Raw genomic sequence first — 72,089 nt, forward strand, 5'->3', positions numbered from 1 at the left:
TTTCAATAAGGACATAAACGTGTCACTAGAAATTTGAATTCTGCCTGATTACATATTATATGTACATGTCCACAGATATTCAAAAAAATAATTAAATCAATGTTTAACGTTTCGCAAATGAAAAAATTCGTTAGTCTTTGAATTACGTTCAATATGAGTTCCCAGTACACAATAACCAAATACACGGTAAAGATAGAGTATAACTTACCTGATTCAACGGTTGTAATAAGCCTCTGTTTTATTACATGTCAATACAAACAATACTATTCTGCTAACATTCCATGAAGGCCTTATTGCTACTATTGTTTGCGCTTTGTCTTTTAAGAAATTAATTACTGTCATTTCAAAACGTCTAGAATTTCTTTGAAAATGCTTTGAGGAAATGTTGTTTTCCTTTCAGTAGAGTAGACAAGCTTAGTTTTTTGTGAAAATATTTTTCTCTCTTCCTTGTTTTTCGAAGGCAAAAGAAAATGAACTTAAATTTGTACTAAGAATTTTAAAAATACTTTTTATATCCATATCGTCTTTTCCTATATGATGCTGCACATAAGTATGTATTGCCTGGCTCATGCTTATGTCTATCTATTCAGTTTCACATATGTTGTTTATCATATTACGTGTTGTGGTAATCAGAGCAAACTTAACTATAGTACATACCTTAGACATGTGGTAATTACCAGCCCATGATCGCAACACAACTCTTAGGTACCTTGCTCGTGTTCCCTCAACTCTTGGTAACAGTCAGTTTTTGTCTATAATCTACATGTATACTCAAAGTCCACAGGTCCCCAGGCACCGCAGTCAAATGGTTAAAACATAAGCCCAAATCGCTTACTAGTCACAGCTACTTGGTAACATGAAATACCTGCTAAACAATTGCTAAGGACCTTTCCAAAATTGCAGACATTTTCGTCCGTCCTGTCTATGATGAGTGAAGCAGCTGTTTGATTGGGAGGGGGACTTGTGTGCATAACCTCAGAAACAAAGCATTTGGCATTTGCAACGGGCTGAAAATAGGCGATTAGTATTGAGACTGCAGACCGGTATGCCACGGGCGAGAGGGCAAGCGAGGGTCAGCCGCCCTGGTAGATCGCTGTGTAAAGCAGCCTCGGTCATTTCTACCAATGACATTATTTCATCGAGTCCACCATGGCAGGTCAAACTCAAATGTCTTGCAGACTTCATTATGTAGCGGTGTTAAAAAATATTAAGTTGGCTGGGAGTTTATTTGCGGTCAGCAATAGAGTTTGACCGCACACTGACCCGTCCGTTGCCAGAGTTAAATGAAAACAGTGATGGAAAAAGAGCGCAACCGATTTAAAACTGCTTTTTATCTAAGTTGACCGGCAGTGAATATTGTAAGTCTGTTTTGTTTGGTGTCGATACGCATCTTAACCGTGAAAATGTGTGACCTTTTCATCACACATCTAATGTACCTAGTTCCGTTGGTGTTAAATGATATCGAAAAAACATGATAGATTGACAATATATCAACAGCTTACCAGTGTTTTCCTTGAACAAGCAAAATGAAATTTATTAAATTGAAAATATAAGTTAAATATAAGTTAAGATAAAACTAAGTTCTTTGTAAAAAATGAAAATAAATGAAATAAAACAATAATGATATCAAAGAATTACATAATATAATATTTAAAATTTGATCACAGATATTATTTTCAATATATGACAGTCTGTTTGATAAAGTGTATATTTTTATACTTAATTTGCACCATTCTACAGATCCCTCCCCTTAATGTTTCTTTTGTATGTCATTACACTTAGCAGTATTTTTGTTTAAAGTTCACATACCTATATTCAAAATTTAGATTTAAAAATGTCCTTTTACAAGAGTAAAAATGACATAATTGCAATTTTCGAAATAAGGATTTTTCATATTTTTGCTATTTCATGAATTCCACTCCAATTTTTTCACGAGCTGGTGCCATTGGTTATGACGCTACGGTGGCGCCGTAAACGATATGCGCTGGAAATTACCATCAGCTTGAAAACGAATGCTGAGACAGCTGTGATGTGATGTTTAGCAGCTAGAACTTTTATCTTGACCTCTCGTTGAGCTTGTAACTGACCAGTCTTTAATGAACCCAGTAAAAAGGTTGCTAGTCCGAAGTTGACCTCGAATTGACCTCCGTTTATTCTTAAATAACCTCAGTTTATATGAAAAATAAAGCAGCATCAATTTAAACAGCACGAAATGTATTAGAACTGTACCAGTCCGACACGTAGAATAGAAAGAAATACAATTACAACCCATTTGTAGCAAATCTGAAGAACAAAAGCTTCGCCCAAAACAAGAATATAGCCATAAACTGGCTGACGCATACAAGCCACGCACACAATTAGTAAATAATCGGCTAGTTGTGTATAAAGGTTACAACACGTCCAGGCTAAAGTAATCAATAAAACACATATTGTGCTGAAGACGGCTCGCTCTGGGGCCAAGGTTACATGCGGTAATGTCCATCGTAAAATGTGACATATATGTGTGAACTTAATTTATGCATATATATGCATGTGTGTATCAAAACGAAATGAAGCCTTCTGTACACCGAGGTGTTTTGATGACCACAGACATGTCCAGCTCTCGCTAATGTAATGCCTCCAACATGAGTCACACTGGGTTATACACTCAGAAAACCCACGCCATGATGCAAGAATAAGCACAATTCTTGACTTTCATATTGGATCATTAACGTAACTGATAATAACGTAGATGAATACTATTCATTATTATCCGTGCTTCCATCTAACCGCCATAATACTGATTACATTAATATATGCCCAACTGACATCTTGAAACTAAATGATTATACTCTACATTATATATTACGTAAGATATATCATACACATATGATATGTTAACGATATTTATATAATCATGATAAGATATCATGATATTTTATACATTAACACGACAATGTATCGACAGTGCATTAGTTCAGTAAAGAATGTACAAAAGACACACAGATGAATAGTAACTTTTCATAATTTAGAGTTAGATACAGTAGAGCCAAACAATGAATTAAACTGCATCCTACAGCTGTTTCGTCCTTGTAGGCCTCGTCAGTGATGCTACAACATACAGCTGTTTCGTCCTTATAGGACTCATCAGTCATGATATATCATACAGCTGTTTCGTCCTTGTAGGCCTCGTCAGTGATGCTACATCATACAGCTGTTTCGTCCTTATAGGACTCATCAGTCATGATACATCATACAGCTGTTTCGTCCTTGTAGGCCTCGTCAGTGATGCTACATCCTACAGCTGTTTCGTCCTTGTAGGCCTCGTCAGTGATGCTACATCATACAGCTGTTTCGTCCATATAGGACTCATCAGTGATGCTACAACATACAGCTGTTTCGTCCTTGTAGGCCTCGTCAGTGATGCTACATCCTGCAGCTGTTTCGTCCTTGTAGGCCTCGTCAGTGATGCTACATCCTACAGCTGTTTCGTCCTTGTAGGCCTCTTCAGTAATGCTAAGGACCTAAATTTTAAAGCCTTAATAGGAGGCAAATAAGGAAATCCAAATAGATGTCGTAATTTTCCGCGTCAACTACATGTGTAAATTCTGAACCGTGCAGCTATTCGAATGAATTAAAACGTGACAAGCAGGTAAAGGCAAGCCTCGGGGACTTAAAGTCCACCAGCAGTGTCTACCACCTGTTATCTTAAAAAAATGTACTGGAGACACACAAGTGAACAGCACCTTTTCATAATTCATAAGGTGAGATACAGTAAAGCCAAACAATGAATTACGATAAGTTTGGAGACAAAGCAGGACAGAAGATTGTTTTGGTATGTAAAGCGAAAACGAAGACCGATAGGGAAAAGTAGGTGAATATGGAATGATAAATAAATAAACGGATAAACTGAAAGCCTTAAAAAATGGATAGGAAAATGGTTTGATATGTTTTGGATATAAAGAGATATGGCGCTCAACCGTGACGGAACAGTTTCAGTTCATCACCTCGGTCGATCTAAAATACTTGACAAATTAAGACAAGTGAACGTGCCTTCGGATTCACCGTGTCTTAATATAGAAAATGTACGTCCGGAAGTGACGTGTTTAACGTGTATGTCACTGGTGATATTATGATTAAAGCTGGGAAATGTGTAAGTAAAGGCAGAATAAAAGATTAGTTCAACGGCAGGTTTACTCCTTAATATGTTACCATTTATAATCCGGAAGATTGAACATTGAGATGACATTCTACCAACACGATGTAGGACTGTATTTCAGTAGCAATAAGATTTGTAATTTCATTTAGATCGCGACACGCAAAAATGGGGACGACCACCTTTCTGATTTCTGTACAACTGAAGACATAAATATGATCATTTTTGTTAATATTAAATTTTGTATATGATGTTAATTTTTATTTGTATAGACTATCAAGCCTTGCCGTAGGGAGTTGTCTCCCTTGTATTGCAAAAGCTATATGCGGGAGGTAATAAATAACCTTAACCGTGAGTGCACGTGGCGATTTTGCTTTTCTCTAAATATTTGATGGTTGGAGAAATCTGCCAACCTGAATATCATGGGATCACAGACTAGAAGACAATGAAATATAATATGAAATATGCACTTTTTTAAAAAAAACTTTTGATCATAGGTATCTATTTCTACGGGATACCATGGATTACGTCCCCTTAGCGCTTTTCGAGTCGTAGGCACGAGAGCCCACAGGTAAATTGGGGCCAGTCATGAATGAGTGATTTTTTCCAACGAAGTAGATACCGTTTTACTCGGAGATCCGTACAGCCATCGCTGTATATGTTTGTGCTGTAACCTATATAGTGGTTCCACACTTAACATGTCGCACTCATGTCAAATTTGAATCCGTGATAATATGAATATCCATGTTCAAAATCACAAACACAAAATAACCACCTACAATGGTTATTTTAAATCAGTGTGTTTCAATTCGATTCAACAGTATCTATTGAATAAAAACAACAATTTATCATATGAGTACATATGGTCAGTTATTTCGCAGGACGCGCCAGTAAACCCCCAAATGAGAACCCCTGTGGTTTACTGGGCAGTGTGAACAATATTCACCTCTTTCGCGGGCTAATTTCTCATCGTCTGACTCTATGTCCTATATAATTTCACACATTACTACAGTCAATATACGCAGAAAGCATCTGATTTGGTCAGGGGCGTATGACAAAGACACTTCAGGATTTAGTTAAACAAATAAAACTGCGAGAAGATCCAGAATTTAAATAAAAATTAAAAACCAATTAAAATTCCAAGATTAACAACTGAAAACTGTCGATCAATCTTCGGATCGAATGGGATCTACAACATCTACCGTTTATAAAAAACCTTATTTCCTCTACTGTGGCCATGCTTCTATCCACTTCAAGTGCATAATACAGAGCAAATATCAAATTCATTGAACCGTACATTTTATTTCTCATTAGGGTTTATGACTTACATTTATAAATTGCAGTCAATAAGTCAATTCTTTTCCGTAGTCCATTTTCTTGGTTGTTACAACATCAACCCATGGTCTTAATTTCAAGCGACAAGTCCGTGATTTTTTGTAATGTAATGTTATACAATGTACTAAATGCGATACTAGCATGCCAACATAATGAAATCTTCGTTTAAGCAAGTCTTGAATGTCAACTATGTCAGGTAAATTCATAAAAAATGTATAATGAAGTTTTTTACTACCTTTTCCTAGTTGTTTCAAATGCATGTTTGTATTTATTTTGATATCTGATTACTTTGATTGTCTCGTGCTAATTATAACGTATGAATTGATCATTTCTGTACAATAATTATATTATGGAATATATTGAAGTAAAATACTGTATCAATTAGAGTAAATTAGCGTTGCTGTGTTTGATCACAATTTTTCTCGCAAAACGTGAAACTTTGAAATCATCTTTGCTTTGGTATATAGAATTGAAAACAAATGGCACTTCTGATAGAACATTTTTGTGTAAAACATCAACTTCCGGTTTTTGGTAGGGGTCAAAGTTCAAACTTACAATTTAGATTACCAAACTACCAGAAACTCCCACTTCAGTTTGGAAAGGTCTAGACGTTCAATATCTCACACACATAATGCTAAGGTAATTGTCTATTAGGTTTTTATATTAATAACATTGACTTACTTTCAAGGTCAAAGGGGTCATTTAAATTAATATCATTAAATGACGTTTTCTTACTTTTTAAGAGGAAAACAGTTACGTAATTTGGTCAACAAAAAAAAAACTTGCTTTTGATTGGTATAAGCAAAACTTCCACAAAAGACAAACCTCCGGTTTTCCAAAGTTCAAAACTTTTATGTAGGGTACCAACGTATACGAAACTCCTTCCCAAGTTTGAAAGGACCAAGATACTTGATATCAATTAGGTATTCAGTTAATATAATTGTCCATAAATGTTGTTAATATGAATGACCTTGACCTTCATTCAAGGTCACAGGGGTCAATTAAATTAATATCATTAAATGATGTATTTTTACTTTTTACGTGTTTCAGTTAACAATCTTCTGTAGAGAATTGCTTTTGATTGGTTTAAAGAAAACTTCCACAAAAGACAAACTTTCGGGTCAAAGTTTTCATAAAGTGCTATTTGGACTACCAAACGTTTAGAATCTTCTTGAGTTCTGTGAAGCCTGAGGACCTGATATTTCACATTTATAGCATGTTAACATAATGGTCAATTGAGTTTGATAATATAAACGACCTCTATCCACTTCCAAGGCCCATTAAATATTTTTAGAGGTAAACAATTTTGAAATTTCCTTAAAAATCTCCTGTGGTCCTGTGGACACTTACTATTGATAACAATAAGTAATGTTTCCCAAAAATTCTACTTCTGTTTTTTCGGTACAGTTCAAACTTTACGTTTTACATTATTTTGGTAAACAGTACTCTCAGTACTTTGATCTCTTACTATTGATGATTTCTTTTGTATTTCATACAGAGTGCCAATGTATTGCAGGCATTGCCTTTAATTACAGGCCAAAATAGGTCAAAAGCCCGTCAAAATTGTCTATAATAATTTCTAGTTAATATCATTTTTGTTACGAAAATCAGATTCCCTTTTCACTTTTCGACAAATTGGCTCTGGTCAGGCCTGTCGCCGAGGTGTGAAAGTCAACTGCCTTCGGGCGAGTATAGCAATTAGTACCTACATCTAGGACGAGTAAACTTAATGATAACGAGCCCAGTAGTATATCGGTCATTTTGGGGTGTCGTAGACAAACTTCTCAAATATAAGCTGTGCACAGATGATGGCAATATTGTGAGAAAATAATTACTATGCGTTCACTATGCGATATAAATATCCATGGTATATAATGAATTGTCAATTTAGAAGATTTTACTGGAGTACTCGGTATCCCCCTGCATATTCTTATAGGTATATATGTATGTACAAATGTGTGTGCACTTCACTATTAAAGCGGGGTATGGAATAAATTTCGAATGAGAGGATGTTCTGTATAATTTTGCACATTACAACAATTGTCATTACCTAAGGATCACTTCGTCCGATAGTTATTGACACGGAACTGGTTATACAAATTAGTTATAGAAACATGGATATTGACTGAGAAACAATTGAAAAACAAGCAAAACAGACAGACAACAAAGCATTAGCCGTGACTTGAACGTGATCACGCCCGTACATTTTTTCCTGAAATCCTTATCGAATGGCTCTTAATATATATCATTCTATGGTATGGACGTCTCGTCCTACATCTTTAAAATTTATCTTAAATTTATCTTATTTTAAAAAGTATCAGAAAAATTCCGAACCCAGATAAAACGAAATAAAGAATTAATGTCTTTGTTATGATAATGTCTGCGTTAAAATATACATCGTACACTTCTTCAACAATGCTCACATGATTCGTCATTATTGTTTCATTTACTGTAAGTGAATCGGTCAGTATATATTCACACCAATGGTTACAGATGTTAGTCGTAAAATGTGCATAAGCCTTTGAAATTACATTATATATACCCGAACGGAATGTATAGAGTGATAAACTCAAAGATAAATAAATTAAAAAAAATAATAAAACTCCAGTGATTGTTGATATTCACATACTGTGAACTATGTTTTGGTCATAACTTTGCTGCTTTGTGGAAATGTGCTCATATTTTATCATTCATTTCCTTAATTACGTATGGAATCCTTTATTTTGAAGATATCAAATGTACTTTGATCAGAAAACAATATGACTTTTTAGTATATATTATCAGCAGTCCGTCTTAATGCCTCATCGATACACGTAACATTGATGCCATGTTTATCTGTACAGCGATGGGACTGTACTGAAATTATGTGCCATTTTCACCTAAACAATGACACAACTATTATTTTAAATTAAAGTTTGTCAAAGTATATCAATGTGTTGAAAAGTTACTACACTAGATAGTCAGAGGCACACATTTTGAGATTTTTTCGTAATATTGTTTTTATTTCGCATTGAAGTTGTCAAAATAATCGTTTTGTAACAAATTTGGTAAGACTATGAAGGAGATTCATGCGTAAGTTTCAGCTAAAAAATGACACAACGATTTTCATCTAAAGATTATATACTTGTTATGAAGAAATGTTAAATTTATTGATCAGAGACATACATTTTGAATCTTTTATCTACAAAACGATATATTGATAATTTTCCGCTATGTAATCTATAGTAAAACCTGGAGCGAGAAATCCGCGCATGCGCGTCACGGTATGACCTCAATTGCTGCATCTACCGCATTCAGGCGTCACTGAAGCATGTTTAATTTGTTTTACTCCTTGCAAGATTTTCACATTATTCTCACTCTGACACATCCACATGGTCCGAAGTGTTTTGTCATCTTCGTCGCCATCACCAGGCGATGGTCATGTGGTGCAGTTGTAACGCACTCGTCTTTCACCTAGCCGTCCGGGGTTCGATTCACTGAACGGATAAGGTTTTCTCCGGTTTCCAATCACATTAAGACCCCTCGCGCGTATACAACACGAGTGATTAGTATAAGTTGAAAAAAATTTCTATGTGTGAATAAACATGAAGACAGACACATATACTGATAGCGATACCAACGTCCGGACGACTAGAAACAGACACAGGCACTGGCGGACAGAGACACACGAGACAGAGGCGTATAGAGAAATACAGACGGAATATCCAGAGAAAGTGTAGGACTTTGTGATACACACATACTGAAAAACACAGACATAAGGAGGGAGAGAAAGTAATAAGGAAATAAATAGAGCTTTTCCTTTAGATAGATAATAAAACATCCTTCATCATTTTATTGTTAGGGACAGAAAACATTTACCTGGATTTGTTATTAAAAAAAACACAGACAAAATCAAGTAAACAAACTTCCGAGTTCCCCCATTTCCACATCGCCTTGTGCAATCAAATCGGTCGTTTTTTTTATTGTGGGAATATGCATCATTGAAGCTGGCAACATTAATATTTGAAGATCAACGTAAATGACGATTGTCTAGATTTAAAGAAAAATACATGACCATGAAAATCATGAAAATTTATAGTTTTACACATTTCTATATATGTGGATTGGATTTAGACATGTGTAGAATGTCTGGATTTTCCTCTCAAGTGGTGGTTATTTTCACATGCGATACAAGGGAGACTACTCCCTATGGCAAGGCTTGACAGCCTGTACAAGTGAAAATACGCCCTTCCACATGAAAGATTTGAGGGTCTTTAACTATCAGGTTTGATAATATGAATGACATTGACCCACTTTCAAGGTCACAGGGGTCAATTTTGTTAAAATCTTTTAATATCTTCCCATCAGTAAGCATGCGATACAAGGTGATGATATTTAAATATTATTATATTCCGATCAATTGCTATTGATAGTAATAAGAACATTTCCTGTCAAATGTCAATATTCCGAAAGTTATTTTACGAGCAAAACAAATTAATAATCATAAGTTATATAGTTTAGAGTCTAGATATATAATATATGCTTGAATGGTTGGTTATCCAGTTTGTGGAAATGCTTGACCTTTAAGTAAGAGGTTGGACAAAGGTGTACAGCCTGTCAAATAACATTTCCTAGTTATTTCTAATGGAGTGCGAGATTTGTATATGCAGATCCTAATTTTGGTAGTTAAACTGTATTATGATATCTTTAATCAAGAAAGTTTATGCTGTGGTGCGGCGTCCGGCGTAATGCTGTTTGGCTTTCATGTTCCTTCGAAAAGGCCAAACGAAATTTGATTCAGAAATTACTTTAAGCTATAATCAGGGTAACAGGGGTCAGTTTTATAAGAACATTTAAACGACTTCTTTTGAGTAACCAATAGGCTTTGAGCCATATTTAACTGATAGATTGATGCAATGAATCCCGACAAAGTTTGCGAAAAAAGTGATCTTGACTCATACTCAAAGCCATGAACCATTAGCAGTTATCTTAGCAAAGTAATTTTATACAGAAATTTAGTTTGAAATACGAATGTATAGTAAGAAATGTGTATGTACACAGTTCCTAGGTTGTGATAAGGTAGGCGATCAGATGTTGGTTTACACATGGTCAGCAGTCTTTGTCGATCTACAGCTAATATAACATGTCGTTAATTATCTCAATACTAGTATACAGGTCAGCATAGATAGGGCCATGTGAATTGTGTGTGGTCGGTGTGGCTATGCTCATCTGTGTGCTGGTGCCTTATGTAACTTCACCCAGATTCAATAATAGAGCGATTAAAGTCGTTAAAACTTTTAAGCGACTTCTACTGAAGAACCAACAAACCTACAGCCATAATATTCACTGATAGGTTGATGCAATGAATCCGTCAGTCCGTGCGGCGTCAACATTTCAACTTGAACGACTGCTTCTCAAACAAGCAGGTGTCCCAAAGTAAATGTATTTGGTTGTCATGTTCCATCGATAAGACCAAACAAGGTTTTATCAAGAAATGGACTTAACGCATATTCAAGGCCACATGGGTCAACCTTTAAATGACTTCTTATTCACGACAAAGTTTACAAAAATAATTGACCTTGACACATATTCAAGATAACAATAGACAAATTTGTTAAAAGCAATTAAGCAATTTCTTCTGATTACCCAAAAGTTTTAGAGATATTTGACAAACAGGTAAAGTACCTGTAAACTTTACCTGTAAAATTGACGTGAGGTTCTAACCACTGCTACGACTTGCACCTTTCATTCTCTATTTTAAAGTTAACGTTTGTGATACTTTTACAAAATATGAAAATTGAAATAGAATTTTGTAGATATCATGTCATTAATCAATAACAAATAATTGATTGCTAATGTTTACTTAATGTTAATTAACATCATAATTATTGTTAATTTACTTCTATAAGAAACTCAGATATGTGTAGAAAATTCGTTTTGATTAATTACAATCTCTTTCAGCAATGTATGGATGGCTGGGATTTATAAGTTTTTAAACCTAATTGCATTTTGGACTTCACAAATGTGCCTGCTCTTACCGTATGTGCAAATTTGTCCTGACGTTCAGTAGTATAATATCTCCTGGTTCTAATAAATTACCAATGTTGTTTTGAATTTACATAAAATTCTTTCCTGAATGAAAACAGGGATACATTTTCTCCTTGGCACAGACCATTACAACACGAAAAATGCTGAATTTTGACCATAAATGATACATTAGGTTTGATGTATTCATTCTAAAATTAACTCTATTTAAGAACATTATATACTCAACACCATTGCGCAAATTGATTATTTAATTAATACTAATATCATATTTTGACGTGAAAAAATCGGAAACAAATCGATATCATAAAGGCTGTTTGAAGGCAGAACTGAAATGTATAAGCGACCTCCAGTCAAAATATACAAATAAGAAATTTGTCGATAGTACATCTTGGTTATAATGTCGCCGCTGATATTTCTCCTTCACCAATACAATGTCTTTCAATGATTTAGAATTGGGATTTATTGCTACCTCCAAAAGACTAAAGTATTCAGTTAATTAATAACATTCAAATATATAGTGATTTATTTACCATTGCGCCATAATGTACAAAAGACTATTATTTTCTCAGTTAAAACAATTGAACAGATCAAGTGATTTCCTCGGTGATCGTTTATTTTGAACGATACCAAGACATTAAATCACGGAAGCGAAAGGAAACATGCTAATTAGGTTTGTGAACGTTCTATCTCTGGACACGATACTAATGATAAAAAAATATCAACATTAATTATATCTGAATAAATGACTCTAAAATATTCAAGTCTATGATGCATTATGAACGTATAAATGTACTCTAAACATCTCTCAGACGTGCCTCTAGATCCTTACGTATGCTGTTCGTTGCGCTAAGTAAACGTACATCAGAAGCCATTATATCAGTATCAGATCAAAGCATTCTTTTTGCTGACAAATGACAGTGTCTAGTAATTATTAGCTTACCTTAACTTTACACCAACAAAGAACGCTGACCACGTCATGACCTTTGAAAACTAAACACGAGTGTTTCAAAGCCTATAAAGATTACCTTTTATTTACCAAATCATTTTTCGTACATGTAATAACAAATTATCGAGGACGTAGAAAGGATATTCACTTTGGCCAGTGTTGACTGCTGGGTAGCGGTGTGAACTTCAGGTCATCTATGATACAGAGGCCTGGATGATTTTAGTAAAATATAAGGTCAACATGACTACACCGCCACACAAAATGGACACGGAAAATGGGTACATAATGACCCTATGTGTCATGTGTTTTTTTAAAGGCGATGTTAGCGCGCCACAAAACAAGTCACCGCAACAAAGAGCTGAGGTCAGCAAGGTTACAACGGACATTTGGGTCACAATGGCGGATATGAATGGTGTGTCGTGCCTGCCCCAAAATAACCCATGAGTATCCTGGGAACGCATTTCTGAAACACCGAATTAACTAGACAGAGCAGGTGCAATTCAATAACTGTTAACATTAGAATGCCATCCACGTGTGTGTCTATTGCATAAAATCTTAAATGAGTTTCAAACATTATAAAATGTTTCAAAAAAAGAGTATCAAAATTTAAACTTACTGTCAGATATGGTTAAGTCATATCAATTTTTATGCCCCCGCCATTTATGGCCAGGGGCATATAGCGTTGCCCATGTCCATCCGTCCCGTCTCGTCGCGTCCCGTCCAGGGGGGGGGGGGCATTCATGTCTTACAGACATTTTCGAGTTTTATCTACTAATATCGGTTTTAATAGAAGTGAATATATCTGCGTGTTGAGTAGTTTTTTTCTTTATATATAAATGATGATAAGACGATACTGGTGGGAGGACGGGGGTTTGCTAAGGAAGTTCCGTCATGGCGGCCTTAGCAACCCTCAACCAAAGGCCAAAGTATTGTCCTATCATCCTTAGCGTTTGTAACGACATTGATTTTTTTCATCGTTTCTGTTTATGTCGACTGACGGGTTGGTTTTGGCGACGTCATTGATGTTTTTAGCTATAGTAAAGTATGTAATTCGACTGACGGGTTGGTTTTGACGACATCAGTGATGTTTTTGGCTCTGGAAGAATACGTATTTTGACAAACAGGTTGGTTTCGGCTGTTCTGTAGAGTGTATTCAGCCTTTTTCACAACGGTATATGGCTTGCATGGCATGTTTTGGCGAGTATTCTTGGTATTTTGCATGCAAAACATACTTTTCATAGTTTTTATTTTATTACAAAATACTATTATTTTACTCAAAAAAGCATAAAATTACATTTATTTAAATTGATACATTTTCTATTTGCAAGATTTACATTTTTCACTTACAAAATTACATATTTATGTTTTTTACAAGTTTGTAATGATGACAAAAAATCAAACTTTTGCCGCTTTTGTTCGTTGCTGGTTTGTTGTTGTTCGCTGCTGGTTTGTTGTTGTTAGCTGCTGGTTTGTTGTTTGCTGGTTTGTTGTTGTTCGCTGCTGGTTTGTTGTTTGCTTGTTTGTTGATGTTCGCTGCTGGTTTGTTGATGTTCGCTGCTGGTTTGTTGTTGTTCGCTGCTGGTTTGTTGTTGATCGCTGCTGGTTTGTTGTTTGCTGGTTTGTTGTTGATCGCTCCTGGTTTGTTGTTTGATGGTTTGTTGTTGTTAGCTGCTGGTTTGTTGTTGTTCGCTGCTGGTTTGTTGTTTGTTGGTTTGTTGTTTGATGGTTTGTTGTTGTTCTGCTGCTTGTTTGTTGATGTTCGCTGCTGGTTTGTTGTTGTTCGCTGCTGGTTTGTTGTTTGTTGGTTTGTTGTTTGATGGTTTGTTGTTAGCTGCTGGTTTGTTGTTGTTCGCTGCTGGTTTGTTGTTGATCGCTGCTGGTTTGTTGTTGATCGCTGCTGGTTTGTTGATGTTCGCTGCCGGTTTGTTGATGTTTGCACGTGTAGTACGTCAACTAAATTGGAGTGTGTTACGTCATCGTTTTTTATTTTTCACCACAGGTATAGGACTTGTATGGCGTGTTTTGGCGTGTATTCTTGGAATTTTGCTTGCAAGAACACAACTTATTTTACATTTTTTATTACAAAATGTTACTATTTTACTGAAAAAAAAAGAATAAAATTATTACATTCATTTAAATTGATGCATTTTGTACTTGTAAAATTTACATTTTTCACTTAAAAAAATACATTTTCATTATATTTTTCAACATTTGTAATAATGACAAAAAATCAAACTTTTGCTCCTGTTTTGCTGTTGCTTACTGCTGGTATTTGCTTACAAAATCAAAGCTTTTGCCAATATTACATAAAAAATCTTACTATTTTACATATCTCATACTGACCAAATAACTTTTTATTTGTTTCGAGAGACTAAGGAGGATTTATACTAGTATTCGTCCACATCTATATACGTCGAACTAGGTCACATTCTGGTCACAGAATGTGGTCATGTTTCATGTTATTTCAAAATTACGTTAATGAAATCACAAAAACAAAAACACCATACAACATTTTAGTTAAAAGAAATGGAAATTTCAAATTACGTTCGGATCAAAATTAAGAAACAGAAGTTTCAAATTGTTTAGATAAAGTTCGCTCGCTCTGTTAATCAAGTCTTTGGTAAAAAGCAAAAGTATTTTAATAAACAATTATATTTGAATTACATGATCGTTATATTCAATAAGAAGACAGAATTATGAATATATTTAAGAATATATCAGTATTTACATTAATACTCAGTGATAAAATGTTTGAAATAGACACAACAAATCATAGTAAAAAACTAAACTTGTTAACCACTTTTATTTCTAACTACATCTCAAATCAACATTTTAATCCATGGATCTGCATTAGTTTTTCTCTAATATCCATATTGGGTTGAATTACAAGTTCACTCTATATGTAACCCCCATATATATATTCAGTTATCTATATAAATAACTGAAAATGTATATATATATTAAGCAAGTCATAACAATTCTAATGGTGCCCTATATGATAATAATTCACTGTACATTTCAATGCACACAATACGTTTTACCCCAAAAGATGAAAGATTCTCAATACAACCTCGAGATATATTTAACGAATTTCCGTATAACAGTTGAGGTGGGGGGGATCTTGTAAAGTGTTTATTTGGTTTGTATGTTAGTATGTTGTCTTTAATTATGTGGAATTTTAGATTTCGAGTTTTAGACCCTATAGCCAGTTATGTACATTAGTTATCGAGAACTGTTTATCCCTATTGTACTACCTAAGAGGGTTCCATATGATAAAAGCACGGGTACCAAGTTCAAGTTCTTTATTACCTTGAGTCGTGTGACCCATTGGTTAAAGCAAACAACACATAGACGATTTACAAACATATAACAATATACAAAAAACACAGAAACAACACAAACTAGGCTATCAATTGCTGTTTTCTCTTAAAATGTAAGCTGCCTTAATATATTTAGACAAGTTTGTTATTTCTTTTGTATTGTTTGCATTTAAGAATTCTATCAATTTAAACATACTAGGTTTTTTATAATAGTATCTTTTCAAAAATTTTCTTCTGAGGTTCGAATAACAGGGACATTTCAATATAAAATGGAATTCGTCTTCGATATCATTCAAATCACAATTAGAACATATTCTTAAATTTCTTGATATATTTTGATATCGGCCTTTTTCTACTTTTAGATTATGAGAAGATAGTCTTATTTTTGTAATTTCTCTCAACAATTCCCTAGGTATTGATTTTTTCAGATAGCTTTGTAAATCATTATCATGATAAAGATGAGTATAAATTTGTCCTTTCGAGGAAGTTCTGATTTTATCTTTACAATCTTGTCTAAACATATCAAACATTCTTTCTCTGATTATATTATAATGAACATCCGAATAGTTTTCTGACTCCCAAATATAACCTATACCTAGATGATACAGCTCATTTTTTATATTTAAAACCCTTTGTCTTTCTTCTCCAACATATCATCGTAGCATGATTTCAATATACAATTTTCGGTCCTTTTCAATTTCATCCAGTACTTAATTATACGCAATTTTCTAGATACCATCAGTGGGAACCTACCAAGTTCCAAATAAACCATATTATTACAAGTATTTTTCAGCACACCTAAAAGTCTTTTACAAAACATCATGTGAATTTTTTCAACATCAGGTGCCTTATGAAAACCCCATATTTCTGACCCATATCTCAAAATACTATTAACGTATGTATCAAAGACGGACAATTGGGTTTCAATATTAAAATAATTTTTACGACATACTTCTGTAACTGCAAATAAAGCTTTGCGTCCTTGCTCTGCAATTTTTTGTTGTGTTTTCCTAAAAGTTCCATTGTAATTAATTAACAGACCCAAATAGGTAAATTCATTTACAATTTCTAATTGACAACCGTCATAGTTCCAAATCTCGTCATTTCTCAGAATGCCACCATTTCTAAAAACCATGATTTTTGTTTTACTTGTATTAACAGTTAAATCCCATTTTTTTGTATACGTATTTAAAGAATTAAGCATATCTTGTAACCCTTTCGGCGTCTCCGAAAATATCACCATGTCATCTGCATACATTAATAGAAATAAATTTAAGGTCTGTATTTCAATGGAAGGACAGTTGTCAGTTAAAAAATGCATTTCGCAATCATTTACATAAAGAGAAAACAATATAGGTGATAAGATTTCCCCTTGGAACAATCCGTTTTCACAATCAAAGTAATTAGATAATGAGCCATTATGCTTCACACAACATTTAACTCTACTATACAACGATCTTATTAACTTTAATAATTTTCCATCAATGCCTTCCTTTATTAATTTATACCAAAGATTCTGACGATTAACGAAATCAAACGCTTTAGTATAATCTACAAAGCAGCAGTACAATCTTTTCTTATTTCTCAAAGTACGATTAATTATTGATTGTAATGCAAAAATAGCGTCAACAGTGGAGTGATTCTGCTTGAAGCCAAATTGAGCATCGGTAATTTTACTATATTTTAAGTCAAACGTCACCAGCCTATTATTAATTATAGACGTAAATAGTTTCCCCAGACAACTGACAATAGTAATTCCCCTATAATTATTTACATCAGACACGAATCCGACAGTAAGCCAGTCCATGACCGTTTTACCCGAAGGTTCCCTCTATGTTTGATCTATACTGTTCGTAGGATCTTAAATGTGGACTTTGTGTATTTTCCTTCCTATTTAGTTGTTTGTTTTAATAAATAATTGAAGGAGAGTGTTTACGTGTGTGTTGTTTAAGTTATTTGTATTTGTATTCACAAATGTGAATGCTGGGGATGGGGCCAAGAGGAGGACACCAAATACCTCATGAGGTGTCAATATGCACCAATGAATGGGAGGGGCAGTAGAAATCCTCCCTGGTACAGTGTATCTGGGTAACCTGGGGATCCTAAATGTTGTGTATGATGTTGTGTAGGTTTCTGATGTTTGGGAGTTGTCTCCCTTTAGTTAAGTAGTTAAGTGAATCATGGACGCAGGCAAAACAATGCCTTTATGCCCATATCTAAATTTGATTTACAATGGAATTGATATATCATACAATGTAGGAGGAAATGAATCGTTAAAACGTGACTTAGCAATTTACGGTTTTGAAAGATCAAATTATTGTTCATCATAAAAGATTGCGATATAGGACTATCTATATTTCAGTGCTTTGACCTTTCTGTTTACCGTTTATATTTTGTCTAAGTAATCAATTTTTCTTAGGAATTCGACGAGGAGTCTATGTACTAGTCTTTCATTTTCACGTGATTTTAAAACCTGGTTGATGGATGTATATTGGGTTTTTATTCTTTTGAATTAGGCATTGAGATCTTTTCAACGACAGGGGATTATGGTAAATTTTGAGTATGTACCATCACCTGTCAGTATATCTGGAAATGAAAAAGCTGATGATCTAGCAAAAAAAAGTTCTACAGAAAAACACAGTAGAATGTACTGTTTCAAGTTTATTGGATCCTCAGATACATGAAAATGTATAACATGAGGTAAAACAATACTATATCAATAGATAAGAATGTAAGGTGTGATTATCTAAGACAGAAGTATATTCTATTATCTATCCACAAATCGATAATAAATGGTCAGAAAAGTTTGGAAAGATCCAACAACTTAAGGCAAATTATAGATAAACCAAATACTAATCAGATGGTTTAGGACGAAATAAATTAGAAGATATTATCATCACAAGACTAAGATTAGGAACCACAAAAATTAAAAAGTAACAGCAGTATAATGGTTAAAGATATCTCGCCAGACTGTATGCATTGTAGAGCAGAAGAGACAATAGATCACATTTTTCTATACTGCAATAAGTGTATTACACTTGCCGTAGGCGTTATGGTATTATGGTATTTCGACCCCGGATCATTTCCCCATGCTTCACAATACAGGTACGGAACCCGGAACATGCTATCCGGAAGAAAGTGACCCTTCCGTCAGAAACAAAACAACACATAAAGTTGTAGATGATCTCAGGAAAAATGCAAATTAACTGTTTCCTGCTACCTTCAAGCACACTGAAAAAAATAAAATCTGTGTGTAATATCCTTTACTGTCCTTAGTTTAGCCCTAATTCAAATGGCTATAGATACATAAAAAAACACACTGAAACCCATTCATAATGATTTTATTATCATATGAAGTGCATAAAAGGAAGTATTTCGGGTGTTCTTGTGGGTGTGAATTTCAGCTGTTTTCAAAAAGATTGGTATCGGTACGGAAAACTTTTCTACAGTAGGTAACAGATATAAGATAGGTTCGTAACAACCTCAGAATATATAGGTAGAATAGAGAAAATTCTTTGAATTCCTTATTTTTAAGAATGCCTTTTTTTGTCCCGATTTCCGTGTGACCGGAAGTGAAATTATTTCAGAGCTTATTTTTTCAATCTTTGAAATTCTTTGTTAAATGTTTGAAATATTGAACTAGCCAAGCGATACAGACCCAACTGACGTATTGCTTTATGTATAATTTACCTGTACAATTATGACTGACTAATTCTCGATACCAGGGAACTTAAGGATTATTTTCCTATGATGGTGACTGAAAACATTAAAATGTAACCAGGATAACTGAAGCTCCAATGCAGTTTGCGTTCAAAAGTTAGAATAAAACATTAGATAACACTCCCGATGTAATTAAAGTATTTTTCTATTACCAGGATAAAGGATAGGGATCTACTTCATGTAGTAAACGTGAATTTAGATGCGGTGAAGATTTCTTCCTGTGTGAGTGGTATATCGATTTCGGAATTTATTACATGGAAAATGAATCTATTCATTGACTGCTAAACATGCTGCTAGTTCAACGTCATGAGCACTTGGATCATTAATAGCAACGGCTAATATTATACGCTGCCAAACAAATATTGCAAGCCACCGAACAAATGTTATACGTTGCCGAACAAATGTTACAAGCCACCGAACAAATGTTATACGTTGCCGAACAAATGTTACAAGCCACCGAACAAATGTTATACGCTGCAGAACAAATGGATACACGACATCCAAACATTGTTATACGTTATACACTACCGAACAATTATTAAACACTTCAAAGAAAATGTTATACACTACTAAACACATGGTATACACTACTAAACACATATGGTATACACTATTAAACACATGGTATACACTTCTAAACACATGGTATACACTTCTAAACTCATGGTATACTCTACTTAACACATGGTATACGCTACTAAACACATGGTATACACTACTTAACACATATGATATACACTACTAAACACATGGTATACACTACTAAACACATGGTATACACTACTAAACACATGGTATACACTACTAAACACATGGTATACACTACTAAACACATGGTATACACTAATAAACACATGGTATACACTAATAAACACATGGTATACACTACTAAACACATGGTATACACTAATAAACACATGGTATACACTAATAAACACATGGTATACACTACTAAACACATGGTATACACTACTAAACATATTGTATACACTACTAAACACATGGTATACACTAATAAAGATATGGTATACACTACTAAACACATGGTATACACTACTATACTATTGATAAACACGTATGAATAAATGTTATTCGCTACCGAACAAATGTTATACACTACCGAGCAAGTTTTATACATTACGGAACCAGTGTTTACCCCACCGAACAATTCTTAAACACTTCCAAAATAAATATTAAACACTATCTAAAGAGAAGTTAAACATTACGGAAACATCGGTGTATACTTCCGATCAGGCTCTCTAACAAAAATGTTGCGCGACGACCTAACAACTCTTAGTCGATAGCATAATGTACACGTCTACAACGAACCAAATTGAATATAGTTTGTTCAAATTGTAGAACACAGTGCAAAGTCAGCACGCATAGCCACATTTCATCTCAATGATTTTATTACACAAAGAACAGAAAATATGGTTCATTATGAATGTAAAAAGCAAATTTAAAACAGATGCTTTTGGGTGCGGTATCTATTTGAGGCAAAGCTTTGGGACATCAAAGACACTTGGATCGGCTATACCTAGTGTCAAACCTTGGTATCTGAAACAGTAAAATATAAGGTTAAGTTAAACACATGAGTGTCATAGGATAATACAAATTCAATAGATAATGGTTGGTGATATGTCGAATTGAAATAAAACTGTTCCGTTGTGTGTTTGTGTTTTTATAATGTTGATCTGTGAAAAGACAATGATGAGTTTGAGGAACACCTTAAAACTTATGGTCATATAATTTGAAATATTTTCTCGTTATTTCACTTAAAACAGTTGTGATGGCCTGTTAGAATCTAATTACAGTTACTATGGATTATCTAAGATATCCTTCAGAGCAACGTTCATAATAAAAATTAAACTAAAAGTTTCTGTGTTATAAGGCCTGGGGCAGGAGGAATTGGATTGGATTATTGTACCCCTGTCATGACTTGTTACTTGTTTTCATCTAAAGCTGAATGCATTAAAACGGATCACAAAGACCTTGCGAGATCTCGAAATTTTCACTTTGAGGTATACAACAGTGTATTGATGACGTCTTGTCCTTAAATAACAAGAAATTTATCTACCTTTTTCATCGTGTATACCCATCAGAATAAGGCATTAAGGACACTACAAACACTTCTACATCAACCCCTTACTTCGATCTTTTCCTACAACGTTACCAACATCGACATTTTTCACCAAGCTCTCTTTTGTGAATTTCTGATTCCAGTTAGCAACATCCCCAAGATGTCGGCAACTGACAGAGAAATTTACAATGCAGCCTTTGAGAGATGCAGGTTGATGAAGATTTTGAGGAAAACTTACTGTAGCTATCACTATTTCATCAGGAAATATTCTATTTATTTGTGCGATATGAAAACCAGACATGTTTGATGTTCGGTGATACACCTGGTGACCGCATGTTGTTTGCCTTACTAACAATTGGGAACGTGACACTACTTAATTGGATTGACCAAGATTTACATGCCTGGTGTCGTTGATAAGAAAAATAGACGCTTAGCCTTTCGGAACATCTGGTTTGATTCTTCTTGTGTTTTTTCTCGAGTCTCCATATAATTTTACTTTTGTTCATTCCTTGCTTTAGTTTTGTTTAATTTGTCTTTGAATTTTGCTTTTTTGAAATATGTCAGAGTTTTCTTTGTTGTTTTGAGTCTAAAAGGAACGTGAACATTTACGGTAATTTCAAAATGCAGATGGTACACCACAATTCTTTCTATCATCTAAACAATAAGAAAATAATACATGGTAATGTAAGTTGCTTAAAAAATACTTTTTTTTATATATTGCTATATAATATGATTATCCGCTCTAAGGTAAGAGTCACAAGTTAAAGTTTAATCTTTTTGACAATTTACCTGATTTTGCATATGTTTATTGTTGATGTTTATACCTTGATGGGTACTTATTATTTCTAAATATTTAAACACAGTGTGTTGGACTTCAAAGTACCGGCTGTTAGCCCCTTACCCCCATGTAAAAGTTTACGAAGGTTTGTATTATAAATGTTTCTTGGAATCCCACGTTTGTGTTTTGTTAATTTCATGTAAATTGATACATTTTTCTCCAAAAATCCTAGATCTTCTCGTGGAAGATAAATCTTTCATTTGTTCTCTCTGTCTCCCTCTGTGTGTGTGTCTCTCTCTCAAAATTTCATATTGACATTTTTATATCTATTTTTGTCATTGCAACTAACAGTTTAGGTGATTTTTCATGTTTAGATCAGAAACTGAGTAGTGCGGGTTTTAGGTTTCGTCCTAAAGATAGTAGTGTGCTTTTTATTTTTATGTTCTGAAGTATTTTTGCGTATTCTTTGTAAAATAAGTAAGGTGATTTTAGTGTTGGCGTTTTGTGATTATAAGCATTTACATTCTAAAGTTGCAGAATTTTTTGTGTGTTTACATTCTCAACAAGCATGAAGAAAGACTCTAAAATGTAGTGGAACTTTCAGTTTTCAACTCTACAAATAAGTAGTGTGTTTTATAGTAATTACATGCTCAAGTCACTTATGTGATTGTATATTGTTTATGTCCCACTGTGAGCATTGTGACTTTCAGTGTTTACGTCCTGAAGTTCTTTATATATTTTTATGTTTACGTCCAAAAGTAAACATTGTGATGTGTAGTGCTCGCATCCTTAATACCAATAATCACGTATATGTCATATGCAGGGAGATCCTACTGAAATGTGAATTGGATTAATTATTACAATATGAATATTGCAATGGAAAGGGAAAAAGAACTCAAATCTTACATGCTGTGTTGGATTCCTTGGTCAGTGGTGTAATGGTAATCCCAAATAGGGAAACAGCTTGGGTGGGACACGAGACTGGTTAGGTGACCTGTTTAATACAAGGCAATGTCAAAGACATCCGTTTGAAATGAAAACAAACACATACAACAGAATAGGCCATCTTTATCATGGCATCCGCCATTGACCTATATACGCCATTTACAAATTGGATTATTTTTTTTTCTGTTTTTGCTCATATTAATATAAAATTTCTCTTAAGAAATAGAGATAATAATGTTTAACTGTCAAAGCCAAGATGGCCTTGTGTCAGTCACTTTGTTTCTAGGCCAAGATAATATAAATGATATGAGTGATATCTTGCGGATGATTGGGCCACTGAGAATCAATCTTAGAATGACATTATCTGGAGTATTTAGACGTTCAGAAGTAATTGAAGAGTGACATCACACGGATGACGGGTCACTCAGGAGTCAGTTTAGTGTGACCTCATGCGGAACATGAGCACCTCATGAGTAACTGTGGAGTAATATCCCGTGGTCGCGGATGATAGCGTCATCAGGAGTTATTGTACACTGACACCGCACAAATGATGGTCAACTCCGAAGTCTTTTTCTGAAGTGACATCTCGCGAATTATTGGTCCACTCCGAAGTCTTTTTCTGAAGTGGCATCTCGCGAATTATTGGTCAACTCAGAAGTCTTTTTCTGAAGTGACTTTCGCGAATTATTGGTCCACTCATGAGTTATCTTAACTAGAGACATCAGCCAGACGATGGGACAATTCAAGAATAATTTCAGAGTAACATCCAGCGCATGATTGCGCCACTCAGAAGTAATTTTACTGTTAGATCAGGCAGGTGATGGGTGACTCAAGAATACCTTTAGAAAAACATCATACGGCCGATGACGTCGTTCAGAAGTTGCTTTAGAATAACATCATGCTAATGATGGGTTTACTCTGGATTTATTTTTAAAGTTACATCACGCGGACGATGGGTGACTCAGATGGTATTTCAGAAAGACATCGAGTGGATGATAAAGTTAATTTAAGAAAATCACGACAGTCTCTGTCAACATGTGGTCGAGCATTGTCTTGCAGAAGATTAGGTTATGACGTCCGAGAAGTGGAAGGACATGTGGCATCTGTACCGAACGGCATTGAGGTATAGATCCAGAACCACTATGGGGAATTTTAATCAATGAGAGATGTCTCCCTAAACCATTACAGAAGCCCACACATGTATCGGCGATATACCCTTTTTCTTCCGTCTGAGCGATACAGACAGAATCTACACTCGTTGTTGAACATCACACGCCTCCACCGACGTATCCCAAACCTATTCGGGCCATGTCTGCGCATCAAGTTAAGACACACTTGCCTCTTCCGTGGTGTCAGATTTGGCCCGATATAAGGCCGGAGTGCAATGATTATCTCGGCACGCAAGCGGTTCCTGTCAGTTTCAGCACTAATGAGTCTGCTATGAGTACCTAAGGTATGCAACGCAGTCCCCGTTTTGTCGTGCGGTCGTTACACGCGGACGACTGCTTCTAGGACGATCGGAAACTAACCCAGCAACATGGGAACGTGTATATAGGTTAATGGTATACGGGGCAACGCCAAAACTGTCATGCAGCGGCAGTTTGGCTTGACCATCCATCAACATTGCAATTGCTTTACCCCTCTGAATTTGCGTTAAGCTTAGAGTATCCACTGAAATTATTTGTTTAAAAAATCCGGCTTGGCTTGATCACGCCGCGTGATTTGGACTAAAGAAGCTCACCAAGTTAGACGATGCCATCGTCACGCTTGGCTGATTATAGGGTAGATTGTTGAGAAGGGAGATAAATCTCGATGTAATACCTGACCAAATAGTACATTATTTCCTTACAGTTATGGTGAACTGCAGGCTAGAACTTTGTGCGTTTCTTTTTTAGTAGAGTATATTTTTTTAGATGCCAAGACACAAGTACAACTCGAAGACATCTTTGAATGGCATTACACGGATGATGTTGAAACTCAAGAACCATTCAGAGTGCGATATCACAATTAAAATAATAATTACGATATGCTTAGTATCACACAGATAGTTGGGCGACTTAGAATATATTAGAGTAACATCGCGCGGACGATGGCGTCACTCACGAGTTATTTAACACGGATAATTGGACCAATTAGGAGACAACTTACAGTGTCACCATGCGGACAATGAAGACATTCAAGAATGAAATCAAATGAAGGATGACTTCACTCAGTAGACATTTAAGAGTTACATTAAACGGATGATCGTGCCACTCAGGAGTAATTTTAAAGTGGCATCACATGGAAGATGAGGTTATTCAAGAGCCATATCCAAAGTATGTCAGTTTTAGAAGCCAAAACACAGATGTTGGGACAACACCGAGGTCATCCCAGATTGACATCACGCGGATGACAAGATCACTCAGGAATCATTTGAAAGTAACATCAGGCGGAGGATAAGGCAACTCAGGGGTCACATTAAGGTGACATCACGCGGAGGATAGGGCAACTCAGGGGTCACATTAAAGTGACATCAGACGGAGGATAGGGCAACTCAGGGGTCACATTAAAGTGACATCAGGCGGAGGATAGGGCTTCTCAGGAGTAACATTAAGGTGACATCACGCGGACGATGGGGTCACTCGGGAGTTATTTCAGAGTGACCACACAAGGTTGATGGGACTGATTAAAAGCCGTTTCAGTCTAACATCAGACGGACGATGAGGCCATCACGAGCCACCAACATAGTGAGTCATTAGGTTGGTAATTCAGCCACTCAGTAATTATTTTCAGATGCCAACACATAGACAGTGGGACCACTCAAAAGCTATATTAAGGTGACATCACACGGATTATAGGGGCACTTAAGAATAATTTTCGAGTACTCTCTCACGAATAATAGAATCCAAAAATAACTTTGAAAATGCCGTCACACTGATGTGGGTTCAAATTACGTGTCATTTTTGAGTGACATTACACAGCGAGTTAGGACGCTATAGAAACTGCTTTTAGAGTAAGCATACGGATGATTTGTCCACATAAGAACCATTAGAATCATTAGAAAATGTCATCGCACAGATGATTGGATCACTCAACATCCATCTGAGAATGCCATAAAACAACTTATAGGTCCAACCAAAAGTAACCTGACAGCGCCATTGCACGAATGATCTATCGCACCGATGATCGGACCATTAAAGAGCTAGAGTGCCATCACACTGATGATTGGTCACAGTTAGTAGCCCTTTCCAAGTGTGTATATATAATTGGGCCAGTCAAGAGGCATTTGATAACGCCATCACAATGACGACTGGTCCAAAATTCATCACATAGAAAATGAGAACACTCAAGAGACATTGTAGAATGTCATAATGCAGAAAATAGGGCTACTGAAAACTATTGTAGAGTGTCATATCGGTGTGATGGGTAATCTCAAGATCCATCATGATGTCACTCAGAAATGTCAGCATGTATTCAATTCCATCCTCAAAAATCATTTCATTTTATGAAAAAAAAATTGTGATATATATGTAGCGACAGATGTTATATGTGTCGCTTTCATCAACACACATCTTACACCGACCATATTTATAAATATTCAATAATACCTGCTCACCGTCTGCCAGTTCCGTGTAAAAGTTATAGACTGTCATGTGTTCGCCTGGTAACCCTTGACCCCCAATTAGGTAGCCCTCTTCATAAGTGGTATTGGACGCCGGCACACCTCGGGGTCTAAACTCTCCAGACAGGTTTGTAATTGTACACTCGTTAAAAAACCGATTCACCTCGTACATTTTCTTCTGAAAGTCAAATATCCGATCGAAATCAGCGAAGGTCAAATCTTGATATGATTACAAAATATTTAAATCAAAGTATTTCAGAATGATCAAAGCATTTCAGACAAACATAAAACAAGGTGTTTCACGATACTTCTTTTTTTTGAAAGAAAACTTGTTTTACATGATGTACCTCTTTCCAGAGAATAAGAGTATCGATGTGATCATGCTCTGCCGCCACGTCTACTTCCGCTGACCTAAATTCCCTTTGGTTTACGGCGTCGTAACTAAGATTACGCCATTCTGTATACCTCAACATCACGTTTTGCTAAAAACAGAAACAATTCAAACATGTCATCATTGTTCCACGTAGTAATAGCAGTATTTATTTACTTATTTATTTCTTTTCGGGATGGGGTTAGGGGTGGAGGAGGGAGGAGAAGGGGAGGGGGGATATAAAGGAACGGTGTGAAATTGATGGTCTTAAAAGTCAGCAATGTATTTTAAAAAAAATAACGCCATTTTGTGATGTTTCATTGTTACATACATGTTTTAAGACTTATGTTTGCAAAACAGATTATTGATACGACCAAATTAGAATTAATTGACTGTCTACATCCAAACACGAAGTTTCTGACTACTCTTGTTTCCAAAACAAATTCCACTTTGGCTTGAAAGTACTGGGCTCAACCAATCAAGATCCTTCTCACTAACATTGGGTTCATTTTGTAATACATTGAGATGTGCACAGTCTATGAAACAAAGGATGTCCCGAACAGCTGTCACCATTTGTTTTTATGAATTGTTTATCAATCACTAGAATTCATGGATACATACCATGTATACTTGTGCCTCCCACTGTACCGGGGATCCTGTTCAGAAAAAAATGGTACAATGCTTTAGATTTCAAAGATGAATGTTCAAAGCCAATCAGTACATGTTTAAAATGCAATCACATATATACCCGATGATATCGAGAGGAAACCCGATGATGGGGTGGGGGTATGTAGTAGAAGTAGTTGTAATATTTGATAGTAATAGTAGTAGTAGTAGTGGTGGTGGTGGTTGTGGTGGTAGTGGTGGTGGTGGAGGTGATAGTAGTAGTAGTGGTGGTGGTGGAGGCGGTGGTGGTAGTAGTAGTAATTGTCAATGACATCTCTTTAATCCACCTTTTTCTTCATTTTTTTCTATGTAAAGCCGCCATAGGTTTTAATGGCTAATTTACAAAAAGCGTAATAAAGGATTTAATTATAGGTTTGATTTATTATCAATTACTCAGAGAATCTTTTGAAAGGAAATTATCGATTATTACAACAATACATTGATACAGGATGTGAATATTTTACAGGGACTGCCTTTATTGAAAACATCGCTGTACGCTGCTGTTATGAACAGCTGTCATATCAACCTTTTATAAAGCACACCCGTGTATGTACAGACAAGCTTCACCGACCCTTATACAAACCCTCTCCGTTCATCTGTGATTTCTGTGATTCTTTGTGGATGAAAACGTTGGTTTTAGTTAATGTATGAACAAGGAATTATGATATTCACTTTGCTTAACTCCCATATTGATATGATTAGTTAAATCCGAAAAATGTTACAAACAATTTACCTTATGCTTTGTATACCAAGGTTGGTATATGGCACTATTTTATCTCCAAGAAAGACAGTTTGCTGATGTCCAAAACGACGGGTTTCGTAACTGGTCAAAACATGCATATTTTATAGCTTGTGATATGTTGTTAGTGATCGGTTGTGAACGATACTATGACTTTCATTGGGGGTCTTCGGTAACGTCCGAGAATATTTGATAAAAGCCTGTTGATCAACAGCGCGAATCTCAAGGTATACCAATTAAAGAAATGCCCATATTAGGAAAAAACGCAAAACAAGTCCACGGACTTCCCTATTCCCCTATCTAGTAGACCCTTCTATATAGCCCCCAACCTGAACGGGAGGGAACTCAAACTGGTAGGGATAGTGGTGGTGTTTATTTATCAGCCCGCTGATTATAAAAGCTACAAGGATGGTTAACTTCAAACGTAAAACAACATCAGTTCTACTTTAGTTCAAATACCGAAGCCAAACGGACACCACACAATTCCGACATTTTATTGTTGATGGTTACATCAAACAAAACAAAACCGAGACTAAACAGTACACAAAAGTAAATACCACCAAAAATAATCAGAAAACATACACAGAAGCTGTCAACAACATCAACAATACTAAAACATTTAAACCAGCGTCTCGTTCAGAACAGGGTACAGCATTAAACATCCACATCAAACCAGCATCAGCATTCATTGGTAACAAGCCAGTGACAACAGTTTACCAACACATTACATATCTCTTTGTGTGTCATTGGCTAAACTCTAGGAGAAATCGCGCTGGTTTGGTTGTTTTAGTAGTAGTAGTAACAGTTATAGTAGGAGAAGGAGGGATGTATAATTATTTGGCAGACAGAGTTCTCATTTAACCTGATGTAAGCCGAAGGGAAATATTGGAATGGAATTTGACAGAACTTGATAAAGAATCCTGGAAAACACCGCGTGGCGCTTATCAAATCAAGCAAGCCCTCAGGGTACATTTCAGAACACCTGATGATAATTTCCAGTGTACCAGCTCGATGATAGCCTCATCAGAGGACAAATACATTCTCGTCACAAATCCCAAACCAAATGTTTGGATAGCGGACAGCAGGTCGTGACGTGGACGACAAGGATGATACTATTAAAGGTCAATAGTGCCAGTATCTAGCAGGCAAATGCACAGGGGGTATATATGTGCTGCCACACTGCAGGTACAAAACCAACTGAATCTGCATGTTGTTGACATACAAATGATACCAGAACCGAGACTTGCTTGTTGGAAACTAATACAATACACGTTCTTGGTTCATTTATTATTATAAAAACGTTGATTTAATTGTATCTCTGAAATGTTGAAAATGCAAAGACCTCCTAATTATCCTTTTAGGCTTTATCATCCAGCGAAAGTATATTTTATTTGGAATGAAACAGCACACTTGCATTGCCTTTCCCTCAGAGTAACGTTACTGGAGGAGTTTATGTCTCGGTATAAAAAAACATTATAAGATAATAAAACGGAAAAAAAAAAAACCTAAACCCAAACATACCTTTGGAAATGCATTACAGTTTCCTTTTAGGTAAACCAAACCAGGTTAATGATATAGAATGAAAAAGGAATGACATATTCGGGTATCTTTTAATGTTATCTAAAATACTGCAAATGTTTTAAACAAATCGGATTGTGAGTAGATTTTGGAACCACACCATTACAGTAATGTAGATAAAGGCGTTATTTCTCATTCAACACGATAAGTTCAGGATACAGTAATCTTCAGTGCTAATGATATCTTCTTCAATATTTTATAAAGAAAAATCAATCTTTTATAAAGAAAAATCAATCTTTTATAAAGAAAGACCAATCTTTTATAAAGAAAAACCAATATATTATAAAGAAAGACCAATATATTATAAAGAAAAACAATATTTTATAAAGAAAAACGAATATTTTATAAAGAAAAACCAATATTTTATAAAGAAAAACCAATATTTTATAAAGAAAAACCAATATTTTATAAAGAAAAAAAGATGAAGGGTATCCAAAAGTAAAGGTACGTATTCAAAAGTACATGTAAACTGGAGCATTTCCCCGTTAATTTGCAGGGCGTGTCTTAATTCCAAGATACAGCGGTTGAGGTCAATTTTGTTATAATCTTACCTTATTAATTGCATATTCATAATCTTTTGAGGTGTATTAACTTTACAATAGATTATTTTCTGATTTAAAGGTATTTGAGACTTATCAAACTATCACATGAAACATATGTATAAATGTTCTACCTTTGAGATGTTCTTCATAAAGTATGTTGGTACTCACTAAATACACGAGATACTGTCAGGAATCCATGACTTCACTATTGGGCATTCTATGATTTAAAGTATTTAGAACAGATGATATTACCAGGAAACTCTAAATATACATGTTCATAATTATGAAATACGTAGAGATGTCTTTTAATCTAGAAATATTATATTTTAGTAATATCCAGAAAACTTTCTACCCCCATAACATACCTATCCACGCTCAAAAATCCTCATCTAAATACATAAAACGTAGAATACCTATCTACACCCACAAAATGCTCATATACCCTCATAAAATACCTATTGACACTCAAAATACTCACCTATCCTACCTTGGGTAGGTGTGCGTGTGTGTTTTAACAGAATCCAGTAAGTAATGAATATTGTATTAATTTAGGTTTGGAAATATGTGGAAATTGTGAAATACGGTGTTTACCTAAAAAACATACATGCTCGGAAGTCTGATAAATTGATTTCAGATATCTCAACTGATAGTTCAAACTTAATATCAGAATCATTATACAAAAGTACTTAGTGTGTGTACAAATCGTACCGATTACTTTTATCACTCATCACCACCCACGTCAGATTTCAATTTTCAACGCCATTACGATTCCATCACAAGTCATCAATTATCCAAATTCAAAGCATGTTTGAACAGAAGATTATAACTTGGTACATGCCATTAAATATATATTCTTTGTAATATACTCCAATGGAAGCGAGACAATAACTCCACAATATTTTTACTGCGTAACTTAATGATATTGACTTGTGTGTGTAATTAAGATAAAAGCGTAATCCGCAGAAATATTTTCACATTGTAGGATTAGCTCTGTATTAACAATAGATATTGCAAGTATCGAAAATAATTAGAACTTCACATTTCCTTATTTCCTATATTGGTTTGGAAAGACCGACAAATAAAAGTCGATAGAACGCTAAAATGATTCGGATTTATATACGGTTCAGCGTAGACTCATTTGTTCACACTAGTGCACTAGTAGTACACGAGGAAAAGACTACTAGTTCACAAGAAGTTCAAGACTATAGATAAACTAGAAGTGCACTAGGGTCCAAACAAGTAATGTGAAAAATTCACTGTCATACAAAGGGTAGAGCACATGGCCTCCAGGTCAGACACTTTTATCTCTACAACTCTCTTAAATCCTCTTAAATTTATATATATCTTTTAATGAACTGAAAGACTATGTTTACAAAACTTACTATAGCGGTCAAGTATATGATTGAACTTCGACAGTCTTATAGATATTTCCGTTCACTTCCTCAATATCTTCAAAGTTTCACTGATTTTTTTAAGGTTGGAGGTACGGCGAATTCGTGAGTTCGAGTTGAAACAAGTTCCAAAAATCAGACAAGCCACCGAAATGTCTGTCAACCTGTATTTGCCTTTGACTTACATAATCATCGCAATGGCCTGACCCCTCTGAACTTCCGTCAACCGTGCCATTGTTTAATGCTATCAGAAATTAATCAAAATATCGGATACAATCTGTCTCTATAAAGTGTACCTAATGGTATGACGAGCAGTGTACCTCAATGTCACAACACTGCTATGTACGAGATTATCCCCTTTCATGCTTTCCCGGAAGACATCGTCACGCAATACAATGGATACAGGACTATGTTCACTGTAACCTAGAGAGTTGCTTGACCAAATATATACCAGGTGTATGTGTGTATCATATATATATATACCAGGTGTATGTGTTTATCAAATATATACCAGGTGTATGTGTATATCATATATATACCAGGTGTATGTGTTTATCATATATATATATATATATATACCAGGTGTATGTGTTTATCATATATATACCAGGTGTATGTGTATATCATATATATACCAGTTGTATATGTTTATCATATATATATATATATACCAGGTGTATGTGTTTGTCATATATATACCAGGTGTATGTGTATATCATATATATACCAGGTGTATGTGTGTATCATATATATACCAGGTGTATGTGTATATCATATATATACCAGTTGTATATGTTTATCATATATATACCAGGTGTATGTGTTTATCATATATATACCAGGTGTATGTGTTTATCATATATATACCAGGTGTATATGTCTATCATATATATACTAGATGTGGGTGTTTATCTTCTACTTACGACATGGTTGTGGATCTATGACTCGTCCATGCGCCAAAACAAAAACAAAAACAAATAATGCTGCAGACAATTTCTCCATCTTCCTTTAACGAATGTTCACAGCAAGACGGCAGCCACGCCGTTCCCTTAATTTGACAATGAGGAACGACAAGGGGAGTGTTCAGCAATTTCTGTTCAAAAACATACATATCTTTCATCTATCTAATTTTTCTGATGTCATTTAAATGGATTAAGAACAAAGTTATGGAAAGCATAGATCCGACTATTTTACAAAGCTCTCTAGCAATCGCAAACCTCCTGATCCCCTACAGTCACCTCCTACATCCCGATGTCATATCTATGGGTTCACAAAACAAACAGTAGTGATTAACACCCCTTGTTCTACCCAAGTCGGTGAGATATACCAATTTGTACACGGTGGCATGCCAATTCACCTGTTGACATTGTACTAGCGGAGAGATAGCCTTTACTTACATCCAGTTAAAGCCGAACGACCGTCAGAAAGCATTTCAACGTATCATGGAATTCGGACAAGAGTATAAATTGAAGCGCGTAGTCCTATCGAATGTTCCATTGTATTGCGTGACGATGTCTCCCGGGGAAAAACATGGAACGGGATAATCTCGTGCACAGCAGTGTTGTGACATTGAGTTTCACTTCTCGTCATACTATTAGGTACTCTTCATAGAGAGTTTTATATTACCTAAATAAGTAATTTTACTATATTTGAACTAGCTCAAGGTATAGTCAGCTCCATCCAGCTGTGGCTCCACACATCTAATTCTCATTAATATTTTGTAACTCTAGTCATATTTTTGAACGTTTGAGATATAAACAAGTTGTTATCTGTCAACAGACATTTCTTAGTTATCAAAGTTTCTCTTTGATGTTTTTATATGGATGTAAGTTTTATCCTGCTGAACATGACTATGATTGATGTCATCATTATAAATAACATCAGCACAATGACAATTCTATCGTCAACTGTTCAGAGTTTATCATTTCCCGCAAACTTTCTGAGCGTCTGATCTGTTTGATAGCTCTATTTCATCGAGGTTCTAAATTTGGTCATGTTCCACATCTCCAAATGCACACTTATCATATAGAATTTAATTATGTAGTGTTTTATTTGAACAACGATATTTCATTTTTGCTTCATTGAATACATCTGTATTCTTGCAAACTTTTGACATCTCATGTTCATTTAGTTACATCATAACACACTAGAACTATTCGTATCGTCATATTTACAGCCTTAGACTTAGATCGTGATATACATTATCAATAACATTATGTATTATTGGACAAATAGTAAGGTATATTTCCAGTTCTACTGTTTAGATCACACATCACAGTGACATGACCTAGTGTAGTGAACTTTCCAATACCATTTTCAAGCAGATCAATATATCCTCATCATACACTTCATAAAAAGTGGACCTTTCAGGAGGTAAGCAAATTAATGCGACAGACATCTTTGTCATCTGAAAAGAGCTTACTGTGAATATTGATCCAGACTATTAGCTTCTACAGACTCTTGGATATATATAAACTTTACCACCACCTTTTACACTTAACTCTCTGAAATAGTGGGATTCAAACTCTCTCACAATAAAATGGTTTTACATTCTATTAGACACACAATGTTAAAGACATCAAAGATATAACGAAATCCCTCACTTACCAAGCCTACTACTTAAATTTCTCTGAACGTTCTAAGACCAAACTCGAAGTTTGGAAATATCTTCCGCTAACCCCCATACGCCAACGGATTTCACAGATGTCCAATTAGAAACAAGTACAGACTGGTTGCATCGAGCATCTGGGGTCGGTCGCAAAGAAGCAGCAGGACGATTGAAAGTGGGAGATGTCATTGTCAATCCCGAAAGATGAACCCTTAAGTCTCAAAGGACAACTGGTTAAAAGTATGTAAACGTGCGACGATTGGGCGGGGCTGTTGCCTGTGCACTTCCCGAAACGGTGTACGCTTCCGAACCCCGTGAATCCCAGCTCCTCTGATATGAAACTTATCAGCAGACCCTCCGTAACTCCCAGCTCAGCTCCTCTGATATGAAACTTATCAGCAGACCCTCCGTAACTCCCAGCTCAGCTCCTCTGATATGGAACGTTTTAGCAGATCCTCCGTAACTCCCAGCTCCTCTGATATGAAACGTTTCAGCAGATCCTCCATAACTCCCAGCTCCTCTGACATGAAACGTTTCAGCAGATCCTCCGTAACTCCCAGCTCAGCTCTTCTGATATGAAACGTTTTAGCAGATCCTTGGATAAACATGCCATTGATGGTCTGTGTGCTATGTTCTAACTCGCAGGGGTATTTTTAAAACCTCAATGACTTTACTCTCCACGTCACTCACCCTCACAGATAAAGACTGTAAGGATGTCTGAATATCGTCAATTTCAAGGACTTGAGTCTCAGTTAATTTCAGACGAAACTGAATGAATGAATTTCTGTTCATAAATTCAACAATCATATGATTGGACACTGAACTGTTTTGTGATATTATAGAATTGCCACCAACTTCTGCACCCATTATATTTCTAGTTTGTTTCAGGAGATCGGAGGGAGGACACGTAGCAATCTCAGAAGAACCAGGCACTCGTAGTGTCGTCATGTAACTGCATACAATGACAACAGTCTATATGTCACTGCCCCTATTCCATAGTGAACGTTATGTCGTGTACATAATATGTATGAACAGAAGTGCGAGAACATACAAACTGCAATTCTGAATTAATGGTTGTGTTACACTTTGTTTTTGTTTTAATTTTTACAATCTGATCCCAATATGCTCATAAATTCTGATGTTAGCGAAAGATGGCGACCGCCTTTCCGGTTGAGACAGATGAATGACACTAACGTTGGGAATTTATTGTAACGACATGCATGGCAGGGCATTGATAAAATTTCAGACCATGTGTGCTTAACATGTTTGGGTTCGCTTCAAGTCTCAAGGGCAGTTTGCACGTTTGCTTGAACACCAATACCACTTTAGCATAGTACTTCTTGCCAGAGGATGTTCCAACCCATGTTTCATGTTGTGAGCAATGTTTCCTTTACAGGAAATGTATGATATTTAAACATGGTGTCAACCCATTCACAAACGGGTACATCAGTCGGCATACAGATGTATAATGCAAGGCCCCCAATATCTGAATAACAACTGACTTACATTGTATTTAAATTGTTTGTTTAGCTCACCTGCCCACGTAAGCTTATGGCATACCACGGCGTCCGTCGTCCGTCCGTCAATTTTCCTTACAAATCGCTACTTATCATAAACGACTTTTGACCAAATTAGCCCAGAAGCTTCCTTAGGGAAAGGGAAACAAATTTTATATAAATGGTGGGTCTCGGCCCCTATTTGCTTACGGGGCCGGGCCAACAAGGGCAAATTGTAAAAATTCTACTCCTCCTGTAGGAATGACTGGAATTTGTTAGGATATTGCCCAAATTTAGTTTGAAGCATTAGTGAGTGAAGGGAATCAATTTTGAACAAATGGTACGTCTCGACCCCCTGGGTCGGGAGGGTCCATTAGGGGATGTAGAAATGAATGGATATTTCCCAAATTTAGTCTGAAGTTTTGTTGGGTGAAGTAGAATTAGTTTTGTATAAACACTGGATCCCCCTCCCCCTTGGATGGGAGGGGCGGGGCCCAACAAGGGACATGGAGTAAATTCCTTAAAATTCAACTTCTCCATTAGTTCTTAGAAGTCCTTTTTTTCATGAAATCTCGTACGACCTCGTGCCAAATAGACTGATGCATGAAAGAGACTTGTAGCTTCCATAAGGTTTAGACAATTGTCAGGTTATACTTAAATCTTTGAAAGATGTAGCCTGAATACAGAGAAATAGATTGAATTAAGAGTCGTTTAGATATTGTCATCTACTCAATGATACTAAGACAATGGGTAGGAACCCAAGATTGCAGCCTCCTTGGATTGGTCCATATCTTAATTGCTAAACGTCATGTATTTTTTGTTCGCGATAGAAAATTTCAAATCCAATCAAGTCATGCACCTAGATCGTCTAAAACACCAAACACTATCAACCTCAAACTAAGAACTGTGATCCCTATGAAAGACGGTAGTAGTGCAAACGTTTATGAAAATAGTAAATATTTTCACATTTGTTTTTTTGTCTTAGTAAAAAGGTTTTGACATCTATTTTGCGGTGCCGTCTTGCATTTACTATTAAAAGTTCGAATGCAATATGTAATTGATTTGCGCGAGATTTGTTCAAGAGAAAATGTCAGTCTACAAAAGGATTTTCTCCTTGAAGTTTGCGGATTGACTGGAAACTGAAACTTCATGTCTACTTCAAATAGAAGAAAAAAATTATTACGCATGGATACTGCTACAACAAACAGTGACATCACGAGTCTGGTAAAATATTTTCACATCTGATCGTGTAACTTCAGGTATTCATTCATGTCATAAAAGTATACAACAAAAATCACAAGTTGAAATAACGAAATGGACATCGATGTTGTCTTGATGCAACAGTTTGGCCATTTCTGTGAAAGGGGTTCTGTTCCTGTTTTAACTAGCAACAGGTATACACATGTATATCTTTTCTCCGTCAAAACGTTGGTAGGATGCCATGTTTACAGAACCGCCAGGCTGCCTTCGATCCACTCAGTTTCAGTCAATCCGCCGACATATTTAAAGCTCACATAATACTTAATATAGCGAAATTAAGGTACCCAAACCATTCTTGTAGGTACAGTACATATTTTAGTAGCTGTCTCGATGAAGTTACCATAATCGTTTATTTTCATCAATGGTGCTATTTTTGTCAACGACCGACATTATACCCTAGGATGTCCACATTCCTAAGTGACCTCACCTTGACAAGTGTTGTCTATCTAAGATATGAAATGACAAGATAATACATCGCAGCTCCATGAGACATCGGCAAGATAACGCAAGTAACCCTAAGAAAAAAAATATTATCACAGATCAGATAAAACCACGGTGGTTTCTCGAGTGCTCTCAAGAATATAGCAACTTAACAGGGGTGCTGGTTCTGTGCGGTGAATAATCTGAAGTCTGACTAAAATTTCGAAATGATATGAAAAAAATAGTATCCGTTATTCTCAGGTTTTGGTTGAAAAGTATCAGGCAGATGTACAGAGGCTGTGAGCACGCCATTATCACACAGTATCAGGACGGTATCGATGCCTTGGAGAACTGCAATATGCTATCAGGCGTTCGGTCATATCGTAAATAATTCAGAGGTTGTACTGGAGTGTTGATCACCAAATATCACACAATTGTACCAAGGTTCTTCTCAAAAAACTATCAGACAGTTGTACAGAGGTTGTGATCAAAAGTATCACACAGTTGTACAGAGGTTGTGATTACACTAGTATCACATAGTTATACAGAGGTTGTGATTACACTAGTATCACACAGTTGTATAGAGGTTGTGATTACAGAAGTATCACACAGTTGTACAGAGGTTGTGATTACACTAGTATCACACAGTTGTATAGAGGTTGTGATTACACTAGTATCACATAGTTGTACAGAGGATGTGATTACAGAAGTATCACACAGTTGTACAGAGGTTGTGATTACACTAGTATCACACAGTTGTACAGAGGATGTGATTACACTAGTATCACACAGTTGTACAGAGGTTGTGATTACACTAGTATCACACAGTTGTACAGAGGTTGTGATTACGCTAGTATCACACAGTTGTACAGAGGATGTGATTACACTAGTATCACACAGTTGTACAGAGGATGTGATTACACTAGTATCACATAGTTGTACAGAGGTTGTGATTACACTAGTATCACACAGTTGTACAGAGGATGTGATTGCACACTAGTATCACACAGTTGTACAGAGGTTGTGATCAAAAGTATCACACAGTTGTACAGAGGTTGTGATTACACTAGTATCACACAGTTGTACAGAGGATGTGATTACACTAGTATCACACAGTTGTACAGAGGATGTGATTACACTAGTATCACATAGTTGTACAGAGGTTGTGATTACACTAGTATCACACAGTTGTACAGAGGATGTGATTACACTAGTATCACACAGTTGTACAGAGGTTGTGATCAAAAGTATCACACAGTTGTACAGAGGTTGTGATTACACTAGTATCACACAGTTGTACAGAGGATGTGATTACACTAGTATCACACAGTTGTACAGAGGTTGTGATCAAAAGTATCACACAGTTGTACAGAGGTTGTGATTACACTAGTATCACATAGTTATACAGAGGTTGTGATTACACTAGTATCACACAGTTGTATAGAGGTTGTGATTACAGAAGTATCACACAGTTGTACAGAGGTTGTGATTACACTAGTATCACACAGTTGTACAGAGGATGTGATTACACTAGTATCACACAGTTGTACAGAGGTTGTGATTACACTAGTATCACACAGTTGTACAGAGGTTGTGATTACGCTAGTATCACACAGTTGTACAGAGGATGTGATTACACTAGTATCACACAGTTGTACAGAGGATGTGATTACACTAGTATCACATAGTTGTACAGAGGTTGTGATTACACTAATATCACACAGTTGTACAGAGGATGTGATTACACTAGTATCACACAGTTGTACAGAGGTTGTGATCAAAAGTATCACACAGTTGTACAGAGGTTGTGATTACACTAGTATCACACAGTTGTACAGAGGATGTGATTACACTAGTATCACACAGTTGTACAGAGGTTGTGATCAAAAGTATCACACAGTTGTACAGAGGTTGTGATTACACTAGTATCACATAGTTATACAGAGGTTGTGATTACACTAGTATCACACAGTTGTATAGAGGTTGTGATTACAGAAGTATCACACAGTTGTACAGAGGTTGTGATTACACTAGTATCACACAGTTGTACAGAGGATGTGATTACACTAGTATCACACAGTTGTACAGAGGTTGTGATTACACTAGTATCACACAGTTGTACAGAGGTTGTGATTACGCTAGTATCACACACTTGTACAGAGGATGTGATTACACTAGTATCACACAGTTGTACAGAGGATGTGATTACACTAGTATCACATAGTTGTACAGAGGTTGTGATTACACTAGTATCACACAGTTGTACAGAGGTTGTGATTACACTAGTATCACACAGTTGTACAGAGGATGTGATTACACTAGTATCACACAGTTGTACAGAGGTTGTGATCATAAGTATCACACAGTTGTACAGAGGTTGTGATTACACTAGTATCACATAGTTGTACAGAGGTTGTGATTACACTAGTATCACACAGTTGTACCAAGGTTCTTCTCAAAAAAGTATCAGAAAATTGTACAGAGGTTGTGATCACAAGTATCACACAGTTGTACAGAGGTTGTGATTACACTAGTATCACACAGTTGTACAGAGGTTGTGATTACAGAAGTATCACACAGTTGTACAGAGGATGTGATTACACTAGTATCACACAGTTGTACAGAGGTTGTGATTACACTAGTATCACACAGTTGTACAGAGGTTGTGATTACGCTAGTATCACACAGTTGTACAGAGGATGTGATTACACTAGTATCACACAGTTGTACAGAGGATGTGATTACACTAGTATCACATAGTTGTACAGAGGTTGTGATTACACTAGTATCACACAGTTGTACAGAGGTTGTGATTACACTAGTATCACACAGTTGTACAGAGGATGTGATTACACTAGTATCACACAGTTGTACAGAGGTTGTGATCATAAGTATCACACAGTTGTACAGAGGTTGTGATTACAGAAGTATCACACAGTTGTACAGAGGTTGTGATTACACTAGTATCACACAGTTGTACAGAGGTTGTGATTACACTAGTATCACACAGTTGTACAGAGGTTGTGATTACACTAGTATCACATAGTTGTACAGAGGTTGTGATTACACTAGTATCACACAGTTGTACCAAGGTTCTTCTCAAAAAAGTATCAGAAAATTGTACAGAGGTTGTGATCACAAGTATCACACAGTTGTACAGAGGTTGTGATTACACTAGTATCACACAGTTGTACAGAGGTTGTGATTACAGAAGTATCACACAGTTGTACAGAGGTTGTGATTACACTAGTATCATACAGTTGTACAGAGGTTGTGATTACACTAGTATCACATAGTTGTACAGAGGTTGCGATTACACTAGTATCACACAGTTGTACAGAGGTTGTGATTACGCTAGTATCACACAGTTGTACAGAGGTTGTGATCACACTAGTATCACACAGTTGTACAGAGGTTGTGATTACACTAGTATCACACAGTTGTACAGAGGATGTGATTACACTAGTATCGCACAGTTGTACAGAGGATGTGATTACACTAGTATCACACAGTTGTATAGAGGTTGTGATTACGCTAGTATCACACAATTGTAGAGGTTGTAATTACACTAGTATCACACAGTTGTACAGAGGATGTGATTACACTAGTATCACACAGTTGTATAGAGGTTGTGATTACGCTAGTATCACACAATTGTAGAGGTTGTAATTACACTAGTATCACACAGTTGTACAGAGGATGTGATTACACTAGTATCACACAGTTGTACAGAGGTTGTGATTACGCTAGTATCACACAATTGTAAAGGTTGTAATTACACTAGTATCACACAGTTGTGATTACGCTAGTATCACACAGTTGTACAGAGGTTGTGATTACGCTAGTATCACATAGTTGTACAGAGGTTGTGATTACACTAGTATCACACAGTTGTACAGAGGTTGTGATTACACTAGTATCACACAGTTGTACAGAGGTTGTGATTACACTAGTATCACACAGTTGTACAGAGGTTGTGATTACGCTAGTATCACATAGTTGTACAGAGGATGTGATTACACTAGTATCACACAGTTGTACAGAGGTTGTGATTACACTAGCATCACACAGTTGTACAGAGGTTGTGATTACACTAGTATCACACAGTTGTACAGAGGTTGTGATTACACTAGTATCACACAGTTGTACAGAGGATGTGATTACACTAGTATCACAAAGTTGTACAGAGGATGTGATTACACTAGTATCACATAGTTGTACAGAGGTTGTGATTACACTAGTATCACACAGTTGTACAGAGGATGTGATTACACTAGTATCACACAGTTGTACAGAGGTTGTGATTACGCTAGTATCACACAATTGTAGAGGTTGTAATTACACTAGTATCACACAGTTGTGATTACGCTAGTATCACACAGTTGTACAGAGGTTGTGATTACAGAAGTATCACACAGTTGTACAGAGGTTGTGATTACACTAGTATCACACAGTTGTACAGAGGTTGTGATTACAGAAGTATCACACAGTTGTACAGAGGTTGTGATTACACTAGTATCACACAGTTGTACAGAGGTTGTGATTACACTAGTATCACATAGTTGTACAGAGGTTGTGATTACGCTAGTATCACACAGTTGTACAGAGGTTGTGATTACACTAGCATCACACAGTTGTACAGAGGTTGTGATTACACTAGTATCACACAGTTGTACAGAGGTTGTGATTACAGAAGTATCACACAGTTGTACAGAGGTTGTGATTACAGAAGTATCACACAGTTGTACAGAGGATGTGATTACACTAGTATCACACAGTTGTACAGAGGTTGTGATTACGCTAGTATCACACAGTTGTACAGAGGTTGCGATTACACTAGTATCACACAGTTGTACAGATGTTGTGATTACGCTAGTATCACACAGTTGTACAGAGGTTGTGATTACACTAGTATCACACAGTTGTACAGAGGATGTGATTACAGAAGTATCACACAGTTGTACAGAGGTTGTGATTACACTAGTATCACACAGTTGTACAGAGGATGTGATTACAGAAGTATCACACAGTTGTACAGAGGATGTGATTACACTAGTATCACACAGTTGTACAGAGGATGTGATTACAGAAGTATCACACAGTTGTACAGAGGTTGTGATTACACTAGTATCACACAGTTGTACAGAGGATGTGATTACAGAAGTATCACACAGTTGTACAGAGGTTGCGATTACACTAGTATCACACAGTTGTACAGATGTTGTGATTACGCTAGTATCATACAGTTGTACAGAGGTTGTGATTACGCTAGTATCACACAGTTGTACAGAGGTTGTGATTACACTAGTATCACACAGTTGTACAGAGGATGTGATTACAGAAGTATCACACAGTTGTACAGAGGTTGTGATTACACTAGTATCACACAGTTGTACAGAGGTTGTGATTACACTAGTATCACACAGTTGTACAGAGGTTGTGATTACGCTAGTATCACACAGTTGTACAGAGGTTGTGATTACGCTAGTATCACACAGTTGTACAGAGGTTGTGATTACACTAGTATCACACAGTTGTACAGAGGATGTGATTACACTAGTATCACACAGTTGTACAGAGGTTGTGATTACGCTAGTATCACACAATTGTAGAGGTTGTAATTACACTAGTATCACACAGTTGTGATTACGCTAGTATCACACAGTTGTACAGAGGATGTGATTACACTAGTATAATTGTACAGATGATACGATAGATTGTTTACTTGTACTTAATACTTACCTGTACAGGAATGAGAGATTTAATTTAGAGGTTACAAGAATATACTCCTAATAGATATGCTTGCAGGGACAGGTGATGGGAGTTTGGAAACTTAGAAGGCAGATTTAGAGTATCACTGAATGTTGCTGTTCGGCAGCACTTCATAGGATTGATATCTATATCCATAAAACATACTATTCTGTGAGACTAAGAGAAAGTTAATCACATATAGGATTATGCATATATCACTTAATAGTAATGATGAAAGAAGGTATAAAGTATAGTATAGCAGAATAGTATCTAGGGGACAATTATCAGATATATTGGGGAGGGGGAGACATTTCTGATGGCTATCAGAATAGTACCTAGGGGACAATTATCAGATATATTGGGGAGGGGGATACATAACTGATGGCTATCAGAATAGTATCTAGGGGACAATTATCAGATATATTGGGGAGGGGGAGACATTTCTGATGGCTATCAGAATAGTATCTAGGGGACAATTATCAGATATATTGGGGAGGGGGAGACATTTCTGATAGCTATCAGAATAGTACCTAGGGGACAATTATCAGATATATTGGGGAGGGGGATACATATCTGATGGCTATCAGAATAGTATCTAGGGGACAATTATCAGATATATTGGGGAGGGGGAGACATTTCTGATGGCTATCAGAATAGTATCTAGGGGACAATTATCAGATATATTGGGGAGGGGGAGACATTTCTGATGGCTATCAGAATAGTACCTAGGGGACAATTATCAGATATATTGGGGAGGGGGAGACATTTCTGATGGCTATCAGAATAGTATCTAGGGGACAATTATCAGATATATTGGGGAGGGGGAGACATTTCTGATAGCTATCAGAATAGTATCTAGGGGACAATTATCAGATATATTGGGGAGGGGGAGACATTTCTGATAGCTATCAGAATAGTACCTAGGGGACAATTATCAGATATATTGGGGAGGGGGAGACATTTCTGATAGCTATCAGAATAGTATCTAGGGGACAATTATCAGATATATTGGGGAGGGGGAGACATTTCTGATGGCTATCAGAATAGTATCTAGGGGACAATTATCAGATATATTGGGGAGGGGGATACATATCTGATGGCTATCAGAATAGTATCTAGGGGACAATTATCAGATATATTGGGGAGGGGGAGACATTTCTGATAGCTATCAGAATAGTATCTAGGGGACAATTATCAGATATATTGGGGAGGGGGAGACATTTCTGATAGCTATCAGAATAGTACCTAGGGGACAATTATCAGATATATTGGGGAGGGGGAGACATTTCTGATAGCTATCAGAATAGTATCTAGGGGACAATTATCAGATATATTGGGGAGGGGGAGACATTTCTGATGGCTATCAGAATAGTATCTAGGGGACAATTATCAGATATATTGGGGAGGGGGATACATATCTGATGGCTATCAGAATAGTATCTAGGGGACAATTATCAGATATATTGGGGAGGGGGGACATTTCTGATAGCTATCAGAATAGTATCTAGGGGACAATTATCAGATATATTGGGGAGGGGGAGACATTTCTGATAGCTATCAGAATAGTATCTAGTGTAATTGGACACCTGTACAGGTACCCATGGCATCTGTGGCCAACTAACTGACCAACAACCTGAGCATAAACAGCAGTTTTATAAAAGAGATACAGTTCTAATATTGATCTGAAGGGGGATACAAATACTACAGAGGAGATCCGTTTCTGACGAGGGAAAAAGTATCCCCGGATATTTTTATGATGGGGAAAAATATCCTGGTACTTTTATAGTAGGGGATACAAATATGATATGACACCGGTATTGTGCACCAGTTATACCGTCGAAGAAATGTCGGGCGTTAAAAAAGGTTCCACTGTCATCTTATGCGCCGTCGGGCATCACCCGAATTTCATGGACTGTGTTCTTTCCACTTTCTGCTCAACTGAGCATGAAATTTTTTATACTTTGTGAAGTTTCCTTACGTTGACGCTCTTTACTCCTTCTGCTACTTCATTCCAAAACGTTGAACAATTATTGAATAATTTTCGTGGGAGTATTTTCTGTTATATTAATTAGGTTCATACCGTTCAGCACATTCTTTCATTAACATGAAGAAACCCTTTACATGTGTTGCCACTCATCTGTTCCCTGAGTGGACACTGGGTCATTCGGTTTTGCTATGCTGTTAAGACTAAATTCTAGTGTCTTTTATGATTTAATTTGCTGACGTCTTTCTATTGAAGTGTCGATGAAAATGGAATAAAATAAAATTCATGTGGTTTCCCGTTCAATACCATTCATTATTCACTCGTATGTTAGAATATGCCGATATAAAATATAAAAAATCTTCGTGAAAAAAATATTGATATTGAAAGGAAAAACCATTCCATAATAATAAATGTTATTCTTAATTGTTACCGTCGTTGTATTCATGTGGCGATGACGTATTTATTGTTACCGTCGTTGTATTCATGTGGCGATGACGTATTTATTGTCGCCGTCATTGTATATCATGTGGCGATGACGTATTTATTGTTACCGTCGTTGTATATCATGTGGCGATGACGTATTTATTGTCACCGTCGTTGTATTCTTGTGGCGATGACTTATTTATTGTTACCGTCATTGTATATCATGTGGCGATGACGTATTTATGGTCGCCGTCGTTGTATTCATGTGGCGATGACGTATTTATTGTCGCCGTCATTATATATCATGTGGCGATGACGTATTTATTGTCGCCGTCGTTGTATTCATGTGGCGATGACGTATTTATTGTCGCCGTCATTGTATATCATGTGGCGATGACGTATTTATTGTTACCGTCGTTGTATTCTTGTGGCGTTGACGTATTTATTGTCGCCGTCGTTGTATTTATGTGGCGATGACGTATTTATTGTCGCCGTCATTGTATTCATGTGGCGATGACGTATTTATTGTTACCGTCGTTGTATTCATGTGGCGATGACGTATTTATTGTTACCGTCATTGTATTCATGTGGCGATGACGTATTTATTGTAACCGTCATTGTATTCATGTGGCGATGACGTATTTATTGTCGCCGTCATTGTATTCATGTGGCGATGACGTATTTATTGTTGCCGTCATTGTATATCATGTGGCGATGACGTATTTATGGTCGCCGTCGTTGTATTCTTGTGGCGATGACGTATTTATTGTCGCCGTCATTATATATCATGTGGCGATGACGTATTTATTGTCGCCGTCGTTGTATTCATGTGGCGATGACGTATTTATTATCGCCGTCGTTGTATTCATGTGGCGATGACGTATTTATTATCGCCGTCATTGTATATCATGTGGCGATGAAGTATTTATTGTCGCCGTCGTTGTATTCATGTGGCGATGACGTATTTATTGTTACCGTCATTGTATTCTTGTGGCGATGACGTATTTATTGTCGCCGTCGTTGTATTCATGTGGCAATGACGTATTTATTGTCGCCGTCGTTTTATTCATATGGCGATGACGTATTTATTGTTACCCTCATTGTATTCATGTGGCGATGACGTATTTATTGTTACCGTCATTGTATTCATGTGGCGATGACGTATTTATTGTAACCGTCATTGTATTCATGTGGCGATGACGTATTTATTGTCGCCGTCATTGTATTCATGTGGCGATGACGTATTTATTGTTGCCGTCATTGTATATCATGTGGCGATGACGTATTTATGGTCGCCGTCGTTGTATTCTTGTGGCGATGACGTATTTATTGTCGCCGTCATTATATATCATGTGGCGATGACGTATTTATTGTCGCCGTCGTTGTATTCATGTGGCGATGACGTATTTATTGTCGCCGTCGTTGTATTCATGTGGCGATGACGTATTTATTATCGCCGTCATTGTATATCATGTGGCGATGACGTATTTATTGTCGCCGTCGTTGTATTCATGTGGCGATGACGTATTTATTGTTACCGTCATTGTATTCTTGTGGCGATGACGTATTTATTGTCGCCGTCGTTGTATTCATGTGGCGATGACGTATTTATTGTCGCCGTCGTTGTATTCATATGGCGATGACGTATTTATTGTTACCCTCATTGTAGTCATGTGGCGATGACGTATTTATTGTTACCGTCATTGTATTCATGTGGCGATGACGTATTTATTGTCGCCGTAATTGTATTCATGTGGCGATGACGTATTTATTGTTACCGTCATTGTATTCATGTGGCGATGACGTATTTATTGTCGCCGTCGTTTTATTCATATGGCGATGACGTATTTATTGTTACCGTCATTGTATTCATGTGGCGATGACGTATTTATTGTTACCGTCATTGTATTCATGTGGCGATGACGTATTTATTGTTACCCTCATTGTATTCATGTGGCGATGACGTATTTATTGTTACCGTCATTGTATTCATGTGGCGATGACGTATTTATTGTTACCGTCATTGTATTCATGTGGCGATGACGTATTTATTGTCGCCGTAATTGTATTCATGTGGCGATGACGTATTTATTGTTACCGTCGTTGTATATCATGTGGCGATGACGTATTTATTATTGCTGTCGTTGTATTCATGTGGCGATGACGTATTTATTGTTACCATCGTTGTATTCATGTGGCGATGACGTATTTATTGTTACCGTCGTTGTATTCATGTGGCGATGACGTATTTATTATTGCTGTCGTTGTATTCATGTGGCGATGACGTATTTATTGTTACCATCGTTTAATATCATGTGGCGATGACGTATTTATTATTGCTGTCGTTGTATTCATGTGGCGATGACGTATTTATTGTTACCGTCATTGTATTCATGTGGCGATGACGTATTTATTGTTACCGTCATTGTATTCATGTGGCGATGACGTATTTATTGTAACCGTCATTGTATTCATGTGGCGATGACGTATTTATTGTTACCGTCATTGTATTCATGTGGCGATGACGTATTTATTGTTACCGTCATTGTATTCATGTGGCGATGACGTATTCATTGTTACCGTCGTTGTATTTATGTGGCGATGACGTATTTATTGTTACCGTCATTGTATTCATGTGGCGATGACGTATTTATTGTTACCGTCGTTGTTTTCATGTGGCGATGACGTTTTTATTGTCGCCGTCATTAAACAGAAATTTTGTACATTTTTAGTTTCGAATTCAGTCCGCGTTTCACAGCGAAACAGGCAATTGTTTTTTGATTAATTTTCTTTGAAACATATCCATGTTTACAGTATTTGCATGTGATAAGTACACATGTCACGAACAGGGAAGTATTTCAGACATAAGATTGTTTACATCACTTACAGGTATTTAAAGGAAATAAAAAACAATACCAGGCTTTAAATTGTATTTCACAAGATATAAAGGTGTCACATGCATTTAACATAAGTTATATAATACCGGGGTCACCGATTGTATTACGGTAAAGGTGTATACTTCTGCTGACCTGTTTTACTTATGTTTTATATAGATACTTTGTAATACTTCATCATATCTATGACGGACTCCAAGGCTAACGATTCTACAACTTGTTCCGGGTGGACAATTAAATACCACGGTATAAGCGTAGAGATATGCCAATTAATCTTCTAGATATGTGGAATATGTTTAGAATGTGTAAGGAATAGGATATATATATGAGCTATGATTATTTCCTTGCATGAAAACAACAGGAAGTTAGGAAATTTGTTATTTAATGACAAAATAGTACCAGCGACAACAATGGTTGGAATTAATGTCACCATGGTCAGTACGACCAAGAAAGTTCTCATGTCAGGGTATGATCTCCAGGTGTACGGACTGGACAACGATCAGTTCCTTGATATTCATATTCCAGCTCTGACATGTATAGGCCTTAGTTTTATCTGTGCAGTTTTGATTATGGTGGACTCATATCGCCTTCAGAGTTTCAGATCCTTTTTCTCCTGGACAAAGAGCGAGCGGTTTGTTGTGTACCTTGCGGTGTGTGATGGACTCTTCAACATAGCACACTCCATGGACCACCTTCACATCCTTATAACCAGAGATCATGTACACCCAGTTGAACTCTGCGAGTTTTATGGCTTCATGTTGGCGGAGTTCATCACAGCACAAAACCTAATGGTAAATGTGGTAGCCATCAATGCCTTCGTGTTGATCTACTACAGAAAAAACATAGGATTTGGGCGATACGACTGGAAACTTCTACTCTGGACGTTCGGAGCACCTTTTCTCGGGGCCACGATTGCGGGAATAGCCGGTCAACTGGGAACGAATGGGGCATTGTGAGTATAGGTTAGGTGTTTATCTGTAATTTCAAATAATCTATTTACAACACTTAATTGAATATACAGCACCACCGTTTATAACTTCCGTAAAACACTTTTTGATACCATTTCTTTCAGTTGCTACTTCGACGGTGTGAAAGGAGAGATTGCAAATGTTTTTTTCACAACGGTCCCGCTTTTATTGATTTTGGTAATAAACATCATCCTGTACGCACTTACATGGTACAGGATACATACAGAGGGCAAACGTTTGAGGAACGTGATTGGAAATGCAGCGAGAACGGTCAGAGCTTCTCACAGAGTTGCTCGGACAATGTCTTTGTTTGTCACTGCATTCTTCGCACAGTGGTGGGCAATGGCTTTGTACGGTGTATGGCAGCTATCGGCAGACGTCCCTCAGGCCCTATTTCAATTCGTCACAACTTTTTCAAACGTTGGAGGGATCCTGAACGGAATCGTTTACGTTATCATCAGACGACGTAAGATGAGTGGATATTACGATAAAGAAAGGAACAGAGAAAACACTTCACCTGATTGTGACTCTGGTAACAAAAAAACATTTGCCCCCAACGAACGCAGCTCCGATGTCTAGTGTTTTCCTGATAATTAATGGTTAACGATCATTGGACGCCTTTAGTTAACTTAAGCTTTGTCATGGCAAATGTATTTTTCAAAAAGAAGTATCAGCAATGTCAAATCCTCTCATACTGCTTAACTTCGGTCGGTATGTTCACACCTACCAGTAAAACTCGTGAGAATTTTATACCAGAATATCATAGTGACTTCCTCATGGAAGTTCATGGTAGTTTGAGATTTCGTGTCAATATTTGAGCCTCCAACTCATCAGACCAAACAGCGTAACGGAGAAATACTACTGCTTTTTTCGAAAAGCAACTGTAGTATTTATGATAGCGGGCATTCGTAGTAATGCGAAGTCATGTGTCGAACATCGATATTATCGCTAAAAAAAATTCCAAAAACTTGGTGTGCTTTTTGAGGTTAAGGTCATTTATGTCAAATGGCATTTTTCACACATTTTACATACTGTTCAACTGTCTGGAGTGAACCTAGCAACAAACTTTATATTGATAAGATTTTTAAATTACAGAAAAGAGCAGCCAGGATTTGGTTAAATGTTAAAGATATTCTTACTCCATCCAACACCCTTTTTGAAAAATTAAAATGGATGCCTTCAGCAGATTTTTACGTTATAAGGAAAATGATTCTTTCTTACAAAATTCTTCATTGCGAGTCCCCAGGGTCTTTAGCAAATGTTAACAGCAGATCAACTACAGCTTCTGAATTAAATAAACTGTATGTTCCAACTGCCAGAACAAATTATTTCAAAAGGTCCTTTGTATATACATGTTCTGTTTTATGGAATGAAGTAAGTAATGCAGTAAGATAAGATATTCAAGAAGTATTGGAGTGTTTAAAAGCAGATACCTGTAATATTACTTCACAAAGTCTTAGATTTATTCCACCATCTTTATTTATGTACTAGCAGTTTTAAAATAAATAAATAAAAAAATCTTTTAGTATATATGAGTAGAATATCTGTGATTATCTCTTTTATATTGATGTTTGAATAAAATTAATCTTAGTTTTCCAAATTTTGTTCATGATAAGTTAAGTCAAATGTAATTTAATCATTTTCTATGATAAGTTATTTTACCCCACCAACTTCAATGTTTCTTTTTAATACACACTATATTAGAGTATATTCTGTCAATTTTCACCTTTTGCTATTTGCATTGAATGTATATATGACTATGATAGTGCTTTAATCTTCACATTCAGTAACATTTGTGTGATCACGCAAGTGTTCAAAAATAAATTACATTAAAATTTTTATAATAATCACAATATTGTAAGTAACATGACTGTGATACAAGTACTATATTGCATTGTTATACTATCATCTTTAATTGTTATCATGCTTGTATATATCTATTGTTGCAGGGTCATATTGTAAACCAGACATTGTCTAAATATGTAACCCTGGTTAAATAAAAGATATTATTATTATTATCATATCTATACTTGTAAAAATCGCGGAGCACATCTCAAAATGAAAGTCATGGTTGAAATGGTGGTTTATTCTATATGATTAACGGTAAACAGACGTATTATCAATTTAAAAAAAACAAGGCTGGTTGCACATTCTACAGAACACATCTGCTGAAATCACCGGGTTGACGTAACAAAGCGGCAGTGCGATTTCGTTTCGCATCAAACCCATCCGTAAGTTTTTGTTGCTTTCGGAACATTTACTCTGAAACGTTACGAATATGACCTGATAATACACTAATTTGAATGACCTACCGTTTGAAAGGGTGTTAAAAAAGTTCATGTTTTCCCCTCCGATCGTATAAATATTTGGCTTCGGTGAAATCTTTCGTGTCCCCCTTACAATGTATGTATATTTGAATGACATGCCACTAAAATGCTCGTGGCAGATTTGTGGGGATTTGCTGCGTGCTTTTGGCAAGTGAAGATGTGATTTCGAGGTTTTATATAATATCAAGGTTTCCAATACTAGAGAAATGTTCTACATCTATGTTACATGTTGTTACAGCTGTGTAAAAGACTTGGTTATAGGAGTGGCTGTTGTCAGATCATAATCGTAGCACTGAAGACACACAAGTGAATATCGCCTCTTAATACAAATTTAGAATTAGATGCAGCAGAGCCAAACAATGAATTAAACTGCATCAAGAAAATATCAAGATGTCAACATAACACTGTTTCGTCCTTCTAGGACTTGTCAGAGATACTGTGGGCTTAACATTTCAAGTTTTGAAGGCGACTAAGGAAAATCCAAAGTGATCGAAAGAAATGCCCATATCTAGATTAGAAGGTGTTCTGGACCCATAATTCAATAAATCTCATTTCCTATATCTGATAAAGTTTGGAATGTCAAACACATGTATACATTTTGAACCATGCCACTATTTGCATGACCTACAATCTTGAAGATGATGTAAACCCGTATAAATATAATCCCCTATGACGTAGGTGTATATACTTTAAACGTATTGGACAACTAATATGTTGCTGAATCTGTTGTCTGATATTATCTGTCTTAATTCAGACGTGTTTGTCCACTACTGTAATTTAGATTCCAGTGTTACATGTAGCAATGCCTGGCCTCTTCGACAAGGGACCAGAGTAGCATTGTCCTTTTATATTGATGTAAATAACTGATAAAAGTCTGTGTATGTATACATAGACACAGCGTTATAACATCTGAATGGGGATGACATCCGAGACACTGACTATATGTGTACACAATGCTCAAATGTCAAAAGATGATTATTAAATATTTCATTGTTGTAATGGCTAATTCAGTAACATAATCAGGCTATCAAATGATGTTATAATATCATACCAAATTATTTCAGTGAATAATGATTTTTTCTATCTTATAACGCATATTTTAGCAAATTAAAAGTATAGACGATCAAGCTGGATGGTACATATTTACTGTTTTTGTTTTTGTTATTTCTGTATCATATTTAGATCACCAAGTTATGTATCAGAACTTTGTGATTCTGTTGTTAACATTTAGAAACGTGACACTACTTTCTTGGATTGACGAAGATTCACATACCATATGTCATGAATGAAGCAGAAGACGTTTATCTTTCTGGAACACCTGGTCTTATTCTCCTTGTACCTTTGTAAGGGACACCGTTTAAATCTTTGTTCTTGCCATCGCTTTATCGATTAGAACAATCTACTGAGTTATCGGAGATCTTTTTGTTGACTTTTGAAAGATATTACTTGTCATATATTTCACTATCTTGACAACTAATCCAAGCTATGTATTAAACTTCCTGTATCTCAACTCGATTCCTTTGTCACTTTTATCGGTATAGGGAAATACAGTGACACCGTATAATGATTACTATTGCATCTGGTTAACCGCCCAATGATTTGTGTACAAACGTACACTACAGTTAGACATTACCAAATACACTATGTTATCTAACAGCATAATGACAATACTTAAATAACGCACATGTCGCAATCGTTTTAACGACAAGTTCTTAGGTAATGTCCCCGAAGTAAGTAAAAGTTTAAAGTTAAATCGATGTATTCGTATAATATCATTCAACTTTTTAATTGTTAATGAGAGACACGTTGAGACTTTGTGTAAGAATTTTCTCAAGAGTTATATTTGAAAGATGTACATTGCGAAAAAAGATATCAAAATGATATTAACTGTAACGTGAATGAAATTGAATCTAATTTTTTTTATAAATAAAGCAAAATGTTACCCCATCCCCAGCTTGAGTTTGTGTACTGAAGTGTTCTGACGATCAGGGAGAGTCGTTGACGTATAAATCACTTTGATTGTATACTTCCTTATGTCATCAAACCTCGGAAGGAAGAGCGTGTGTCGTACAGAGACAAACAAGTCAGTAAGCTGTCGACCACATTTAACACGGAAGATAGAGATAGAACGGAGTGATAACTGGACACTAGTATCCGTAAAAGACTTCTGTTATGTGCCTCTTTATAATGACCGTAATAATCAGACGCCTGTAATAATCATAAAAGCCGGATTACATAACGAATTAAAGAAGACATCTTCTATAATTGTATTGTTCGGTACAGCCGGAAATGACAATGACCAGCGCAAATGTCACAGTGGCTCCTAAACCACCGATGTCCGGCTATGACCTCCAGGTGTACGGACTGGACAACGGTCAGTTTCTCTATATTCATATTCCAGCTCTGACATGTATAGGCCTTAGTTTTATCTGTGCAGTTTTGATTATGGTGGACTCATATCGCCTTCAGAGTTTCAGGTCCTTTTTCTCCTGGACAAAGAGCGAGCGGTTTGTTGTGTACCTTGCGGTGTGTGATGGACTCTTCAACATAGCACACTCCATGGACCACCTTCACATCCTTATAACCAGAGATCATGTACACCCAGTTGAACTCTGCGAGTTTTATGGCTTCATGTTGGCGGAGTTCATCACAGCACAAAACCTAATGGTAAATGTGGTAGCCATCAATGCCTTCGTGTTGATCTACTACAGAAAAAACATAGGATTTGGGCGATACGACTGGAAACTTCTACTCTGGACGTTCGGAGCACCTTTTCTCGGGGCCACGATTGCGGGAATAGCCGGTCAACTGGGAACGAATGGGGCATTGTGAGTATAGAATAGGTATCTGTATTACTCTTAAACAGTCTGAAAAAAATCTATTTTGAGGAACTTGCGAATCAGGATTGTAAGAAACTTTAATGATTTAATATATAGCAAAACATATTAACAATCTAACCATTTCTTTCAGTTGCTACTTCGACGGTGTGAAAGGAGAGATTGCAAATGTTTTTTTCACAACGGTCCCGCTTTTATTGGTTTTGGTGATAAACATCATCCTGTACGCGCTTACATGGTACAGGATACATACAGAGGGCAAACGTTTGAGGAACGTGATCGGAAAAGAAGCGACAACAGTCAGAGCCTCTCACAAAGTCGCTCGGACAATGTCTTTGTTTGTTACTGCATTCTTCGCACAGTGGTGGGCAATGGCTTTGTACGGTGTATGGCAGCTATCGGCAGACGTCCCTCAGGCCCTATTTCAATTCGTCACAACTTTTTCAAACGTTGGAGGGATCCTGAACGGAATCGTTTACGTTATCATCAGACGACGTAAGATGAGTGGATATTACGATAAAGAAAAAACCAAGGAAAGCTCTAAATCTAAACTGGACTCTGGGAATGGCCCAAGTATCGACAAAACATTGGATACCGTTGACTTAGACTCCAAGGTTTAGGCACGTACATTACAGTGCCTTCTGTAGATATATTTGTTAACATTATAGGGGAGGCTGTTGACGGGAAATTAAGCTTGAAAAAAGAATAGATAAGGCAAAGACGGAAACGGACATGTTTGACATTTGAGGGCAGGAAACTGCCGCCGCGCTCACAGTCTCTTCCTGAGACACCAAAGGAGGAAATATCATCATTGTCAAAACTCAATCATGAAAGATAATCGAGATAATCATACGACTATATGTGAAAAAAGTATTCCTTGTAATCTGTAATCGCTGCATGATACTGTGTTATAATCACATTACAAAACCTTCCATTGCTATGAAATTAAGACATGTGAGGTACGCCATACTATGATTAAGAATGCTTATATAAGTGTTGCTTTCATTGTATTGCATCCTTTAAAAATCTTTTAAATCTAGTAACTAGTCAGGATTGCTGACCATACATATTTGTCACCATTGCTTAACAGTGTATATACATGGAGATTCACCGCTTCGCTTGTCAATGCAAATAGGAAGGGTACAATATACAAGTATAAAATAGCGAGGAGAACACACGCGAATAAGAGGAAAAATTGAGATTCACCAGCTCGGAGAACTCTGTATTTGCAAAAGAAATTAGAATCATCTTGAGGAAAAGCTGAGGAGTTACCCCTGATCTGTGGACTCAGGCAATTGAAACCTGATAAAAGCAATATAAAGACATGAAATCTTATCCGTAAGGAGTTTTATAAAAACGTTGTAAGAATCGCCTCTTATGAATCCTGTGGGACTAAAGAACACTTGTACTGATGACCGGTCTGTTGTAATACTGTATTTCGTAATACCACGCTCTTGATGTAATGCATCTTCATACAATGATATTTTATTGTGCATACTTTTTGTTAAACCGTACAATTTTCCATATTTCGAATTAAAATCAAATTTGATAAGTTTAATAATTTTTGCTGGATCAGTTATGTTTCCTTTTTGTTATTAACTATGTCTGAAAGCTGTAACAAGTCAACGAACTCAACCGGATGTAGCCGCGCCACGACAGTGGTCACTTGAAAGCACTCGATAACCTTTATACTGTAGTTCACATCGTGCACGAGACACATATCCATCAGAATGGTGATTCATATGCAAACGCCGATAACAGATTTATAGTCAACATGTACTATTAAGCTGTTGATTTTCTACAAACTCTTTTTTATGTTTGTCCGAGTATACACAAAATGCAGAATGTCTGGTTAGGTTTCATCATATCTGTATTGATGTACATATTTTTCTTATTTTTAATTAATAAACTTTTAAAAAAAAAATACCAACCTATCAACATAATCATAATCCGAACTCGAATTCTATAAAGCTGGGTCAAAACTTGATCAAATGAGAGATTTACACGGAGACTCCTAAAAATTACAAGGAGAATAAGACCAGACGTTCCGTAAGAGTAAGGGTATTCTGCTTCATCGACGGCACCCGCCATGTTATGAATACAGAAAACTTAACAAATTCTGAAAATCAATTTGATTTGTGAAATACTAGCACTTCTTTATTTATTTTCTGATATTATATTCTAGTACACCGACAGCGTGAAAATCAAATGTCAAACACAGCAATACTGTACTATTATTGTACTTTTGTTTGATTTATTAAAGTTGATTAAGGCCAATAATTCTTTCCACCTTCAACTACATCATATCTATGTCTGTTTATCTAGGTCTTGCATGTATTGTTGTTTTTTATTTTTGTATTTTTGTATAGATGATTTTGTGAATTAGCACACTTGCTTAAAGTGCCTCTGGATCGCGAGTTCGAGACCTACATGGGGCAGGTATTGGCCGCAGGATGGTGGATTTTCTGTGGGAGCTCCGGCTTTCCTCCACCAACTTACCTGGCTCGTCTTTTAATAACTCTGGCTATTAATAGGGCTTAAAGCAAGTGCTTAAATAGATACTCAGAGAAAAAGATTACAGAAAATGTGTTTAGTTGACTGTTCAAAGAATGTTCACGGTCTTTGTCTGATGAATCATATATACACTAATAAGGAAAGCATATGAAATACCACTTAAATCTATATATTTGTTCAAGCCAAAGAACAGAAATAAAAGCATGAAGCACTAAAAACAAGTTATTGTGAATTTGGATGTAAATTTCCCTCACTTGTGTAAGATATATCTATTTCCTCATTAATCAAGAAACTTTTGATGTATATGATGACCGGATGCCCACTAATTTAGTGACGTGCAGAGCTCTTGACCTTCGCCGGAATTACTCTCTTGTGTGTTAAAATGATAATGTAAATAAGTTGCAATATATGATACTTCATATCACATGTCTCTCCAAAGCTCTTATAAAAGTATAAACCATGTTTACAGACATATCGATGGCGTCAAATAGCGCATATAACAGTAAGTATTTACAAAAGACAAACAAGTAAATATTGCCTTTCCAGGCAATTTACAGTGCAGTAGAGCCAAAGATTGAATGAAACTACATCAAACAGCTCTTTTATCGTAAAACCTCGTCCGTTAATTTGAATATGAAGTTAAAAATGGCTTAATTCCTTCTATCCATCATTCTTAAAAAAATTGCTGCTTGAAATCTAAAATGAAAACAACACTTGAATATTTACATGATAGGTATGTTATTGTGCCTGCTGATAAACGTCCAATAACTTGTTCCTTGTCTTCAGACATTTTTACATTTCCTGTATACCAAAAGAACTAGGCTTGCTTTATAAGGAAATCACATCTACACATTTTGGTTTACTAAACTTCACCAGAATCCATATAAACAATGGATTATTGCTGGTTCGTCAAGCTAATTAACCAAACCTAATCACCAACATTTTTAGTACTATAAAATCTGGGTCTTACTGTTTATAATAAGTGGAATAACGTGGAATTTAAAGGACTCTAAAGAACTTTTGACCAAACAGACTCTTCTAAATATATCTTATTTTACAATCTGTTCACCACCATATGCCTCAACTGAGAGGATGCTTTTCTCGTTCTCTTGATACCAGCGCTTTCTTTTCCAAGAAAAGTAGAGGAAGGTGCAAAATATATGGCTGTAAACCATACTTTCGTGAGAAATACATGGAAATCAAAGGAGAAATATACAGAGGACGAAATTAGGTAAAGCAATACAGTTGACAGGTGGAAATGTTGTATAAATTGGTAAAACGACAGGTGGAAATGTTGTATAATTAGGTAAAACGACAGGTGGAAATGTTGTATAAATTGGTAAAACGACAGGTGGAAATGTTGTATAATTAGGTAAAACGACAGGTGGAAATGTTGTATAAATTGGTAAAACGACAGGTGGAAATGTTGTATAATTAGGTAAAACGACAGGTGGAAATGTTGTATAAATTGGTAAAACGATAGGTGGAAATGTTGTATAATTAGGTAAAACGACAGGTGGAAATGTTGTATAAATTGGTAAAACGACAGGTGGAAATGTTGTATAATTAGGTAAAACGACAGGTGGAAATGTTGTATAAATTGGTAAAACGACAGGTGGAAATGTTGTATAATTAGGTAAAACGACAGGTGGAAATGTTGTATACATTGGTAAAACGACAGGTGGAAATGTTGTATAATTAGGTAAAACGACAGGTGGAAATGTTGTATAATTAGGTAAAACGACAGGTGGAAATGTTGTATACATTGGTAAAACGACAGGTGAAAATGTTGTATAATTAGGTAAAACGACAGGTGGAAATGTTGTATAATTAGGTAAAACGACAGGTGGAAATGTTGTATAATTAGGTAAAACGACAGGTGGAAATGTTGTATAAATTGGTAAAACGACAGGTGGAAATGTTGTATAATTAGGTAAAACGACAGGTGGAAATGAATAAATTGGTAAAACGACAGGTGGAAATGTTGTATAATTAGGTAAAGCAATACAGTTGACAGATCGATCGAAATTGCTTTGATTTTCCTAATCATGAAATTTAAAAAAAACTTTTGAAAGAATCAGATATTTACAAATTACGACATGTATTGAATCAAAAAGCTATTGCTCTCCCAGACTTTGATAATACTGTCGATTACATTGGCTTTTACTTCGTCGTTTGCTACGTTTTTAAATTGAAGCCGTTATCACCACTGTCGAGCTGTATCATGAAGTGGAATTCTAAATTCGTATTGAAAGGTGTTATTTACTCTCGTCGTGCCTTTTGTTAAATTTTCAATGGCATGTTCTCGATAAGTAACTGTATAAGATGAACGTTAGACTTCCAGTCTGCTCGTACAACTGGCCCACGTTTTAAAATCTTACAATTGTCTATAACAATTCAGAAGGAAGCATTGGAAGGGAATAATTATATGCATGCTGATGGACCTTATGTAGTATGATACTTCAATTTGCCTTTGATGTTTTAACGAACACATTTTCCTCGGTAAGTAAAAACCGTATACATCAAAGTGATGCAAATTCCCGTAAGAAGATTAATATCTGCGACGTTGATAAGTCTATTTACTAGTCTGCCCGTACAGAGTAAACATCACATAACAACTGAGTCAAACAATAAACTCCCTTATGTTACTAAGCGCGTGTCGCGCACAAATCAGACCAGTTAACCCGGTCGATGTCTTCTTCATTTAGATGCACTGTGATATTTGTGTATTTGTTCTCGAACCTACTTTTATTTCATTGTGTTTATCGCTCGTCGAAACGACACAAAACAAAGTAAGCATGATGCGTTCATGAATCAATTTGTTGGCATCAAATTAAGGAAGACAGTATGTCACATTATCGAGGTATTTAAAGTTGGAATATCACATGCATTTAAATTTTACATCCAGGTTCCCTTAGACATACTGTTTAAATATAGATAAAATCAAATAATTCAAGACATAGTCAAGACGATGACTATGTTCTAGAGTTTTAGAAGGATGTTTGCTTGTGTGTGCCTTTCTACAATCCTAATAGGGCAGAATACTTTTCGTCTATAAATTATCGTCATGTGAACATATTTGGCGTTAATGAAGTGAGCTGTAATATCGAACGCAAAGTATTACTCTACAGTTCTCTTGGAATGCCATTTCACTTGCCCACCACTACTTTATAGTACTCTTGGAATACCAGGTCCGCTTCCATGGCACTTATCTAAAGTACTCTTGGAGTACCAGTTCGCTTGCCTACAACCACTCTACAGTACCCTTGAAGTTCCAGTTCGCTCGCCTAGCACTACTCTACAGTACTATTGGAGTACCAGGTCAGCCTGCCTAGCACTACTCTACAGTACTCTTGGAGTACCAGTTCGCTCGCCTAGCACTACTCTACAGTACTCTTGGAGTACCAGTTCGCTCGCCTAACACTACTCTACAGTACTCTTGAAGTACCAGTTCGCTCGCCTAACACTACTCTACAGTACCCTTGGAGTACCAGTTCGCTCGCCTAACACTACTCTACAGTACTCTTGAAGTACCAGGTCCTCTTGGTTGAGTTGGCATTGTCAGCAGCAGCGTGATTGTAAAAAAGATTGTATAGACATAAAGTTTTCCCACAACATGGCAGCTGTTCAATGTATGTTGAAGTATCTTGATTCACAAAGAAAAAGGTCTTCACTAAAGGACTAAAACTATTGAGCTTTTGTGTAATTATCTCAGATTTCCGACAGCATGAAGAATAAAACGCTGTTAAGTGGTTACGATCTGGACGTGTATGGACTGGACAACGGTCAGTTTTATCTGATACATATACCAGCTATGACATGTATTGCCTTGAGTTTTATATCGGCAATATTAGTTCTTACATTTTCATTCAAATCTCAAAACATTAAAACTTTTTTCTCTTGGACTAAAAGTGAGCGATTTGTCGTCTACTTGGCATTATGTGACGGGTTGTTCAACATTTGTCATACCCTTGACCACGGACATATAGTGCTGACCAGGAACCATGTGTATCCGCTGGCACTTTGCCAGTTTTATGGGTTCATGTTGGCCGAATTTATAACAGCGCAAAATCTGCTCGTAAATATCGCTGCTATCAATGCCTTTGTCTTGATATTTTTTCGGAAGCATATCTCTTTCGGGAAATATGACTGGAAATTATTATTGTGGACATTCGGAATGCCTTGTGTTTGTTCAACTGCTGCAGGTATTGCCGGACAGCTGGGACCAAATGGAGCATTGTATGTATATTTTACGTAAGATTTTGTTAGAAATTGAAAAGAAAAGAGGATGTCAATGAGAAGTCTAAAAGTAAGATAGCATAAATTAATGAGTAACTCACTCACTCACTCACTCACTCACTCACTCACTCACTCACTCACTCACTCACACTTACTCACTCACTCACTAAAAACGGATGCCATTCTATCACAGTCTATCAATACTATTAAGAAAGTGTATTTTCGCTATTGTCGATGCACCAAATCTTAAATTGAGCTGTCGAGTAGCTTCTCACAGAAAACAAATGATATCTATTCTATTAAATATATTCAGATTCCTGTGAATGTTGTGCATCGTTTTGAATTAAAATTCTGCAAATTTAATTCAGTACACAACAGCTCTTCTCAGTACAAAGGACAAATCCAATGCTATTTTTATAAGGGAGAGAGTAAATGTTGAGTGAGAGATTTTCTTTACATGCCAGCGTATTCCTGTTTTTATCTGAACACTTCCAGCGCCGATACAATTACTTACGCTCAGTTAGATTTATTATCTATTGTAAATTAAGTGAATTCTATAAAGAATCTATCTCAAGAAAGTATGATAAATTAAAGTTTCAAATGTGTTTTTCTGCAAATAATATCTAAAGCGGTCATTACATATCGTTTAATTCTAGTGAACCTTTATCAAGTTACAACCTAATAGGTAAATTCGATAACAAGTTAATGTGTATATGACTAATTTTCACAAGTTTCTATCAATCATTAATTTTTGTTTGGTTGATGTAAAATTGGATATTTTTTATTCCTTAATGTGTGTATATATTTTTCTGGTTCATATTGAAATTGCTTCATTTTACTGTATCTACAATGTACATATATTTGATGTACATATGTTTACTTCATTTGGTTCAGATGTATGTGTGTGCGCTTATATGATTCACTTATATTGTACCCTGTTAATGGGGATATGGTTCACGTTTATTGTATCGAATTAATGGGGATATGGTTCACTTATATTTTACCCTGTTAATGGGGATATGGTTCACGTTTATTGTATCGAATTAATGGGGATATGGTTCACGTTTATTGTATCGAATTAATGGGGATATGGTTCACGTTTATTGTTTCGAATTAATGGGGATATGGTTCACGTTTATTGTATCGAATTAATGGGGATATGGTTCACGTTTATTGTATCGAATTAATGGGGATATGGTTCACGTTTATTGTATCGAATTAATGGGGATATGGTTCACTTGTATTGTACCCTGTTAATGGGGATATGGTTCATTTTTATTGTACCCAGTTAATAGGGATATGGTTCACGTTTATCGAATTGATGGAGATATAGTTCACTTTTATTGTACCCAGTTAATAGGGATATGGTTCACGTTTATCGAATTAATGGAGATATGGTTCACTTTTATTGTACCCAGTTAATAGGGATATGGTTCACGTTTATCGAATTAATGGAGATATGGTTCACTTTTATTGTACCCAGTTATTAGGAATATGGTTCATTTTTCTTGTACCCAGTTAATGGGGATATGGTTCACGTTTATCGAATTAATGGGGATATGGTTCACGTTTATTGTACCCAGTTAATAGGAATATGGTTCATTTTTCTTGTACCCAGTTAATAGGGATATGGTTCACGTTTATCGAATTAATGGAGATATGGTTCACGTTTATCGAATTAATGGGGATATGGTTCACGTTTATTGTACCCAGTTAATAGGAATATGGTTCATTTTTCTTGTACCCAGTTAATAGGGATATGGTTCACGTTTATCGAATTAATGGAGATATGGTTCACGTTTATTGTACCCAGTTAATGGGGATATGGTTCACGTTTATTGTACCCAGGTAATAGGGATATGGTTCACGTTTATCGAATTAATGGAGATATGGTTCACGTTTATTGTACCCAGTTAATAGGAATATGGTTCATTTTTCTTGTACCCAGTTAATGGGGATATGGTTCACGTTTATTGTACCCAGTTAATGGGGATATGGTTCACTTTTATTGTACCCAGTTAAAGGGAATATGGTTCATGTTTATTGTACCCAGTTAATGGGGATATGGTTCACGTTTATTGTACCCAGTTAATGGGGATATTATTCACTGTTTTCTGTACCCAGTTAATGGGATATGGTTCACTTTTATTGTACCCAGTTAAAGGGAATATGGTTCATGTTTATTGTACCCAGTTAATGGGAATATGGCTCACTTTTATTGTACCCAGTTAATAAGGATATGGCTCACTTTTATTGTACCCAGTTAATAAGGATATGGTTCACTTTTATTGTACTTAGCTAATGGTTAATGAGGATATAGTTAATGATATCGTTAATTTTTAGTTTATCCAGTTGGCAGGGGTATCATTAATTTTCACTGTAACTAGACAATGTAGATATGATAAATCTATTTGGCTTTCAGGTATGTATATATGTGGTTATCTAATTTTCCGCTTCATTTTGATATTTACATTATGACCCTCTATAAGTATATGTATGATAAGTGTTCCTAGAATTGATGACTGCACAGGAAATGTCCCATGTAAAACGTCAATGAATTTGTCATCATAGACATCATCACCTTGCGAAGATTAAAAAAAAAGAGGAATTGAAATTCGAGTGAAAAGTAGAGATTTGAATAAAGATTGTTTGGCTCAGTCATTTAAAGCGAAACCTCCTATTGGAGGGTGTGACCTGTGTCACGACATCATTTCAAGAAAAATAAGCGTGGGATGCTTGTCGTAAGTATATCACACACTCTCGGAGAAATTCCTTAGAATTGCTATGGTCCCCCAGGAAACCATAGACATATATCTAAATACTCATAAAGACAATCTCAAATTTGCCATATGTAATGACAATAGATATTTGACCAAAACTGAGTTAAAAAAGAAAACACTTCCTATACTGCAGACGCTATAGATCAATGTCCTAATACAGTTTAAATTTACTACACGAAATAGGTGTAAAATAGAGGAGATTATATCTAGTTAAGGCGGAAATTTCTCATTTATCTAATGCAATGTTTTTTACCTACAAAGCTTTAGTTGATTCCAATCGATTAAGTCGTTAATTGCAATTAGGAAATTGAGACATTGATGGTAATAGCCTCACGTGTCTTCAATACACATGTATATACTTCTCACTTCTAAAACTTGTCAGTCGTACGGACAGTGCTCATTACCTGACCAAACGTAATCAAACAACTCCTACTTTTATCTTATCTTTCAGGTATCATATCTGATTCAAGCTAAATGCAATATATACAGCCGTATACCTAGAGAGTAGGTGTAGATTCTGGTTCATTAATCACTGTCTACTCATTATCAAACAAACAGTTGACTCTGTCGGTACAAATACCACTGCGTGCGACAAGTTAGTGGTCCTGATTTTGTTTAATCAATTTTCACATCGTTCTACCTGACCTAAATGAGGAGAATTGATAATGAATCTGTTTTCTACTTGACCGAAAATTTCTTGATAAGATCTGATGTTAATGGTTCAATATATCAAGGATACACTTCTAGAGGATTTTTCCGGTCAGTAATCCATAGATTATCCATAGATATTATCTATTTATCCATAGATATCTTAACAATATACTGGTTAAAGAATCAGGGAATGTGCTACTATTTAAATCATAACTTTCTAATCAACTTATTTTAAACCTCGCAGTAACCATTCAATAGATAAGTATTTCGTTATATATCTTTATTATAAGCTTAACTATTGCTAATGGATATCAATTTCTCTTTCTCTTCTCAGTCATTGAAGTACAATAATGTGTGACTAATAGAATCTTCCCCTACCCTGAGGGTGTGATAGAGAAATCTCCAACCCGAGGGGTGATTTTTGTTGTTGTCTGACCCCAGGCTCTGCCGAGGATTAGACTACAAAAAAATCACCCCGAGGGTTGGACATTTCTCTGTCACATCCTCTGAGGGTAGGGGTTGATTATTTTTCTCCCACCCCATTATTTCCGCCACGACGTAAAAAAAAATCCCACGGTACAAGTGTCTGAATGTCGCGTGAATATCACCATTCACGTTTCCTAAATTCTACATTCTTCCGCGAGAGCAAAATGACAGACTACAAACGCAACATGAATAACCATTAGAAATATTTATTTTTTGGAAATTAAATATTTTAATTAGCGATAGATACATGGAAATACTTGTATTGAACAACATTTAACTCCGTATCATTTATTAAGGTAGGGTAGGCTTGCCGCGATGTCATGGACAAAAAGGGGATTTCCCAGTTTATGATGACGTCAATTGTTTTTTTTTTTATAAAAAAAGTCCCAGACAAAAAAATGACAATAACGTATAATTTTACCAACACTTCTATATAAATCAATGAAGTACTTGTTCATTGAAACCAATTTTACAAGGAACCTGTAAATATTTGACGTTTGCATCAAAATAGGACAATAACACCATGATCAAACATCGTAAAAATAGAGGTTCTACAACGAGTGGTAGTTGATTATCATCGTTATCTAACTCGAGTTAGTTAATTTTTTAGAAAAGACACGAGGCTCGAGTTAGATAACGATGATAATCAACTGTCATGAGTTGTAGAACTTCTTTCTACCATAACCTTTTAACGTAAAAATATATATATTGTGTACAACATTGTTTCGCCCCCATTGACACTTTCGCGTAAGAATACATCGTAGGTTGTCTGATTGGCTCATTGATATGCAAAAAGAGACAAAATCGCTATTTTTGATGCAAAAGACTTATCTATTCAGTAATATTGTTTGGAAACATCCCGTAACATTAGTTCATTGAAACACGTTACAAAATTACACCAATTGTTTATCTTTTAAAAAAAATAATTTGGAAATAGATGTTATTGCGTATAAGAGTAGTGCTTCTTCGCGGGAAAATGTGAATGCAGACACGATTAAGATGGCGTGTAATTTCGAGAACTTCTGATCACTTTCATCAGAACTGTACATCACAATATCAAAGGTTGGGAAACCAAAATTACTGCATTTACCAATTACTATACCCTTTTCCCCTCCACACAGTTTTACCGCATCACCGATCTTGACCGCCGGCAAGAATGACAGATCGTCACTGTCAGCCATGTTGATGATGGACAGCAGACGATGAAAACAATCGCACGTGGCGAAAGTAGTTCGAGGTCACAGATCATTGTTGGGTCAACTGTTAATGCCTCGTCCAATAGATTTAACTGTCACCAATAATACACGTGTGTATTATGCGTATGAATAAACAATGGATATGGTGTTTAATGAATAGACTGTGCGTGAGATAACATACGCAGGTTATGGTAGGTTGGTACTACTGCATTGACTTCGGATAATGTTCATCTCATTGGATTATATCATTAAAATTCATATCTATACAGAGATACGAAAAGTATAGAGTGTGGAAATTTAGTACAAAGTTTGGCTTTTTTTGCTATCAACACATTTTATTTGTGACATTTGTTATTTTAAAAGTTTTTTCATTCTTTTGCCATTTTTTACAGTTGCTATTTTGATGGTGTCAAGGGCGTAATTACCAACATTTTCTTCACCACTGTTCCTCTCCTGCTCGTCCTAGCCATCAACATCATCATGTATGTCCTCACCTGGACAAGAATCCGCTCCGAGGCCAAGAGGATCAAAGGCACTGTCGGTAAAAACGCGTCCACAGTGGCGGCATCTCACAGAGCTGCCAAGTCCATGTCTTTGTTTGTCATGGCTTTCTTCATCCAGTGGTGGGCAATGGCGTTCTATGGAGTGTGGCAACTTATAGCCGAGGTACCACAAGCCATCTTCCAATTCGTTACCACGTTCTCCAACATTGGAGGAATCTTGAATGGAATAGTGTACATCATCATCAAACGAAGGAGGCGGACGGCACCGGCAGAAACGGACGATCAGACAGTTCAGACACGTGTCTCAGAAAGTAGGCACCCGAGGCCAGGAGTGATAACTACAGCATGAATACCTCAGACAAGACATAGTTGTAGGAATGCTTACTAATTCAGCTGGGTTTTTCATAAATGTGTGTGTAGATTATTAGAAGGTGGCACGAATCAAATGTAGAGTGACGACTTAACAAGACAGGAAGCAAACAAAAAGGACACCTAAAATATGCCGCACAGTAAATTGATATCACAGAGAAATAAACATTGAAAATAAATCTAAATCTAAAAATAAATGTTAGGACGTGCTATAGATATCAATGACTTTCCTGCTGTGTTAATAATTTAGTATGGTCACGTGCTTATCAATATTTAATGTTCAAACAACGACATGGCTTACATTTCATCGTGAGAGAGGCATCACCTTGTGTTCTTCTAGTTACCACTGATGAAACTTCATCGATCAAAGCATCGTCCAACTGATTAACGAAGTGTAGTTTCCTCTCCTAATTACGTACGATCTACTAATCGGCTCCTGTACCTAATGATACCGAAACCTTCGTTATGACCCGTCAAATATATATTGTCAACCTAATTTACATGATTTCTTAAAGAGCAATGCTGTTTCCTGCCAATTAATATTGTTAATAACGATGTTGTGTTCAACAATTTATCCTCTTTAGAGAACATTTTTTATTGAATATCCCCGTCACAGGATTCAGTTTCTCGGCAATATTTTGAAAGTGATATGTAATTTACTTTGTGAATTATCTCCCCATCAATGTGTTGTAATCAAATGTACGCCTGGTGAAGTTACATTGTGTATCTGAAAATCACTTGTCTTAATATATTTTCTGCTGATTTTGTTTAATTTCGAAGTGAAGCCAACCTTATAGTTGACAATGTTTTATAGCTGTACTAATTGGATATAGCCACAGCCTTGTCACTATTCGGGAAGTGGCATTATTCTTTACACAACATAGGGTTTATTGGTAATAATGTTAGTTATAAACTGGGGAAAGAAATAACATTTTTATGGCCAATGAGGAAGAAACAAAGATAGAATGAACAATAATATAGAATGATTCACCGACTATAAAGTGCGGCCTCGTTGACCTTCCAACAAATGTCGATATCTGTGTTAGAAACATACATAAAACACTTGTTAAAAACCAGTTACCTCTGTTCTGTTTCATATATAGTTAAACATGTAAAAACCGATGTTTAGTGTTGATTTTGTGTGTAATTTCAGAAATCTGAGTTAGTGGCCCCAGCAACGGTATATCGTGGTTATACGCTCGTGAATCAGTTCCGTTGACCAATCAAATATAGTGTTACATTTGGAACGAATATGAAAATCAATAAAGGGTATTTACACTTCATGCGAAAGACACTAGTTCATCATGTAAAATGTTGATAATGAAAGGAACCTTAATGAAAGTTATAGCTGTTGAATATATATCACTACACGTTGTTGTAACAGCTGTAAGAATTTATATCACTACACGTTGTTGTAAGTTATAGCTGTTAGAATATATATCACTACACGTTGTTGTAACAGCTGTAAGAATATAGTGTTACATTTGGAACGAATATGAAAATCAATAAAGGGTATTTACACTTCATGCGAAAGACACTAGTTCATCATGTAAAATGTTGATAATGAAAGGAACCTTAATGAAAGTTATAGCTGTTGAATATATATCACTACACGTTGTTGTAACAGCTGTAAGAATTTATATCACTACACGTTGTTGTAAGTTATAGCTGTTAGAATATATATCACTACACGTTGTTGTAACAGCTGTAAGAATATATATCACTACACGTTGTTGTAACAGCTGTTAGAATATATATCACTACACGTTGTTGTAACAGCGGTTAGAATATATATTACTACACGTTGTTGTAACAGCTGTTAAAATATATATCACTACACGTTGTTGTAACAGCTGTAAGAATTTATATCACTACACGTTGTTGTAAGTTATAGCTGTTAGAATATATATCACTACACGTTGTTGTAACAGCTGTAAGAATATATATCACTACACGTTGTTGTAACAGCTGTTAGAATATATATCACTACACGTTGTTGTAACAGCGGTTAGAATATATATTACTACACGTTGTTGTAACAGCTGTTAAAATATATATCACTACACGTTGTTGTAACAGCTGTTAGAATATATATCACTTATCGTTGTTGTAAAATATAGCTGTTAGAATATATATCAATACACATTGGTGTTACAGCTGTTACAATATATATCACTACACGTTGTTGTAATAACATGACAAATATTAAAGTGTAAAAACTTATGTGGTACCGAATAAAGATGTTCAAGCACTATTTTCTCGTTATCACCTCTGTATCGATAAATGTTCAGCTTCGACACAATATTTTCAGATGACATACCAGACTATATAGAAGAAGAGAAGACTGATTTACATACATATATGTATAACAAATCAACAATCACTAGTAATCGTCACTAGAATTATTCACATAATAATCACAGAACAACAGAACAAATATATAAACAAAGTCAACGACATAATTACATAACTTTTCAAATTAATGCTCATCTTCCTTAAAATATTTTGTTAGACACACAATTAAGACAGTTAATTTTGTAACATCTTAATGCAGCCCGATACACCCTTTACTATTTGTTATATCCGTTTAGAAGAGAAGTTATCGCACATGTCGTTATAAGTAACGTCAGGTGACCGTGACTATATTTTTAATGTCTTCATAACGATCTCGTAATATAACTCAACCTTCAGCTATTGGTCATTTTGACTGATCGTTTTGAAAACGGTCTTGATTGATTGAGACTAATAGCTCCTTCAGTGGAATCCTATCATAATACAACGGATGTAATTAGGTACCATGACGAAGTAACGGTAATATATCACTCCCTATCAGAAAACTTACACCAGACAGCCCACTTGTTAATACATTGTCAAAGTCAATAGAGGAAACTCATTTAAAACTGAAATCATTAATTAGCTAAAGAGGTGTTGAGTTCTATTCATTAAGAACTAACGAGGGTTAATGTTCTCTGTTTTATACGTGGGTTAAGTAATAGCCTGGTAATGATGAAAGTTATACACAAAGTACCCGGATCAAACACACACTGTGTTATAGTATAACGATTGAAGCCGATAACAGGTCAAACTAAATCACCCAACTACAACTGGGTTACCTGGTACCTGTATATTGAAATTGAGTGTATATAATTTATAAATACAAGATAAAGATTCACCGGTATATATTTGAGAGGAATACTTACCGCTATGATAGTATGTGAGTAAGTTTGCCGCGATGAATGAAAGCGAGAATAACTGCTATTGAAAATCAATAATTTGAGATAAAGGTTTACCGCGATAAGTTTTAACAAGGAAGTCTTCCGTGATTAATCCCTACCAGGACGTCTACCGTGGTAAATTAAAAATTAACCTTGACAAAGACGTCTCCAGTGGTAAATTAACAATAAACCTTGACAAGGGCGTCTACAGTGGTAAATTAACAATGAACCTTGACAAAGACGTCTCCAGTGGTAAATTAACAATTAACCTTGACAAGGACGTCTACACTGGTAAATTAACAATAAACCTTGACAAGGACGTCTACACTGGTAAATTAACAATGAACCTTGACAAGGACGTCTACACTGGTAAATTAACAATTAACCTTGACAAGGACGTCTACACTGGTAAATTAACAATAAACCTTGACAAGGACGTCTACACTGGTAAATTAACAATGAACCTTGACAAGGACGTCTACACTGGTAAATTAACAATTAACCTTGACAAGGACGTCTACAGTGGTAAATTAACAATGAACCTTGACAAAGACGTCTACAGCGGTAAATTAACAATGAACCTTGACAAAAACGTCTACAGTGGTAAATTAACAATAAACTTTGACAAGGACGTCTACAGTGGTAAATTAACAATAAACCTTGACAAGGACGTCTCCAGTGGTAAATTAACAATGAACCTTGACAAGGACGTCTACAGTGGTAAATTAACAATAAACTTTGACAAGGACGTCTACAGTGGTAAATTAACAATAAACCTTGACAAGGACGTCTACACTGGTAAATTAACAATAAACCTTGACAAGGACGTCTACAGTGGTAAATTAACAATGAACCTTGACAAAGACGTCTACAGCGGTAAATTAACAATGAACCTTGACAAAAACGTCTACAGTGGTAAATTAACAATAAACTTTGACAAGAACGTCTCCAGTGGTAAATTAACAATGAACCTTGACAAAAACGTCTACAGTGGT

At 36.0% G+C, this 72,089-nt stretch overlaps 4 protein-coding genes across 4 annotated transcripts; 3 read left to right on the top strand and 1 right to left on the bottom strand.

Moving 5' to 3' along the window:
- Nucleotides 1-20,970: 20,970 nt before the first annotated feature.
- LOC132556696 (mammalian ependymin-related protein 1-like) lies at nucleotides 20,971-35,389 on the bottom strand. The gene is made up of 7 exons (XM_060221130.1): nucleotides 35,186-35,389; nucleotides 29,645-29,774; nucleotides 27,879-27,913; nucleotides 27,235-27,369; nucleotides 26,882-27,065; nucleotides 23,248-23,335; nucleotides 20,971-21,040 (listed from the first exon to the last, which is right to left on the bottom strand). Exons 1-7 carry the CDS (start codon nucleotides 35,387-35,389, stop codon nucleotides 20,971-20,973), a joined length of 846 nt encoding a protein of 281 aa, XP_060077113.1.
- An 8,525-nt stretch (nucleotides 35,390-43,914) lies between these two features.
- LOC132556706 (uncharacterized) lies at nucleotides 43,915-50,556 on the top strand. Its single transcript, XM_060221140.1, has 3 exons — nucleotides 43,915-43,933; nucleotides 49,406-49,961; nucleotides 50,082-50,556. The coding sequence occupies exons 1-3, from the start codon at nucleotides 43,915-43,917 to the stop codon at nucleotides 50,554-50,556; spliced, it is 1,050 nt and encodes a 349-aa protein (XP_060077123.1).
- Nucleotides 50,557-54,419: 3,863 nt separating this feature from the next.
- Nucleotides 54,420-57,806, top strand: LOC132556684 (uncharacterized). The gene is made up of 2 exons (XM_060221118.1): nucleotides 54,420-55,132; nucleotides 55,275-57,806. Exons 1-2 carry the CDS (start codon nucleotides 54,594-54,596, stop codon nucleotides 55,759-55,761), a joined length of 1,026 nt encoding a protein of 341 aa, XP_060077101.1. The 5' UTR covers nucleotides 54,420-54,593; the 3' UTR covers nucleotides 55,762-57,806.
- A 3,576-nt stretch (nucleotides 57,807-61,382) lies between these two features.
- On the top strand, nucleotides 61,383-67,859 carry LOC132556697 (uncharacterized). The gene is made up of 2 exons (XM_060221131.1): nucleotides 61,383-61,894; nucleotides 67,400-67,859. Exons 1-2 carry the CDS (start codon nucleotides 61,383-61,385, stop codon nucleotides 67,857-67,859), a joined length of 972 nt encoding a protein of 323 aa, XP_060077114.1.
- The last annotated feature ends 4,230 nt before the right edge of the window (nucleotides 67,860-72,089 follow it).

Source organism: Ylistrum balloti, unplaced genomic scaffold, assembly GCF_031769215.1.
Source record: "Ylistrum balloti isolate Yb309-2 unplaced genomic scaffold, AGI_CSIRO_Ybal_v1 Utg370584, whole genome shotgun sequence".
NCBI classification, from domain to species: Eukaryota; Metazoa; Mollusca; class Bivalvia; order Pectinida; family Pectinidae; genus Ylistrum; species Ylistrum balloti.

Bases quoted from the DNA above. Each gene is read 5' to 3' on its own strand.
- LOC132556696 (XM_060221130.1), bottom strand. From the start codon at position 35,389: ATGTTTATCCAAGGATCTGCTAAAACGTTTCATATCAGAAGAGCTGAG. The intron at 27,066-27,234 runs GTACATCATGTA...TTTGACTTTCAG, and splicing joins CTCTTATTCTCTGGAAAGAG to AAGAAAATGTACGAGGTGAA. The intron at 21,041-23,247 runs GTAAGATTTGAG...TTACTGTTTCAG, and splicing joins CAAGGAATCCAACACAGCAT to ATACCAAGGTTTGACACTAG.
- LOC132556706 (XM_060221140.1), top strand. The intron at 49,962-50,081 runs GTGAGTATAGGT...CATTTCTTTCAG, and splicing joins CTGGGAACGAATGGGGCATT to TTGCTACTTCGACGGTGTGA.
- LOC132556684 (XM_060221118.1), top strand. From the start codon at position 54,594: ATGACAATGACCAGCGCAAATGTCACAGTGGCTCCTAAACCACCGATG. The intron at 55,133-55,274 runs GTGAGTATAGAA...CATTTCTTTCAG, and splicing joins CTGGGAACGAATGGGGCATT to TTGCTACTTCGACGGTGTGA.
- LOC132556697 (XM_060221131.1), top strand. From the start codon at position 61,383: ATGAAGAATAAAACGCTGTTAAGTGGTTACGATCTGGACGTGTATGGA. The intron at 61,895-67,399 runs GTATGTATATTT...CATTTTTTACAG, and splicing joins CTGGGACCAAATGGAGCATT to TTGCTATTTTGATGGTGTCA.